The following is a 72,089-nucleotide window of genomic DNA, read 5'->3' as shown; positions in this document are numbered from 1 at the left end:
TGCAATCAAATACTAGAAGGAAGCAATCAGTATTGTAGTGCATACCTTGAACAAAGTATAGCTAAAGAAATATTCAAATTAAACTCCTCATGAACTATGATATGGCTACAAACCTAATGTAAGTTACTTGAAAGTATTTGGTAGGAAATATTATATCTTGAAGGAATCTAGGAAAGGTAAATTTGATGAAGGCATATTCCTAGGATATTCCTGCAGAAGTAAAGCATATAAATGTTTTAATTTATCAACTCATAAGATCATAAAAAGTGCACATGTGAGAATTGATGAGTTTGCAGAAAAGAGTGAAGAAGAGAGCAAGAAAGAACCTGAGAATTACAAAAAGTTTATTTATTATGAACCAGATACATTGCCAAATCCAATTGGAAGTCAGTAAACTTCACCTCCCAAGTCCCCAAGATCTCCAAAGACTACCAAGTTGCAACCAGTAGAACTCAAGTCACAATCTAAAGGACCCGAGTCGCAATTAGAAGCTACCGAGTTGTTGCCAGAGCAAACCAAGTCTGAAGGACTCAAGTCATAGGCAGTGGGACCTAAGCTTGATATAGAAGATCAAGGTGAGGCTAGTAGAACAAGTTCTAAATCCAAAGTACCCATGTTAGCAAGATATCTTAGAAGGCACCATGCACCTGATCAGATCACTGGAGACAAGTCAGATGGAACAATGACAAGAAACAAATTGAAAGGTACATATTTGCTTACTAAATTTGAACCCATATTAGTTAAAGATGCTTTGGATAATGAAAGTTGAATTGAAGCTATGAATGAAGAGATAGAACATATAGAGAGTAATAAGACCTAGACTCTCGTCCCTAGACCCAAGGATAAGAATGTAATTGGCACTAAGTGGGTTTTCAGAGATAAGATGAATGAAGATGGAGAAGTTTCCATAAACAAAGCAAGATTAGTATGCAAAGGCTATTCTCAAGAAGAAGGTATTCATTATGGTGAAAATTTTGCTCCTATTGCAAGATTACAAGGTGTTAGAACTTTACTTATGCTACAAAAAGGATTTAAAGTCTATCAAATGGATGTGAAATTCTTGAATGGAATTCTTGAAGAGGAAGTTTACATAGAACATCCAAAAGGTTTTGTAGATTTTAGCAAAAAGGATATGGTTTGTAAACTGCACAAGGCATTATATGGACTCAAGCAAGCTGCCAGACCTTGGTATGAAAGACTTCATAACCATTTGATGAAGATTAGTTTTCAAAGGACTAATGATAACAACAACCTATACATCAAAGAAGGACCAGACAAGAAGAGTCTTTATATATGACACATTGTTCATACGAAATGATGATTTATGCAAAGTACTTACAGAAGAGATGAGTAAAGAATTTTAGATGTTTATGTTTGGAGAGATAAAAAAATTTGTTGGATTACAGATTCAACAAAAGAAAGATTGTATCTACATTACTTAATCCAAATATATCAAGGAGATACTAAAGAAATTTGGAATGGAAGATTCAAAACTAGTTGGAACACATATGTCTACTGGACATAAGCTTTCTAAGAATGATGATTCCAAGGAGGTATATCAAACCACATATAGATCAATGATTGGAAAACTGCAATATGTAGTGCATACAATGCTTGATATTGTATTAGCAGTTTGAATGGTGGCAAGATTCTTAACAAATCTTAAAGAAAATCACATGATGGCAATCAAGAGAATCATGACGTATCTGAAGGGTACTGAAGACTATGAAATATGGCACAAGAAAGGAGGCACTTTGGATTTGAAAGCCTTCATAGATGTTGATTGGGCATGAAGTGTTGATGATAAGAAGAGCACCAGTGGTGGAGCATTCTTTCTTAGTAAAAGACCAGCATCTTGGACAAGTAAGAAGCATAATTGTATTTCTCAATCTACAACAGAGGTAAAATATGTTGCTGCAACAGTTAATTGTTCCAATGTTGTTTGGTTCAAACAACTGTTGGCAGGTATGAAGGTAGAAATCAAGGATCCAATGGTTATCTTCTATGAGACAACAGTGCAATTAATATATCAAAGAATCCTGTGATGCATACCAAGACTAAGCACATTGCTATAAAATTTTATTTTTTTGAGAGAATTGGTATAGGATAAAGAGGTAAGATTGGAATATGTGAATACTAAAGAATAAATTGCAGACATATTCACTAAACTTTTACCTAAGGATGCAATTTTGTATCTAAGAGGTAAGCTAGGGGTTATTCCCCTATTTGAAGCTTACTAAAATGAAGTTTAGTGATGCATCAACCAAAGCATGTTGAAGATCAATCAGTTGATGTAGTATTGTAAAGGGCAAAATGCATATGAATCAGTACATGAGGTACATAGATATTCATTGAATATTATCTTTGGCATGATTTGTTAAAGAGGGAGAGTTTGTTGTCATATTCGTAGAAATTTTATAAAGGGAGAGTTCTATGATAAGGGAGAATTTGCAAAGATGTTAGAGATATCAAAGAGAGAGAATGAACTTGGTCTGATATCAAAGAGGTAGAGTTTGCTATCTAAAGAAGATGATGAAGATATAGTTGTTGACAAAAGGAGAAACTAAAGGTACAGGGAGTTCTCATGGATGAGAATCAAAATAAAACTAAGGATATTTTCCTTTCTTCATTTTTCTATAAAATTTCATTGTATTATAACATGTTGTGTTGCCATCAATGCTAATGAGGGAGATTGTTGAAAACAATTGGTTAATTGTGTATTGTCTTTGATGTTACACAAAATGTCATATATTTTCCAGTCAATGTATGTCGGGCTCACTCGAGTGATGAAGATAGTTTCCTGTATCTATCAAGCATTCTAGAGTTTGCCAAGTTCAGAAGGCAGTAACTATGGAGTTCACTTGGGCATCAAAGAGAAGTTCACAGAAGTTGAGTGTTAACCAAGCTCACTCAGTTAACGAATGAAATATTGGATAGAACTAGTGTTGACCAAGCTCACTCAGTTACCAAAGGAATTTTGTGAAGATGCAGTGTTAACTGAGTTCATTGGTTTATACAGGAAATTTTTTTTTGAGTTAGTGTCTACTGAGTAGGGTCACCTAACGAAAGATTTTTATTGTTTTGGCATATTGAGTTCAATGTATTTGTTTGTTGTTTCTAGTCAACTAAGGACATGAATATTAATTATTCTAAGTTGTAGTCAAGTTGACTTGACAATGCATAAGGTATAAATATAAGGTCAAATTGAGGATTGAAAGTGTGTAAGTGAATGGAAGAATAGAAGATGCTTAGAAGAAGCAAATTAGAATGATAAATAGAATATCCTTGTGGAGATGCAAAGATACATTCAATCAGAAAGGATCAAGTATACAAGCTAGAATTGAGATCTGTAATCAGCAATTTAGTTGCATTAGAAATCAGGTCATCTCATTGTTACTCTCTAACCATTGTAGTAGTGATCTAAATCTCTTAACAAAGTTGGCTTAATGGCTATTTCTAAATCCTCTAACAAGGTGGCATTTCTAGATTGAAGTGTCTAAAGACCTCTAACAAGGTCACTCCTAACAGGAGGTGCCGAGCAAAAATGAAAAACAATGCAAGTCGAGAGATTGTCAATATATGTCAAGTAAAGTTTAGTTGATGTCGAACATCAGTAAAATTTAGTTTTCATCAAGTGAACCAGTGTTGGCCAAGTGAAAGAATAGTATAGAAGCTAAGTGACAAGATATTAATGTTGAGTGCTTGTAAATATGTTAAATCGAAGATTTGAGAAATCTGAGCCGACTATTTTGTTTTCTTGAATTGAATAAAGCGTGTGAAAGATAACTATAATGAGATGGTGGCAAGTAATTCAAGGTAAACCATTTTGAGGTGAATTCAAGGAAGGTTGAAAAACAAGTTTCTAGAGGAACCAAATGGAAAAGTTGGTAGATTCATTGTATCCTACCTAACCCTAAAATGGATGATTGTGGTTAAGTGGTAAAATATCTTAATTCTCTATATATATAGAGAGATAGTTGGTCAGAAGCAAAGGTTGTCATGTGTGAGAACCTAAGGAAGATGAGGAGTCTAGCGTATTGCTTCATTCAGTGGCCAAATAGAAGTGACTATAATTGGCATGCAAAGAAAGAAGGTTTAAGTGTATGAATGCTTGAAGGGTGAGCAAGCTATTAGAGCTTAAGTGTGCGAATGCCAAGCATAATGGAGGGCTGAAATAGAGATCTGTAATCTACAAGTGAGTTGCAATTTGTTATCAGATCAAGCCTTACTATTACTCTCTAATCATTGTATCAATCTAGGGCAAATCCTTGTTACTATTACTATTACTCTCTAATCAGTGTATCATTGTTACTGTTACTCTCTAATCATTGTAACAATGTATATTGTAACCTTTAATAAGGCATCACTTCAGAAGAGTGAGAATTAGTAGTATGGTACTAGTGATTTTTCTCAAATTGGGTTTCTATGTAAAATTCTCATGTCAAATGTGTTATTGAATTTGTTATGTTTCATGCTTATATTTATGCAAAGTTGTTTTGACCTAGGACAATAACCTACAAACTTTAAGTATTGTATGATCTAATGGATGCGTGTATGACAAGGTTTTATGGATATGGGTCTACTAAGCATTGAAAAGTTTTATTTATACATTTGGACCTTGGATAACTGATTCACCCCCCTTGCCCTCTCAATTATTCTAAAGAATTCAAACACTAATAATAAGAAGAGGAATACTATTATGTCTTTGGAGGATAGCAATAATATTCTATCGAAGCAAGATGATATTGGGAGATAGTTTGCTAAGTTCTTTTTTTGAAGCCTATGCAAGTTAGAATAGAATTATGGATTTCGAGATAAGGACTCTTATTTATTCCTTACCAAGGATGCTAAAGGAAGAGGATAATGCATGTTAGAATGTTTAGAATAACTAAGAGGAGGGGGGCTAAATAAGTTACTCAAGGTCCATAAGTACCATTTGAACAATCAAACAATAAACATTATTTGTTCTGCATAACCTATTGTAACTCGGTCTCTACTATATACTGATAAACAAAATTACTAGTAGTTCATTGTCCTAATATAACAGACTTGTTGAATGTAAACATTTGAAATGTAAAACACCATAAAAAATTCAACACAAGTTTGACACTAGGATTTAACATCAAAACCCAATTTGGAAAAAACCACTTAAAACATGTCACCATTTTTTCACTCTTTTGAAGTGATCTTTGTTAGGAGTCAAACCTATTAAAGGTTACAATACACACTATTAAATGTGACATGGTTAGAGGATTTAATAACCCTGTTAAGAGTGGTCTTGTCAGAGGACTTTGATCATTCCATTAGAATGTCACCTTGCTAAAGGATTTATATAGGCTGTAAAGTCCTTAAATGATTGTTAGGTCAACCTTTGATTAAAAGGATTTCAATACAAATTGTTTACAATGATTAGAAAGAAAATAGTAGGGTTTGATCTATATGATTACAACTCACTTTACAATTTAATATCTATGTTTGGTTCCTATGTCGATTCCCTAATAAGCCTCCCTTGTCATCTCTATCCTTAATTTTCTTGGCAACCCTTCAAGTAATCATCCTTCTCTTCACAACAAACTTAAGCCTTTTGTTTAGATTCGCTTATCAACCTTAGCAGCTTCATTTCCTCCTACTAGAAACACATAGATTCTTTGTTTTGTCAGTTTGCATCTCACACTTCACACTTATACCACCTTCTTCATGTGCTCACTATCTTTCTCTCACACACACTTTAAAGTTTGGCTATGCACCTCCTTAAATAGATAATTTTGGTCCTTTTTCATTTTCATGATCATCGTAGATCTTAAGGTTTGTGATTTGATTCATCAAGTTCATTGTATATGTTCATCTTCCTTCTTTTCTAGAAACTTCTCATCAAATTCATTCATTATGTATGATACATAATCATCTCCTTGAATTAAATAATCCAACTCATCAATCTTATCTTCAACACAGTTTCCATATCCCAAAAAATTAACTGAGTCGACTAGAGATCATGATTCCTTATATGCATTCAAAATACTATCACTTGGCCATCACTAAGTTCTAACACTCATTCGTCATTGAATTGCTCAATCGTTGTAGAGCTCGACATCAAATATCACTCGATCAATATTGATGCTCAATCAACACTGAAATTATATGGCTTGTATAGTGCCTACCTATAGTTTGCTTTTCCATTATATTTACCAAACTCTTTTTTATGCCTATTTCATGCATGTGTTAGTTTCAAGGATATTATTTCATAACTTGGACTAGAGATATATTGACAATGATTACTTAGTTGATTAAATTTCATGTGTTGTTTAATGATTATTGTTACTAGTGCATTAATGATGCTTTAATGATTCGTAGTTAATAAATGTAATTCCTTTCATAGCAACGTCAGATTATGCTTTAATGATGATTACTTCATATTCATAATGATGCATTATTTTATTTGAGCATTTGATGTTTGACTTATAATTATTATGGTATTTACCCCATAGTTGCATGTGTATGGTGCGTGTCTATTTTATCTTTCTATTTGTTGTGTTTGATGTGGTTAAGGGAGGGAGTTGTAGTCATCTGCTAGTCGGGATCTACGCGATGTACCACTCCCTGCCATTACTTGTTTAGTCTAGATATATTTATATACATGTACATGCTCGTCTTTTATACATAATGTAGGTACTGGGCATCAACTTCCTTGAATTGCCAAGATGAGCATGCCCTATCACAATAACTCAATGGTAAGAATAGGAAGATAATGTTCAGGTCCAATCCCAGCCATAGCCTAAATATGTGTCTTGCAAGTAGGACTCATAACTGACTTTCCACCCTTCTTAAAACCCGTGAGTTTATCTTTGTCTATGTTGTTTGATTTTGAGTTTCAGTTTGTTTTGGTAATGTTGCTTTTATGTGGATTTCACTTTGTGATTTATTTGGTAAATGGTTTAATTACAATATTTGGGTTAATCATAGGCAAGAGCCTATAACACAACGGTAAATTATGAGCCTCTTATCGAAGAGGTCTTGGGTTCAAATCTTCTCATGTTTGTACTTAATAAATAACAATAATTAATCACAATACATAATTAATCTTGGCTTCGGCCTCTTACTAATCCATATATATATATATATATATATATATATATATATATATATATATATATATATATATATATATAATTTGATTAAAAAAAAAATTAAAGCATGAGAATATTTAATTAATTAAACAACTAATTAAATATGTGCTTTAATTTAGAAGTCTTAATTTAAAAAATTGGTTAAAGAGAAATTAGAATATGATGATATTTAATTAATTATAAATAAAATAAAATATAAAAAAATGAAATTTAAAGATAAAGTTATAGTTCTAATTGTGACATAGTTATATTTATTTAATTTAATGATAATTATTTAGGAGTTTTATTTTAATAATAAATTCTAAATAATGTTATTAATTAAATTAATAAAAATATTATTAAAAACACTTTGAAAATTAAGTAAAGAGAAAGCTAATTATTTAAATTAAGATATTTTGTAATTAAATATGCTAAAAATAGAAACTAAGTATAGTATGGTTACATGCATGTGAAAACAAATATGCTAAAAATAAAAAACTTAGTATAGTTACATGCATGTGAAAACAAATATCCTAAAAATAGAAACTAAGTATGTATGGTTACATGCATGTGAAAACAAATATGCTAAAAATAGAAAGGTAAGTATAGTATGATTACATGTCTATGAAAACAAATATGTTAAAATTAAAAAATTAAGTATAGCATGCTTGCATAATTTGAGAGATCAAAGACATGCGAAAACACTAATTGCATGTTTATTTTTATTTTATAAAAATATAATATAATTTTTATATTTATTTATTTTTAAAAATAAAATAATAATTTATTAATTTCTAAAATTAAATAAATATTATCCATTTAATTATAAAGTGAACGTTAGTATTAGTGATTATTTAAGTCTAATTAAACTCTTAGTTGCATATAAATGATTTTATAATTATTAATGCAAAAGGGAAGTTAATAAATAAATATTTAGAATTTTATTATATTTTAAGAGAAGTTGAGGTAAAGTTCACTTTGTAATAATTTAGTTAATAACTATTTGACTTTATTAGAAAAATTATAAATAATTAAATTAAATTTATAAATTTTTCTCTAGTTGCCTTATGAATTAAAGGAAAAAGTAAATATTAATATTAAAATTAAATAGAAGTCAAATTAATATTTTTGAAATGAAATTGATATTAGTATGTAATCTAATAATATACATTTATGTTATTAATTAAATCATTTATGATTTAAGATTATTTAAATTAATAACATAATAATATTGTATGATATTTTATATGCACAAAAAGATTGGATATTTAAATACTTATTACTTTAAATAAGTATATTAGCATAATAATTTATATTAACATGTATATTCTTACTTTATTTCTAAACACATCCTTATGACCCAAACTAAATGAGAGAAATTTGTGAAATTAAATTATGTGGCTGAAAACTATGTGTTTTCTAATATTCTATTTATAGTCTTGTGATATTTATTTTCTTGATAGTTTTTCTTTGTGGGTTGTTTAGTTGGTCAAGTTGGGATGTGCACTAGAGGCATTTTTTGAGATATATTTTATAATTATTTGACTGGCTGTCATGATGAACTTTATAATTTGAATTAAGATTTATGTTTTATGAACTTTATGTTATTGAGCATTTATGAGAACTTAAGTTTTGAGAACCAATGTTATTTTTTGAGTTGCTTGTTAAAGAACCAAATTCGATCAATATTACTCTTGTGGTATGGGACACTATTGTGATTTGTGGTTTTTGAGAAGGTAGTTTAGGTGCATGTCTATGAGAGTGACTTGCAATGGGAGATGGGGCCCAAAGTGGTTGTTAGGGTAACTCATTGTAAGTTGTGTAACAAGTGATAATATAGTAATTAAAATATCTTGCCTAACCCTTTTCCTTGAGATACATTAAAAAGATAAGTTAGAAATTTTTTTCTCATCCATCCTTTGAGTGCTTGTATAGACTAGGGATGAGATGGAGATAATACCTTGAGAGGTATGACTAGTTTTCTCATCTTTACGAGAGGGTATCCTAGTTCCACATAGAGTCACTAGGGGGCTAGGGTCTAGAGAGACTACCAGGGTAACCTTAGAGTTGGCTCATGTGATGACACTCCATAATATGTAACCTGAGTCTCCTTCATGACTTTTTTATATTTGCCTTTAGTGGTGTACTTGTTGGAAATTACTTTTGACGGTGCATTTATTGTGAGCTGTTACTCATTGATTCAATGTCATTTATTGTTGACAATTGACTTTTATTAATTCATGACCAGTTATTCATTGGTGGTGTTTTTATTGTTGGAGTTAGTGATTGGTAGTTTACTTTTATTAATGATAGTTATTATCTGTTGGTCATTGTGCTTGTGACAGACATTGATTTCGAGGTGGTTGTACATTTTTGGCCTGGTATTTGTATATTGACTTGGTACAAGATGTTAGTATTGGAATGAGTGTCCTTTTGATTTTGATTATCTCATTTTTTTGAGTAGTTTGTGTTACCCTTGAGGTAGTTTTGGTTATCAGGATATATTACCTAGGATTATTTTATGATTTGATTATCTATATGTGGATCGTACATTATCTCTATTGGTGTAAATAAGTATTTACTTATTACACGTACTTAAGTTTACTTAGGTTAATGCATTATTTAATTATTTTGCATTATTTTATTATTATTTTAGGCGAGACACTTAGGAGTTTGTGTACTTTCATTGAGTTATGCAACTCTAATTATGCACATGGTGTCTACAACACAGGAGTATGCATCATTCACTGAGTTGTCATGATGACAACATAGTTATCTGCACTCCTCATTTAGCACATGTTATTTACACCATTGATTTGCATACTACACCATTGTAGGCTTATCCTCACATCATCACACTTAATCCCGTGCTTAATGGAGGATAACCCATATCTGGTGGACATGTGCCTGGTTGTATGACATATCATGATGCTAACTTCTATGCATTCTAGAAGCTCTCTTGAGGCTTTTATATTCAGACACTCCTAGTGTACTCTCATCTAGTTATTGAATGAATATCGTCATTCTGATCATACTTTGTCTATTTTGGTCTATTGTGTGCTTGTGTTGAGTTCTTTAATTTTTGGGTGAATTTTGGCCTAAGCCAAATTCTTCCATGGTATCAGAGCTGAGGAGGATTCTCATCACGTAGTCGTTCAAGACCGTTCATGCTTCAGCACATTGACACGATCCAGAGGATCCGCAAAAATTGGGAGCGTCTAGAGCCAGATCTAACCTCACTGTTGCGTCTGGAGTGTTGATTCGGTAAAGATCGACTATAAATTTGCCTATATTAGGTGAATGTTGATCGTGAGGCAAAATTTTTTTGCAAATCAAAACCCGGAGGCCTCGATTTGCAGCTCGAGTATGATCGTTTCATTGATTTGATTCTTTGTATTTTTAGAATTATTTGTCTATATTTTTAAAATTATTTGCCTTATCAGGCGTATAGAGAGAAAAATTATTTTTTGGCCGAACTGGGCAGTAAATTCTTCCATGGTATCAGAGCTGAGGAGGATTCTCATCACGTAGTCGTTCGAGACCGTTCATGCTTCAGCACATCGACACGATCTAGAGGATCCGCAGAAATTGGGAGCGTCTAGAGCCAGATCTAACCTCACTGTTGCATCTGGAGTGTTGATTCGGTAAAGATCGACTATAAATTTGCCTATATTAGGTGAATGTTGATCGTGAGGCAAATTTTTTTTGCAAATCAAAACCCGGAGGCCTCGATTTGCAGCTCGAGTATGATCGTTTCATTGATTTGATTCTTTGTATTTTTAGAATTATTTGTCTATATTTTTAAAATTATTTTCCTTATCAGGCGTATAGAGAGAAAAATTATTTTTTGGCCGAACTGGGCAGTGACAACCCAACTCAGCTTTGTATTTTTTTGGTGGGATTTTATATATTATCGCAGGGTTTTATTATAATTGTCGGGCATTATTATTGTGCGCCATACAATATTAATTCCAAACCCTGCATTGCCCGAAATTCGGCAACCACAATCCAAATACCAATGGCAATAAATCCCCCCTGACCAGACATCATTCACAATCCGACAGAACAAAGCCTTCTAAATCCAGGTTCCGGCACGTATTCCCCATCGACAAAAGTAACCCCGTCACCAATCCAACTTACAAAAGACTGTCTTCATTTAACCTTCCGCAACAACTGTATTTTAAACAACACAGTCTACGCCTTCCCACTAAATGTGGGACTAATCCACAAATCTTGACACAAAAAATGAAAACCTGGCACGAAAAACCCATTCTTCGGGAGCGCAGGAAGATCCGACAAATGCTGCTTCAGGTTCCCAGAAACCTAAAAAATTTTGTGGCGCACCCTGAGATTGACACGCGGTGAAAATTCATTCTCTCGCACAGTTGTCCAAGCCTCAAACTACGACCGCTGCCACGTCTTCAGCACCACGTGGTGCTCGATGACTCGAACACGTCAACAACACCTAGTCAGTAGCTGTACATGCACAATCAGTGTACAAATTCTACCCTATTACCGTCCGTACATGATGACATCATCATGGCATCACGCTAACGTCATTCAAGGGTTTGAAGCTTGCTGACATCATAAGATTTGGACATTAAAATTGCTGCCCATATGGACGTCATTCCAGGGAAAAATTGAACTATTTTGACGGCATATGACCATCAAATTTAACCTCATATTTCGCTGATGCAACCCCTCTCCAGATTGATTTTGGTTTTTACAGTCCAACTTCGGGAGGCCATAACTCACACATCCAGACTCCAAATAAGGTCCAATTTTTTTTGAAATTGGGTAAAATTTTCTAAATTTTTTAGTGGTGTAGCTATTTTCTAGTTTTGGTGCATGGATTGTTCAGAAATTGCATTTTTTGGCGACTGTACCTGCATAATCCTGCATTTTGCAACTTCAAATGCTTTGTACAGGCACATCTAGAATCGAAAATAGGTTCTATTTTTTTTGAAAGTGCATATTTTTTCTTCTACTTTCTAGATCTAGCATCATATTGTAATGTTGTGTGGACAAAATTATCACTTTCATCAATTAGGCCTTTCTTTGCTTTGTAATACTTCAGAATTGTAGCACATTGTAAAGTTTCAGATTTGTGCTCCATTAAGAAGTTGTAAGAAGCAAAATTAGAAGTCCACAAGGCCAAAATTGGCAAGTGGCCCATTATAATCGCACTACTCATAAAGTGCCCAAAGCATCTATTTTGGGGGGGTTTCTTGATTTAGTGAAAAGGGGGGGTGTTCTTGGTGTTGTGTTCTCTCTTTTCTGCAATTTTCTTTCATTTTCTGCATTATGGGCAACTTTAAGTTTCCTAAATTAACTCCTCATAACTATGCTTTGTGGTCAATCAAAATGTTGTATCACTTAATGCATAATGGAGTTTCACAATATGTAGATGGTACTCTTCCTAAACTAGCAGGTGATATTGTATTAGCAAGTGAAATTTTTGCTTGGGTATCCATGAATAGAAAAGCACTAGGTGATATATGTTTGGGGGTAGATGATAAGATCATGTATCAAATCAAGAAGTGTACTACATCCAAGGAAGCTTGGGATACCCTCGAAAGCCTTTATGGTAAAGTGTCTGAAGAGGATGTGTTCAAAATTGAAGATGAGCTTGTTTCCTTAGATCCTAAGTCATATGACTCAATACAGGACTTCATCATCAAGGTGAATGAATTAAGGATGAAGCTTATTGATTGTGGAAATTCTATCAAAGATGACAGACTGATCTATCTCATTCATAACAAGCTGCCATCGGAGTATTCCACATTTGTATCTTCTTTTAACACCTCAAAGACTACCTTAGGATCAGCCTACAAGAAAGTCACTTTTGATGAATATGCTAAACTATTGGATGATGAAGAAAAGAAGTTGAAGTCAATGGGGATTCTCAAATCACCTAAGTCCAAAGCATTGGTGGCCAATGAGGGTTCTCAACATTCACCTGGACAATCTTCAAGTAAAGGAAAGGGTAAGAAGAAGTGGAAGAAAGACAAATCTGAGGATGCATAAAAGACAACACCTCAATCCAATCAACAAGGCAAGTCCTCAAATTATAACAAGAAAGGGGACAACAACAATAAGGAGAAGAAGAAGTGTGCTTATTGCAAGAAAATGGGTCATGAAGAGCATGAGGGTTATCTCAAAAAGATTGATGAATTGACCAACATCATGAAGAAACATAATGTTCCATTGCCTAATGCTTACAAGGATAAAGGGTCATCTTCATATTCAAAGGGCAAAAGGCAAGCATTCATGGAAAATACAAACTCTTCAAAGGAATGGATATTTGACTCAGGTGACTCATATCACATGGGTTCTTCAAAGGAGGATTTTTCTTCATTGAATCACTCAAAAGTACCGCACATCTTCATGGGGAATGATAGTAAAATGGAAGTTGAAGGAAAAGGAAACGTGGAGATGGAAAATGGAGAGTTTCAAAATGTTCTCTATGTTCCAAACCTAAGTTCAAATCTCCTATCAATCTACCAAATCACTCATCTCGGAGATGGACATAGAGTTGAGTTCCTTCCAGACTCAGTTCAAGTGCACAGTCTTAAAGACAATTCCTTGGCTGCAATGGGGAAAGTGAATGATCACAAGAGGTTGTACTCTTTCTCTCATTTTGTACCCAAGTCTCCTTCAAAAGCCTTGTTATCACAATCCAATTCAAACATGCAATTATGGCATGAGCGGTATGGTCATCTTGACTATTGCTATCTTCAACAACTTTGCACATACCGAATGGTGAAAGGACTACCTCAAATCAGCTTTTCTAAGGGTGAATGTTCAACAGATTTAGTGGATATGCATCTAGAGGGGAAGTTATAGTGAGGGAAGTCTTCTAGAGCAATAGGTGTTCTACAGATGGTTCACATGGTATTAGCAGGTCCTTGTGCATCTAGATAGGGTCGCTACATACTCAATTTTGTTGATGACTTTTCAAGGTTCACTTGGGTCTATTTTCTGCATAACAAGAATGAAGTGTTGGACAAGTTTCTAGACTTCAAGACTCATGTAGAACAGAAATCCAGGAAAGCCATCAAAGTACTCCACATGGACAATGGAAACATGGATGTGAACATAAGACTTATGGACTTTTGCAGACATGAGGGAATTGATCTTCAAACTCTGCCAACATTCAATCCGCATAAGACAGATGTTGCAGCTTTAAGGATCTACACTCTTAAGTCTATGGCAAGTTGCATGATTCATGCCAAGTCTCTAGATCCATCATTAGAAGTCAAAGCAATCTCAAGTGCCACTCACATTCTTAATCATTCTCCTCATCCAACCTTAGATGGCAAAACTCCTTTTGAGGCATGGCGCGGCAAAAAACCTATTGTGACACACTTCAAAGTCTTCGATTGTCCTGCATGGGCAAAGACATCTTCCAAGGGGTGCAAGGCACAATCATCTTAGCCTTGTACTTTCATTGGTTATGAAGACAGTGTGAAGGCATATAGACTTCTAGATCCTGAGACACATCAGATATTTGTGGAGAAGGAAGTACATTTTGAGGAAAGTTCACCCAGCTTGTCCTCTACTCCTCTTCGCACATCATACAGTGTGGAAACTGATAGTGATTTCAGCGATAGTGCTTCAACATATTTAGACACGTGGGGTTCTATCGACAGATACAGTGAGAGGTCACTACATCAGTTTAGTCCACATGCATACATAGCCACAGTGATAGGTCAAGAACAACAGGGTACATTCAGTCTTCCAGATACAAGTTCAGTGACAGATTTGGGGGATAGTATTGATGATTTGCCTCTTCTTCTTGATGCAAAATTATCTTCTTCAGTTGTCACGAGGGTTCCAGACTCTCTTGTTCATTCTCTACATGATCAATCCTCACAGATTGAAGTGATTATGGATACTTATGATCAACAGTTGCAGCAGGGATCTTCATCAGTTGCAGAGACAAACTGTTCTTTGGGACAAGTTCTTCAGCCAGTTGAGCAGGTTTTAGAGACATCACTTATCCATGGGATTCTTTCCACACACAACGGAAGTGTCTCATTTGTACCTTTGGCATTGTTTCTTCCTAAGGGGAGGAACACCATTCTGCAATCTTGGATCAACTTCTTCATTGGAGTAGTCACTGTTCGACATTCTTCTTTGGAGGGGGGAGCCCATCCTGTCTCTCTTCCTTTCTCATCATTCTCTTATGTATATACTGGATGTATGTCGTAATGGGGGGATCCTGATTACTCCAGCCATCCATGCATCCTCTTTTATCTCTCTTTTTGGGGGAGGGTTTTTCCCATGAGGTTTTCCCTCTTTCCCCACTTTGTGGGAGATAGCATATCATTATGTACATGGGTACCTAACATGGCCTAGTAGCCGGGACCCATATTGCATTTCATCCTAGATTTTGTAATCTTAAGGGTATTCCCCTAAGTTTCACTTAAGGGGGGGTGTTGGTGTAAATAAGTATTTACTTATTACACTTACTTAAGTTTACTTAGGTTAATGCATTATTTAATTATTTTGCGTTATTTTATTATTATTTTAGGTGAGACACTTAGGAGTTTGTGTACTCTCATTGAGTTACGCAACTCTAATTATGCACATGGTGTCTACAACATAGGAATATGCATCATTCACTAAGTTGTCATGATGATGACACAATTATCCGCACTCCTCATTTAGCACATGTTGTTTACACCACTGATTTGTGTGCTAGACCATTGTAGGCTTATCCTCACATCATCGCACTTAATCTTGTGCTTAATGGAGGATAACCCATATCTGGTGGACATGTGCCTGGTTGTATGACATATCATGATGCTAACTTCTATGCATTCTAGAAGCTCTCTTGAGGCCTTTATATTCAGGCACTCCTAGTGTACTCTCATCCAGTTACTGAATGAATATCGTCAATTTGATCATACTCTGTCTATTTTGGTCTACTGTGTGATTGTGTTGAGTTCTTTAGTTCTTGGGTGAATTCTGGCCTAAGTCAAATTCTTACAATCTCTCCTAGATAGTGGGAGTGGGAGCCTAATTAGGTGACCATGTGGTCGAGAGGCAGTGTATTCTTACCATTTGGGTCCCCCTCAAATTGATAGATGTTAGATGGTCCTTGATATAGTGGTACCATTATCATTCTTCCTCTTGTCTTGAAGATTTCTATTCATTTTATGTATCTCTTTATCATGTGTTTTGAGATCCTATGGGATATTGTATTGTATATTGATGTACTTGTATCTATTTTCACATACCTTGTGACATGTGCAGTGAATGCTATTCATTAGATATGCTTTCATATTATTATTTGCACTTATGTATTTGTTGATATGATTATGTATATGTTTATTCATTTTATGATTATGAACATTGTAATTGAGACTTAAACTTATTAATAAAACTTTCTTAAATGTGACTCAACATGAAGGAACCTTTAATGAATTGAAATTGTACTTGTAATTGATTACATGTCCTTGATGTGTATGTATATATTACTTCTGCATTATTGTTACTTTGATTTTGTTTAAACTTTAAAAAAAAAAAGTTCTGTAAACTTTGTAACATATTAGGTTTACTTCTTTTGGGTTCTCGAGTGGGGCAATACAACTTGTACTAGAGCTTGATTGACACTAGCATCACTTGGCATGAACTTCAAAATTCCTTGCTCTTTTACTCTCTTCCTTAATCAAGATTTATATAAGTGATATATCTTGACTTGTACTGTAAAGACTTGAATATCAACATTATATAAACAATCATTTTGTCTTGTCAAAGTCTAACTAATCAAATGTCCATTGTAGCTTCCTTTTGATAACTTAACCTCTCCTTTAGGTGCTTTTTTTATGAGCAATCTCTCAAATCATCTTCATCAATCAAATATATATGACATTTAGATTAGATAGAAACATGTCTCATCAGTAGATTTGACATTAATGACAATACAACAATTGTTTCAATTGTAGGTTCAACAATCTCCCTTTTTGGCATTGATGGCGACACCTTACAATATCTCACATATATGAATACACTCTCCCTCTTTGTTACCATGCACTCCAAACAATTTCATTTTCATGAGTAACCAATATCCTTAGTTTCATTCTAATTCTCATCTCTACATTTCAAAAACTCCCTCTAAGTTCTTTATAGAAATCTCTCCCTCTTTCATTATGTATCTCTTCCTCTTTAGTAATTCTCTCCCTTTATAGTAATTATTCCCTTTTTTGACAACAATACCAAAGACAATAGCTTTCTTCGTTTCATTCAATTTATACATCTTGATTATGTAGATATTTGCATTTCTGTTGACTTTCGTCAACTATTTATGACTGATATGTAATGATGTTCTTCTTCTTTATTGATCTTGACTACCTTAGGTATCTCCTAAAGTAGAAATGTATGCATTAATGTGTAAGGTATTCTAATTAGCACATTTGATGCAATGCACCATTTCACCTAAGTTGTTTTTCTTAGGGGAATCACCCATAGTTTAACTCTTAGATATTCATGAGCATCTTTAGGTAAGACTTTAGTGAATATTTCAGCAATTTGTTATTTAGTGTGCACATATGCTAACTTCACTTCTTTGTCTTGAACTAGTTCTCACAAGTAGTGATACTTGATAGCAATGTGTTTTTTTAGTGTGCATCATTAAATTCTTTGATATGTTAATAGTACTTGTGTTATTACAATTTATAACCTTTGGATATGTATTTACTTCTTCTATTCCTTTCAGTAATCGCTTGATCCGCATAATGTTTGAACAATTCATTGCAACAACCACATACTTGACTTCAACTATTGATTAATAAATATAATTTTGTTTCTTGCTTGTTAGTGACACCAATCTCTTTACTAGAAAGAATGCACCTCCACTAGTGTTTTTTCTATCGTAAATATTTCCTACCCAATCAGAGTCAGTGAATACCTTCAATTCAAATCTATCACTCCTTTCATAATACAATCCATAATCTTTTGTACCTTTTAGATACCCCAATATCCCTTTTACTGCCACCATGCGATTCTCCTTAGGATTTGTTGAAAAAATAACAACTATCCCAACTGTTAATTTAATATCAAGTCTACAATGAACAACACATTACAATTTTCCAATCATTGATCTATATAGTGTTCGGTTCACATCAACAGATTCATCATTTTTAGATAATTTATGTCCTATAGACATAGGTGTGCTCACTGGTCTTGACTCTTTCATTCCAAAGGTTTTTAATATCTCCTTGATATATTTGGATTGAGTAGTGAAAATACCAAATTTCATTTGATATACTTGCAATCCAACAAAGAATTTGATTTCACCAAACATTGTTATTTCAAATTCCTTCTTCATTTCATCAGTAAATGATTTGCATAATACTTCATTTCCTCCAAATATAATGTCATCAACAAAAAAATTAGATAACAATACTTCATTGTTCTTACTAATTTTCAAATATATATTATTGTTATCATTTGTCCTTTCAAAACCAAGCTTCACTAAGTAATAATGAAGTCTCTCATACCATGCTCTTGGGGCTTGTTTTAATCCATACAGAGCTTTGCTCAGTTTGCATACCATATTATTCTTGTCTAGATCCACAAATCCTTCAAGTTGTTCTATGTACACTTCTTCCTCAAGTATGCCATTTAAAATGTAGATTTGACATCCATCTAATATACCTTGAAATTCTTGTAGGCTGAATATGCAAGCAAAATTCTAACTCCTTCCAGTGTTGTAGCAGGAGAAATTTTTTCTCCATATTCAAATCCTTCTTCTTGAGCATATCCTAATTTGCATAGCAATCTAGCTTTGTTCCTTGTAACCTCACCTTTCTCATTCATCTTGTTCCTAAAAACCCACTTTGTTCTAATTACATTTTTATCCTTTGGTCTTGGTACTAGGGTCCAAGTATTATTCTTCTCAATTTGTTCAATTTCTTTATTCATTGTCTGGATCCAATCATCATTGTCTAGAGCATCCTTCACTTATTTGGGTTTAACTTCACAAAGTAAGAATGTGTCATCTCTGAGTCTTTTTCTTGTCATAACACTTGATTCAAAATTGTTAGAGTAATTAGATATTTTCTAATTAACTCTAGTCTACTTAAGCTAAACTTTAGGCAATTTATCTTTTTGCTCATCATGAATGTCTCATCTATGGATCTGGCATTTCTAGCCTCCATAGCTTTTTGCTTCTCTCTTCTATGATAGGTGTTTGCATGCAATTGATTCTTGGGAGTTGTGGGGTTGATCTTTCATCAAATTAAACATGGTTTCAGAGCACTAGATCCTCATGCCCCTATTATTTTCTTGAGAGATTTGACATTGGTTTTCAGATCTAAGTTTTCTCTTTCAGAGGGTTTCAGTTTTTAGAACCATATTGTATTTTTTTTTTGGGGGGGGGGGGGGGGGGGGGGGTGTGTATTTGTTGAGGCATTGTGAGCTCAAATAGACATCGTTGTTGAGCTAAGAGTGCTTGAAAACCCCCATTTCCATATAAAATACATCCAGTTTGGACGCTGTTGAAATCTGAGGCAAAATTTTGTACCCATAGTGTATTGACCTGAGCACACAAAATGAGGTGGCCTTTTATTTTTGTTTTGCTATCAATTTTTTTTTCATTTGGAAAATTTGTTTTTTGCAAAAATAAAAAGGTCTATTTGAAAGTGAATGAGCTTTTGGAAGGGCTGACTCTAAAATTTTGGTGGCGGTTTGGGTCCCAAGCCACTCTGATGGGTGTATTTTATTGGAGGTCTCCTTTATTTGGAGGTCGTCACACAATACTTTTCAAAGTGTTTTTAGCAACTTCTTTCCTCTCTGCACCCATTTTTGAATTCTACAAGATATCAGTGGTAATCACCCTTCATCTTAAGGTAAAAACACTTTGGACACACTAGATGTGGATGATGGTATAAGATGTGTATCAAGTAGGTCTAAAATGCTATCATAGATTTTAGTAAGCTTAGCCTCAACCTTGGCTCTATAATCTCTTGTTAGTATGTACTAGTCTCCATTGGATGTTTGTGGGAATTTTGTAGAGGAGCAAAATTTTCATGCATTTTTTGGAAATGCTCATTTATCTCGCAATACTTTGCAACTTAATTCAGGCTCATGCCTTTGATGTACACCAGATTTGACCTGATTTTATGTCGTGATTTTATTTGGTCTTTTGGCATCTTTAGTGTTTTGGCCTTCTCTACGTGTCACTCAAGAAATATAGTTTTGGCTTTTTCTTTGGAACACATCATTCTTTGGAAAGCACAAGGTGTTTGGTGGTTTGGGAGTTGTGCACGCAACAAGCTCTTTTTAATTGGGCATAAGGGTCCCGTCCTTGTCTTGTGAGCCACATTGGCCCTGCTGCTAATGTCAACAACAAACATGCTTGCACTTAGACCCCTTCCACTCCTCAGGCCATGCACTTGCCTTGATACACAACCCCCTGCCCTGAGTTAGTATTTTTATGGTGGATTTGTAGCTTCTTTAGAGTTTTTCACATTTGATTGGCTTTGCTTGGATGGGAAGGTCTAGAGATTTGTGGCAGTTATATGATGATTGCCATCTATTTTTTGAACCATTAGCAATTATTAAATTTGGCCTTCTGTCTTGGTGATTGTGCCTTATTTTTTGGCACGCACTCTAGTCAGTGCTTAGTTCCTGTGTGACATTTCTCAGTGTGAGCCTTGTTTCTCACCCTCACATATAGTGTTTTGTGGAATGCATTTTTTTTTGTATGGTCTCTAGTTGTGCATGTAGGAGAGGTGTTGATTTTATTAGGCACTTTCACTGTGTGTCTTGGGAATCCATAATTCCATGCTTGGGTGATTACCTTTTCAATGGCTAGGCATGATTTTTTGGGGCATGTTATTTGTATACATGTGAATGTGGCGCGATTTTTGGACATGTGCCTTCTTTTTTGGTTGGCAGATTCATTTATTTTGACTTCTATACCAATGGGTTTGCCTCTAAAGATGGTTTCTCACCATTTGTAACTGGGTGGAATTATTTGGCATAATCACTTATTTGTTAACAAATCTCTTTGTGACACGTGACAGCTTATTGGCCATCAGATTTTTCTTCTGGCAGCAACCCTTTGTCTGGCATAATGTTTCTAGTGATCATATATTCTTTTTCTGATAGGGGTCATTTTATGGCCTTTTTTTGCCTCGACAATTGTTTGACCGTCAAATTTGGGCTCATGACTTGCTGACATTAGCATCATGTCAACATTGCATCTGCACTTATGTCACCTCTTCAGGATTTGTTTGAACCTACCTTCACATTTTTTCTCATATCTAGGGCATACAGACTCCATTTCTGAAAATGAGATATCATTGAAAAGTTGGTTCTGAGCTCATTACAATGGTATAGTTAGTTTTCAAATTTGGTGCATTTTTTATGTCTTTTTCTACTATCAAAGCCAGGGGTATAGTTTTGTACTCTAAGAGGCATATCTTGAGCATCTGATCTCCGATTTGGGAATTATTTATATCTTTGGAAAGGTCTTTCTGAGCTCTTTCCAGTGATGTTATTTGTTTTCCTAGATTTTGCTCTAGGCACATTATATTTAGTCTTTTGCATTTTTGCATTCTAGTAGATATCTTGGTTGTTTCAGGTCTGAGGATTGATTTTGTTGCTTTAGATGATTCATCATGACTTGTACTATCCATTGTATTAATCTTATGTCTCTTCTAGTTTGTTTTAGACATCATTTGTATGCACTTTTGCAAACACACTAAGATAAAGTGCCATATTCCATCTGTATTTTCATTTCAGTAGTTTTGCCATATTTTGCCTTTTGATTTGAGTAGTGTCATTTGAGGATACTCATGCAGATTATTGTATTCTTGGGATTCACCATATCTTGTGCCTTATTATACATACACTACTCGTGATTAAAGTGCCATGGGGGGGTTGATGTGTTACCTTTGTTTGCCATCTTCCTTTGTCCAATGAGTGTCCCTTCTGTGACATTAGCCTCGTGATATGTCTCAGATTGATCACCTTAGTACACACATATATATTCTTTTGTGCATCTTAATTGTGGGTCGTTGACATGTAGTTCTTTTGGTTCACTTTTCCAGTTGCCTGTCACCTCACCCTTTTCTACATTTGGGGGGGAGGGGGGATTCTTCTATTTTTTCTCATGCTTCCTTAGTTTGATTGATCAACTCTTTACGCTTTGGTATTTCATGCCATCTGTATCTCCGAGTTCAGTTGTTTTCCTTTGTGTGCCTCTTGATTTGATGCAAATTATAGTCTTCTCTGCCTGATCGGGTTCTATTTCAGTGGAGGTTCTCCATATCAACAATTACTTTTGATAGAGCTTTGTAGCTTCTTCATGCTTAAGTAGTACTCTTCATGATTCTTATCTTCTAGGACATTCCTAGTTTGGAGGCTTCTTTAATCCTTCATTGGTTTCTTTCAGCATGTTTTCCATCTCTTTTTGAAGTAGGGTTTTTCCTATGTGATTTTATCTATTTCTCCTCTTTTTAGAGATTTGGTTGTGCTTGGGTACCTCATCAGGTCTTGTTTGTCGGGACCCAAATCTACTTTTGTAGTAGTTTCTAAATTTTTAGCTACTTCCTAAGTTTATCGTAAGGGGGGGTGTTAGAGTAATTATATATCTTTTAATTAACTCTATTCTACTTAAGCTAAACTTTAGGCATCTTATAATTAATTCTTTTATTAATTATTATGATGCAACCTAGGTTAGACCTTTTTAGGGTTTCAATCTCATTTATAAGGACAATTTCTCTTTGTAATTATTGACCAATTCATTGTTGATAATAATAATTTATTTATTTTCTCATCAAGAATGTCTCATCTATGGATCTAACATTTCCAACCTTATAACTTTTTTCTTCTCTCTTCTATGACAGGTGTTTGCATGCAGTTGATTCTTGGGAGCTGTGGGGTTTGTAGTGGCTACCCATAGTTTACATTCTGTTATTATTGCCGAAATCTTTTAGGCCAATTTTATGCTTGATGATTAGTAGCATTATCTTTTAGATTATCAGATATTGTTTCATATTTAGTTGATTTAATAATGAGACTACTTGGTACTATTTACTTCATGTATGCATGATGATGATTGTTACAATAATTTTAGTTATTTGATGATGACTACTTAGATGGATCATTATATGTATTTTCTTATGGATACTTACCTCATACTGCATATGTATGGTGTACGTGTATATTTTATTTATGTATAACATTTCTAATGTGGTTAAGGAAGGGAGTCGTAGTCACCTGCTAGTCAGGATCTGCACGATGCACCACTTCTTGCCATTGCCTGTTTAGCTTAGTAAATATGTGTTTGTACATGTGTGGATTTTATGTAGATTACAGGTACTGGGTATCGACTTTCCTGAATTTCCAGGATGAGCATACCCTATCACATTATCTCAATGGTAAGAGAGGGGAGATAAATTCTTGAGTTCAAATCCTAACCTTTAAACCCATTTGTCCTAGAAAATTAGGACAAGTGTTTGAGATGATTGCCTTCTGAATGCGTTGTATGACGTAAATTTGTGATTATAACCCTTTGGTTTGATTTTGTATGTGGTATTTTATGATAGTTTTCATATTTCATCCTATAGGTCTTTGGTGATTTTTCTATTAATTAAGTCAAATTAAAAGATTAAATTAATAATTTAATTTAATGAAAAGTATTATAATATTTTCAATATTTAATTATATTTAATTAATTGAGAAATTAATTCAATAAAAAGAATTAAATTTAAAGATAAAATTATAATTTTTTTTTAGAGCATAATAATATTAATTTAATTTAATAATAATATATTTAGGAGATCATTTGTAAATAAATGCTAAATATTATTATTACTTGAGTTAATAAATATTTTATCGATTAATGCTTCGAAAATAAATAAAGAATGAAAAAGATATTAATTTATTAAAGAGTTTTAAAATTGCATAAATATGTATGCTATTAAAACATAATAAATTAATTAAAAAGAGAAGACAATAAATTTAAATAAAGATATTTAAAAATTGCATAAAGTGTGCATGAAGTTTTGAAAAAGATAATAGAGAGATAAAAAGTTGTGATCAAGGAGTTCCTTCGGGTGATCGCACAATTAGTACCCCAAGTTTAGGAGAGAACTCCTTATCAGCAATTGTGGGTTCATTTTCAAGGGACCGAGAATTTTGGAGAAGGATTTTTTCAGAGAGAAGGTTTTGAGAGAAGAAATTTCTCTCACAATCTTTTGGGTGTTTGCGATTTTAGCATCAGAACTAGGTAGATTCTTGCGTTTTGATTCACCCAGTTAATTACGTATTTATTATTCATATCTTCTTCGTGATTGTTGAAATCTATTTTTCCAAATTTCGTTGTATGAATCTTTAAATCTTTCATTCTGAATCTTTTGTTATTCCTATCGAATTCCATCTGTATATCGGGATTAGAAAAGCTATTAGAAACCCTTGTTCTGTAGAAAATTAGTATTCTAATCAAGAAAGGGTTTGAGATGAAATCAAAATTTTAGTATATAAATTTGACAAGTTTGTCGTATTTTTTCTATTAGAGTATAGATAGGATTTTTGTAATAAATTTAAAAAAATAAAAATAAAAAATAAAAAATAAAAAAATATATATATATATATTTGATGTGTTGTGTTAATCAAAATCTTATTGATACAAAATAAAATAACATAAAAATATATATATATAAATATATAATTTTTTTGAGAGGAGGCAGGGTCACCAATCCTCCACCTCCCTCCTTTTATCAAATCGTGGCCTATGTGTGCAAACGTACTGCTGCACGTAGGCAACAATATTAATTACTACTGCTTGTGGCATCAGTCAACCTACAGCCGCACAGCAACAACCATATTAAATATATGGCTGCACAGGCCTAAAACACAATGTAATTGTTTTATATATTTTTTATTAATTTAATTTTAATAAAATATAAATTAATAATTTTTTAAAATATAGTTAAAGTTATTATTATTAAATATTATTAAAATTAAATTTTATAATTGGTTTAAATTAATAAGGATTAATTTAATAAGATTATTATTAATAGTTTTTATATATATATATATATAGTTATTTTATATAATTATTAATTAATTTAATTATGTTTAATTAATAATGGAAGTTATTTAATAAAATTTTCAATTTATTTAATTATTATTATTATTAATATTGATTTTAATAAAATTGTAAATTATTTTACTTGAAAATCAATAAGTATTATTTTAATAATTTAAATAAATAATTACCCTTAAGTTATTTTGGAATAATGGAGTTGAAATCAAATAGGGAATCGTGCATTTTGTTCAAATTCAGAATTGGACTATATAGTTAAGGGTCACAATGTAAAATTCATAGGTTTGAAAACTTACATTGAACGAAAACTGAAACCTTACTATTAACTCAACTATGTGTTTTCAAATCAAACCAAACTATGGAACTACTTTGTTATCTATATGTTGTCTGTGCTTTGTGTTTGGGTTGACTAGAGTGTCGACCAGTTTTAGGACATCTACCAGAGGCTTGGAAGTTCTGTGATTGCGGTATTATGTTGATTTGATCTTTGATCTTTTAAACTCAACAATGGTAATGTGTTGGTATGCTCTTTGATGAATTTGGTTATATTGTTGTTCTTGCTTTCAGTGTCCTTGTGGGATAACGAGATGAATGTTATGACATATTTGACGTAACCTTTTTGAGTCTTTGATCAATATTTTTGAGATGCTTTCCAGTTGCTTGTAAATAACTGATGGGTTATTATGAATTATCTTTTGATGCTTTCCAGTCACTTGTATAGGACTAAGGTGAAATACTACAATTCTTTGATTTGTGATTTTATGAGCTTAGGGTAGGTTATCTATATGTAATGTCAGGAAGTGGCTTGGAATGGAGGCCGGGGCCCAAAGTGGCTACCAGGGTAACCCATTGTAAGTTGTTTAATAAGTGAAAACAATACACTAAATGAGATTAAAATGAACCTAATAAGAGTCTTTGTATGTTCTCACCCATGATCCGAGTGCTAGTATAGATTAGGATGGGAGTAGGGAGAATGCTTGGTTGCTACCATGCATCATTAGTATGCCTTGTTAGTACGAAAGGATACTAGTGCCACATAGAGTCACTAGGGGGCTAGGGTCAAGTTAGACTGCCAGGGTAACTCTAGCATTGATTTGTGTGAACAAACAAGTTGAAATACTTATCTCCACAATAGCTTTGAACATAAATTGGTCCACATAGGTCAGCATGAAACAACTCCAAAATATCACTACATGTGTATATTTTGCTCTTGAAACTAGACTTTGTCATTTTTCCCAATTGACATTGTTTACACATAGTAGTGTTTGGGTTCTTTAATTTTGGAAACCCTCTTACTTTGTTCATTTTACTAATGTTCACCAAATTATCAAAATTTACATAACTTAATCTCTTGTGCCATAACCAAACATCTTCTTTTTGTGCGAACAAACTTGTCTCATTAGATAAATCTAGATAGAACAAGTTACCTCTTGTCTGATCACCATTTCCAATTAGCTTATCATCAATAACATCTATCTTGTTCTTTTTGTGATAAAATTCAACTCTATATCCTAATTTGTTTAGCTGTGAAACACTCAAAAATTGTAGTTACGTCCTTCCACCCAGAAAACATTATCACACTTGATTTGGTCAATTAATTGAATAGTTCCTTTACCTTTCACAACCTATGGAATATCATTACCAAACTTAGCACAATCACCTTTGTATGGTCCAATATCTTAAAATCTATCTTTATCACCAGTCATATGATTAGAGCAACCACTATCAATTATCCATCTATCACTTTTGTTCACATATGAAATTAAAGAAGTTTTCTCATCTTCATCAGAATCTTCTTTCGTACCAACATAAACAACTTCATCATCATTACTTTCATATTTAGTGTCAATTTCTTCTTCAACAATATAACAAGATTTCTTACCTTTGTCATCCTTGTTTTTCTTGTAATCTCGATCATTTCTTCTTCCTTTGTACTTTCTTTTCTTTCTTTCATCCTTGTCTTCTCTTTTGGGACATCTTGTAGCTATATGAACAATCTTGTTGCATGAAAAACAAAAAATAGGTAATTTACCTTTGTATTTACCTCAACCTCTTCCAAATATTTTTGTATTTATATCAAGCTCATTGTCAGAAGAATCACTATCACTTTTCACATGTTTGCCTTTTCTTTTGCTGAGAACCAATTGTGATTTATAAACATATTCAATAGTATAAGGTGTGTAGTTATCAAAATTAGACATCTCAAAAGCAGTAAGTCTACCAATTGCACCTTCCAAGGTCAAAGTGTTACCTAGATTGCATCTCAACTCTTGTATTGCAGAAACTCTAATGGCATATATAGGGAGTAGAGTTCTCAATCCCTTGCTCATTACTGTTTCATCTTGAATTATTCCATTTGCACCTCAAATAGAATTGACAAATCCTTTGATTCTTGTAAAGTATTGTACTATATTATTGTTAGAAATAGAAATTACTGAGAGGGGGGGGGGGGGGGGGGGGGAAGGTGGCGGCGGCGGGTGAATCAATAATTTACAACTTTAGTCACCAACTAAAATATTATTTATTCCTTTGAACCATACATAAGAAAGTAATAAAGTAATGTTGAACAGTAATAGTAACCATGCAAAAAGATAACTCATAACACCATATTTTGTTAACTAGGGAAACCCTGGCCAAGGGAAAACCCCGGTGGGGATGATACCCACTAGATAATATACTGATATATATATGTTCCTTGTTAGAAGATGGACTCTGTTAGGAGTCAATGAGCAAATTCAGTATAGAGAGTCCCTATTAGGAGATTCCAACCTTATTAGGAGTTGTAGTACAGTAGATGCAAGATGAGCCCACTACCCAAACATGCACTTCGAATTACAAGAAGAGCTCACAACCCAAACAAGTAATTAGTCTTCAGGAATATGGATTCTTCCTCAATTCAATCTTGGATCACAAAATCAACTTCGCATATATTGCTTCATAGAAAGTTCACATATCACAATACATCCCAAAATACTACACTTCTCTTCACAAGATGTCCTTTGCATAAATACCACACCTTTTCAAAAATTGCTGCTAGGTTGGCTAAGACCATAATATACTTTTCAAACTTAGAGTAAACATCTAGGATGTTGGCGCTAATTGGTCAAGTAATTATTTTGTAAACAAAATAATTCCTTTCCTTTAATCTACTATCTTGTTTCATTGGTAAAACATGAATATCTCTTTTCTGTACAGTCTGTACTGATGTTTGAGGTTATATATGTCATCATCAACATGTAAACTATCTCCATCTAACTTCTTTAGTCATAATATGATGTTAGTAACAAGTTACATTCAAAACAATGCATTGTTGTAAACCAAATTCATACTTTGACAATTTTCTGAGTACCAAAAGCTAAGTATCTTTATTTCCAGGGTTTCCTACAAGCATGCACATCATATGTTTCCATAAATGACAATAATTACATATCTTCATTATCCAATTGTCAACAATCTTCCCCTTTGGCATTGATGGCAACAAAATAGGAAAAATTGGCTAAGTATCAAAAACTTGTCAAAAATAATACAATAACATTACATTAATCATCTATTACAACTTACCCATCTTACATATGCTCCCGCTTACAATATGATTTCATACTTTACAATTTTATCTTCTCCCCTTTATCTTATTTACAATTTTCTTATGCATCTTCTCCCCCTTTAACATCAATGACAAAGGTTGGAATGTCAAAAACTATCAAAACTGCTATTAAAAACTTTGTAAACATCTGCCTTAAACTGATAGTATCTTCATACAATCGTCAAAACTTGCCTTGAGACTATTCATACCTTTTGTCCATGTATCCTTAGCTGATTCAGCAGAGGTGAGAATTTCACATAAGGCATATGATGCAAGCTCAACTGCATTAAGATCATAATATAAAAAGTTTGAGTAGGTGTCCTTAGCTTTGACACACTCCTCCAACTGTCTCTCTACAATAGATATCTTTAGAGCAATAGACTCTCTAAAATCCAAAAATCTTTTCAAAATTTGTTCTTTCTGAAATTCCAGTTTCCTAATATCGCTATGAATACTGGCCACTTGTCTTTCAAAGTCATCAACTTTGTTGAAAGGTTGTTGTTTTTGGCTTGATAAAGCCTCTAGCTCAATCAACTTACCTTCAATCTTACTATATAGATCCTTGGTCAACTTATGAGATAAGGTACACTTGATGTACAATACTGACATTTCTAAATTTCCTTGATACAAGCATCAAGAGTTATCAAATAATTCTTGATATTTTGACAAATGGTCCTAAATAAATTAGTATCATGTGAAATCTATGCCTTTGACTCTGCCACATTCAACAAATTTGTAAATTATTCATCAAATGATTTCAACACTACTTGTGCCCTCTATTCAGAATCTGCCTTTGTATGTTGGACTGCTAGAGTGTTGTGTAATATGTCAGTAACCTCCATTAAGGTTCTTTTTAGGCTCTTCACTTTCCTGTTCTTCTCTATAAGCTTTGTCAGAGATGAGATCAAGTTAGTTTGATCATCATCATCACTTATTAAGCTAGAAAGAAAAAGTGGAGTAGATAAACTAGATGGTTTAGATTCATCTTCCCTTTGCTTCTTCTCAGCCACCTCTTTGACTCTTCTCTCTTCTTTCTCTTTCTCTTCCTTCTCTTTTCTTTCCTTCTCTCTCTTTCTTCCTCCTCTGTTCTCTTCTTCTTATCTTCCTCTAATTTCCACTTCTTCTCTTCAATTTGTTTCAATTGTTCTTGAATATTCTCGATATAAGATTCAGGCTGTTCAAACTCTTAAAAGGGTTAGTATCATCAATGCTAATAGTAACATTGGTTTGATCAATTTGCATTGTGTCACCACTTATTGACACTTCTGAGGTTCTAGGTGTTGGTGAAGGTGTTGCCTTAGATTCTATCATCATCTGACTGATGGCTGTAGTTATTTTATTTCTTATCTTATCCTTCTCACCTACCATAAATAGAAATGGTCTCACCTTGTTTCTTAAGTAAGGTGCTAGGCTGGTCAAAAAATTCCTAATTTCATCTTTTTCATCAGTCTTGCATATAGTCCTTATCATAGATTTCCAAAGTTCTATGTCCTCTTCTCGAGCTAGTGCCTTCTTTATAATGAGTCTGTCATAGACTTTCTAATTTACCATGCCTTCAATATCCTTAAGTTTCAGATTTTTAGCTATTATATATCTCACAGTAGAGATATCAATTTGATCTTTTTCAATATCATTATACAAGTCATAAAATTTGTTCATCTAAACAAAGTTCTCTTCATTAGCAATGGCTGAATTTATCTATTTTATCTTTGACTTCCAGGGTTGTTGAGCTTTACCTAGTGACTATTTAGAAGTAGTTACTTTTTTTGTCTGTTTAGCTTCTTGTTCTTGTTCTTCAGTAGATTCAACAATTGTCAACAATGTCTTTTTCCTGGTCTAGTGGCTTGTTGCTTGACCCTTTTTGTCTTGGTGGTCACAGCTTCCACTAATCTTTCTGATTTCCTTTTTGATTCACTTGGTTATACATCTGACACTAGAGCATATGGAATGCTCTATTCTGAAGATGTCTCTGCAATAGACATTGATAAGGGTTATACATACATTATACCTTGCTTCATTGTCTGCCCAACTACCTATGATTCACTTTCAGTCATACCGGCCTTTGATAAAGCTTTCTTCATTATTGTCTCTATCTTCTTGTGAGATGCTTTCTCTAAAGATGCTTGATGAGTTGACTGGGTAATCTCATCATAAGTTTGAATTCTATACTCAACTTGGTCCTTCTTAGAGTTCAACAATAAATCAATGTATCCAATTGCTATATCATCACTTAATTCATAACCTAAAGGATCAAGGAATATTTTCCAAGGTTCCACTGCTTGAATATAAGTAAAATCTGTATCAACCATAACATATTTGTCATCTTTAAATCTTTCTACAATTGTAGGTGCAATTTTGAATCTTTCTCTCATTTCATTTTGAAATATTTTCATTATCAAATTTCCACTATCCAAGATTTTATCTGCTGGATGTCTTCTGCATACATCTGTGATTTTCTCCAAAGAACACCTCTCACTACTCATAATCTCTATGACTAACAAATATGGAAATCTCTTAAGTACATGAAAAAATAAATGATTGATCAGTGACTGAAATCTAAACATACCATTCTTAGAATTTCACTAAGGTTAGCTTGTTCCTTAGTAAAACATATCTTATAGGCTACATAGATGAATCTTGCTGACAATTCATTAATCCTAGAACTTGCACATATTGAGTAGGCAATAATTCTACTTAGGAATCTTACATCATCTTGTTTAATAGTGTTGATCACCATAGCCTTCCCATTATAAACTGCTTTTGTGTAGCTCTCAACCTTCTTCCTAACAAGGTTCTCACCTATAAGTACACTTCCTTGTTTGCTAAGACTAGTTACCTCATGAATAAGGTCGGCTAAAATATCAATTACATTGTCTTCCATCCACAATTTTCCATCATGTATTCTACTTAGTATGATTTGAGTCCATTTATCGATATCCAATTCTCGATAGAAATGATATTTGAACTAGTCTAGTTCATTTAAATGTTCAAATCCAAGTTTCATATTCATATCATGGTTAAAGACTAATTCCATATCTTTATCCATACACTCACTCCCAATAGATTGAAACTTGCTATTAAGATAACTTCCTACATCTTCCAAATACACTACATTGTTTGACATAATAGATAATGTTGAACTAGGGTTTCCTTCTATGGGTTTCATAGAGATAACCTTTAATTTCACTCTCTCCTCATTCTCAATAGTATGAACTACTGACATATCCATGATTCTGACAAATATAAACTTTATCGAAGAAATTCTACAAATAAATGATAAAATACCTCTTTTCAAAAATAGGGTTTACTTCAAAATTGCCTTATCAAGTCGCTTCTAAGTGCTCTATGCTTTGGATGTAATCACAATGAAGTGGTAATCAAGTATGTACTCCATTTTATTCATCAATTTGAACTTGCATTAATTGCATACTTTGTAAACATGAAAAATCTGTCAATTATATTTTGAAATTAAATATTTGCTCAAGATCCTCTATCTGATCTTCAAATGCTACCCAAGGTTTACCATAACTTCCTTCCATCATGAAAATACTCCACAAAACTTTTCTCCATGAAATTCTTAGTAAGAACATAGTTTTCATCTTCTACTATAGAATTAACTTTCTCTGTAATAATAGTAACCCTTAATTGCTTATTAAAAAGTTTTGATAAGCTCCAAATTTCAAGTGAGCTTTGATACAGTCTAAACTTATTTTGATAAACCTTTTTCCAATTTCACTACCCATAATTCAATCTCTAAGTGAAGTTTCAAATTCTGGTGTTGTGAATAAGCTTAATTCAACTTAGTTGAACCAAACTTGATTATTGACTTTGATCTTTATGTCTCACCATCTTCTAACTTATCTTCTAAGATGTCTAATCCTTTTACAAATGCCTCATTGAGTTCTACTTGACATTCATTGACTAGGTTTCTTTGTTCCTCATTGTCTTTCTTAGTTCTAGAGTTCCTTTCAAGGTTCCTTCTATCATTTTCGGCATTTCTTCCATCATTCCTTCTATTTCTGAAGTTTCTTCCATTATTCCTTCTATCTTTGAAGTGTTTTTCCATTGTAAAATACTTTGCTTTATGTCTGAAGTTGTTGCATAACTGACATACTGGGGTTCTACTTCTAGGATTCTGTTCATCAACTAGTGCATGAAAATTTTGAGCTATGTATCCAAAGTTGTTACACTTATCATATTTAGGTTTCCTACAATAAATTTCTTGATGATCCATACCATAACAATTATGAAAATAAAAATCCTTAACATGATTAAATGACTTATTTGTACAATCTCTTTTCATATGACCTATTTCATTACATGAAAAACACTTGCCTCTAAATTTATACCTAATTTCCTTAGGAGAATCCACTTGCTTTGGTTAATCCAAAATCTCAACTTTCTTATCTTGTCCAACTTCTTTAGGTTTATCAGAAGATTGACTAGATTCAATCTTATCATCAGATTTAGCTTTTTCTTTCAGATTTGATCTATTTTCAAGTTTCTATGTAGACATGTTAAATAGATAACCAAGACCAGTCTTATCATAGGTAGGTCTTTGTATTGACATAGAATCATCAAGATTTTCTCTACTAGAATAAAGCTTCTCACGTTGCTGCTTGCATTGAGTTAGTTCACTTTTCACAATAGTATTGTACTTATGAAGTTCTTCATGATCATCTTTCAATGTTTCAAATTTAGATGTCTTCCTTGCTAGACTTTCTCTAAGATCTGTATTCTCAATCGTCAATTTAGATTTAACTTCACTAGGATCATTCTTCAAAGTCAACTTTAGATTGGTAGTCTTCAATTCATGCTTCAAGATCTTGTACTCTATCTTCAGCTTTGAATAATCATCATCACTAGTTTTGGATTTAGTAGATTTAGGCTTGGATTTGAGATGTTCAATCTTGTCCTTCAATTGTTCAATATATCCTTCAACTTATCTCTTTCTTTAGTAAGGAGATTAATTTTTTCAAGTGCCTCTTCAAGGTTCTTCATCAACTATTCCATATCCATAGGGATCTGAGTCAAGCTATTAAGGAGATTATCTCTATCAAGCTATTAAGGAGATTATCTGAGTCTTCATATCTATCCTTCAACTTATCTCTTTCTTTAGTAAGGAGATTAATTTTTTCAAGTGCCTCTTCAAGGTTCTTCATCAACTATTCCATATCCATAGGGATCTTAGTCAAGCTATTAATCCTCTTCTAGGTAACTGAGATTTGATACCAATTGTTAGAAATAGGAATTACTGAGAGGGGGGGGGGGGGGGGGGTGGTGTGGGGAGGTGAATCAGTAATTTACAAACTTTAATCACCAACTAAATATTTTTTTATTACTTTAGGAATATAAATTCTTCATCAGTTTGATCTCATATCACAAAATCAACTTCACATATATTGCTTCACAAAAAATTCACATATCACAATACATTAGAAAATACTACACTTTGCTTCGCAAGATGTCGTTTGCATAAATACAATAATTTTTTAAAAATTGTTGCTAGGTTAACTAAGACCATAATATAATTTTCCAACTTAGAGTAAACATCTAGGATGTCGGCCCTAATTGGTCAACTAATTATTTTGTAAACAAAATAATTCCTTTCCTTTAATTCTGTTGTCTTGTTTCACTAGTAAAACATGAATATCTCTTTTCCATACAGTCTATACTGATGTTCGAGGTTATACACATCATCATCAACATGTATACTAACAAGTTACATACAAAACAATGCACTATTGTAAACCAAATTCATACTTGGACAATTTTTTGAGTACCAAAAGCTAAGTATCTTTATTTTTAAGGTTTCTTGCAAGCATGTACATCATGTGTTGCCATAAATGACAACAATTACATATCTTCATTAGCCAATTTTCAACAATTCTCACATTCCATCTTCTCATTTCATCAAATTTACCTCTTAGGCTCTTTGATTTGGCTCTCAAGACATTGTCATCTCCTCCATATATGGTCTTCAATTTATCCCATGTCTATTTTGCACTGTCACGTTCTTTTATATCATCAAACTTGACATAGCTTAGAACTGAGGCAATCTCCAACATTGCTTGATTGTGTTCTTTCTTTTCTTTTAATTGTTGAGAAGTCACAGGAACAATTGTCATCTTGACATGTTCATTTTTCACAAAGTTTATTGCAACATCACTAATATTGGCTATTGTAGCCTTGTCAATGTTTGCCATGCAAGAAAGCTCTCCTTGTTCAACTTTGGTACCTCTCTTTTGTGAGTCATGATCTTTGACTTTAAGTACCTTCAAAATTCTCTTTATAAGCATCAATTGCTCCAATACCAATTGTTAGAATGTTTAGAATAACTGAGAAGGGGGGATGGGTGAATCAGTTACTTAATGTCCATAAGTACCATTTGAACAATCGACCAATAAACATTATCAATTTTGCATAACCTATTGTAGATTTGTCTCTACTATATACTAATAAAAAAAATTACTAGTAGTTCACTATCCTAATATAACAAACTTGCTAAATGTAAACATTTGAAATGTAAAACACCATAAAACATTCAACACAGGTTTGACACTAGGATTTAACATTGAAACCCAATTTGGGAAAAACCACTAGAAACATGTCACCATTTTTTCACTCTTTTGAAATGATCTCTATTAGGAGCCAACCCTGTTAAAGGTTATAATACACACTGTTAAAATGTGACCTTGTTAGAGGATTTAATCACCGTGTTAGGAGTGGCCTTGTCAGAGGACTTTGATCATTCCATTATAATGTCACCTTGCTAAAGGATTTATACAGACTGTTAAGTTCTTCACTGACTATTAGGTCAACCTTTAATTAAAAGGATTTCAATACAAACTGTTTACAATGATTAGAAAGAAAATAAAAGGGTTTGATCAGTATGATTACAACTCACTTTGAAATTTTAGATCTTTGTTTGGTTTATGTGTTGATTCCCTAATAAGCCTTCCTTATCACCTCTATCCTTGATTTTCTCGGCAACCCTTCAAGCAATCATCCTTCTCTTCACAAAAACTTAAGCCTTTTGCTTAGATTCACTTATCAACCTCAACAACTTTATTTCCTCTTACTAGAAACACACACAAATTATTTTTTTTGTCTCTTTGCATCTCACTCTTCATGCTTGTATCACCTTCTTCATGCACACTCTCTCTCTTTCTCACAAACACACACTTTAAAGTTTGGCTCTCCGCCTCTTTAAATAGATAATTCTGGTCCTTTGCAATTTTCATGATCACCGAAGATCTTAGGGTTTGCAATTTGATTCATTAGGTTCATGTATATTTTCATCTTCCTTCTTTTCTTGAAACTTCTCATCGAATTTGTTCATTAGATATGATACCTAATCTTCTCCTTGAATTAAATGATCCAACTCATCAATCTTATCTTCAACACAATTTCCATATCGTAAGAAATCAATTGAGTTGGCTAGAAATCGTGATTCCTCATACGCATTCAAAATACTGTCACTCAACCATCACTAAGTTCTGACACTTGGTCATCACTGAATTGCTCAATCCCTGTAGAGCTTGGTATCAACTATCACTCGGTTGATACTTATGCTCAGTCAACACTAAAATTGCTCGACTTGTACTAGAGCTCGGTCAGCACTAGCATCACTCAACATGAACTTCAAAATTCCTTGATCTTTTACTATCTTACTTGATCAAGCTTTACATAAGTGATATATCTTGACTTGTACTATAAAGACTTGAACATCAACATGATATAAACAATCACTTTGTCTTGTCAAAGTATAACTAATCAAATATTCATTGTAGCTTCCTTTTCATAACTCAAACTTTCCTCTAGCTATTTTTGTTATGAGAAATCTCTCAAATCATCTTCATCAATCAAATAGATATGACATTTAGATCAGATAACAATATGTCTCATCGGTAGATTTTATATCAATGACAATATAACAATTGTTTCAATTGCAGTTTAAGCAAATTCATTCACTAGAATATGAGTAATTGATGATGAAGTGAAAAGGGAAATATTCTACATGAAAGTCTACAGGGCCCCGAAATTAGATGGTTTTTAGTCAGCTTCCTTTGAGCATTTTTGGGAGTTAATAAAAAATGACTCAACCAAAGATACCAGGGATTTCTTTAGGATAGGTGAGTTGTTGAGGAGACTAAATAATAATTTATTGTTCTTGTGCCCAAGGTTCCTAATCTAAAGGCTTTAATTGATTTCAAATCTATTAGTCTGTTTAACACTATATTCTTATGAATATACTAAAACCCTTCCTGGGAAGCTTCATAGGAATACCCCAAAAAGGTTTTATCCTCAGTAGACAAATCATTTATGCGGTGATAATCATTCATGAGGTTTTTCACTCTATGGATAGGAATATATATCCCTGTATGACCCTTAAGTTGGATATTTCTAAAATATATGATAAGGTTGTTTGGGCTTTAAAAAATTCTTGATGGGATTGGTTTTAATAGCATAGTTATTGGGATGATCAAGAACATGATTGAGAATGTAAATTATTTGGTTCTGGTGAATGGTACTCCTTGGGGTTCCTTTGGGATCATCAGGGGTCTGAAGCAAGGGAAAACTATATCCCCTTATCTTTTTATTATGGTTACTGAGATGATGGGCACATCTTTGTTAGAAATAGGAATTATTGAGAGGGGGGTGGTGAATCAGTAATTTACAAAATTTAGTTGCTGACTAAATATTATTTATTACTGTGAACCATACATAAGAAAGTAATAAAGTAATGCTGAATAGTAACAATAACCATGCATAAAGATAACTCATAACACCATTTTTTTAACTAGGGAAACCCTAGCCAAGGGAAAACCCCTCTAGGGATGATACCCACTAGATAATATACCGATATATAAGTTCCTTGTTAGAGGATGGACCTTGTTAGGAGTCAATGAGAAAATTCAATATAGAGAGTCCCTATTAGGAGACTTTGAATCCCTATTAGGAGATTCCAACCCTATTAGCAGTTGTAGTATAGTAGATGCAAGATGAGCCCACTGCCCAAAATGCACTTCTAATTACAAGAAGAGCCCACTTCTCAAGAAAGTAATCAATCTTTTCCTTAGTTCGATCTTGGATCATAAAATAGCTTCTCAAAAAATTTGCATATATCACTTTACAAAAAGTTTGCATATCATAATTAAACATTTAATACACACTTGAATTCACAAGATGTCATTTGCATAAATAACATGCATTTTCAAATTTTTTGCTAGGTTAGCTAAGATCATAATATAATTTTCCAACTTAGAGTAAACATCTAGGATGTCAGCCCTAATTGGTCAAGTAATTATTTTGTAAACAAAACAATTTCTTTCCTTTAATTTTGCAGTCCTGTTTCACTGTTAAAACATGAATATCTCTCTTCCATACCATTCATACTAACTTCTAAGGTTATACATGTCATCATCAACATGTATACTATCTCCATCTAACTTCTATCTTCATAATATGACATTAGTAACAAGTTACATACAGAACAATACACTGTTGTTAGCCAAATTCATACTTAGACAATTTTCTAAGTACCAAAAGCTAAGTATCTATATTTCTAAGGTTTCCTATAATCATGTCCATCATGTGTTGCCATAAATGATAATAATTACATATCTTTATTAGCCAATTGTCAACAATATTTCCCTTTGGAATTGATGGCAACAAAATAGGGAAATTGGCTAAGTATCAAAAACTTGTCAAAAATTAATACAGTAGCAATATAGTAATAATACATTAATAATCTATTACAACTTTTCCATCTTACAAATTCTCCCCCTTACAATATGATTTTATACCTTACAATTTTTTCTTCTCCCCTTTACCTTATTTACAATTTTCTTATGCATCTTCTCCCCCTTTGACATCAATGACAAAAGTGAAATGTCAAAAACTATCAATATTGCTGTCAAAAACTCTGTAAACACCTGCTTTAAACTAATAGTATCTTCATGCTATTGGTCTTAGATAGTTTTGACATTTGAGTGTTAATACACTTAACAACTTTCTACATTGAAGCTGATTACACTATGCATGCCGAGCCACAGTGTGTGCTGAGTCAAATTTTCAACAGGTGCCGAGTGACTTCAGGTGCCAAGCAGTATATAAGTGTTGAGTGATATATAGGTGTCGAGTCATAATTGATGTCGAGAAAGTTAGAATGCTTCATATGCTGAGTGAGTTAGAATCATATATGTGCTGAGCGAGATAAAGTGTAATAGGTGCCAAACAAGCCAGGATAGTATATGTGCCTAGGACTAGTAGTCCAACATGTGTCGAGTAACACATAATCAACATATGAGTCTTTGCCCTCACAAACTTAGATGTAAACCATTTTTGGAGCTGATATAGAAGGATTTAAAAGGAGAAAAATGATAAGGATGAATATTTTACATTTCCTATACAATCAACATGTAACCAATTAGAAAAATGGAGAAGGCATGCAACCAATGAGGAAAATGCAAAAAATGAGTGGGAACTTAAAGATTCAATATGGATCATAGATCCATACCTAACCCTAAGTCTTCATAATCTATAAAAGGAGGTTGAAAAATCCATTGCATGTGTGGATTAGAATAGTGTATGGGGAGAATATAACAAAAATTCAGTGTGAAGTGAGAAAGACTTAGAGGAACAGAGCAACAATCACATATCTAGTTGATCAGAATAGTACAAGGGACAAGGATCACGATCATATATCAGATCTCAGAGGATCAAGATCAGAAAGAGTAGATCAAGTGCCTAAATCCAACAATTAGAGATTGCATACTATCAGGTTTATTGTTCTAGTACTTTCTTACCATTGTATTAGATGTTGGAAATCCTCTATTGATAGGTTAGCTTAACAGCTAGGTAGGAGAACCTTTGAAGAAGGTGATTGAAAATCCTATTGTATTAGGTGGGTTTAACAACCTATTATAAATCCTTTAACAGGGTGACACTTCATGTAAAGCATTTCTAAATCCTCTAATCAAGTCACTATTGACATAGTGTAAAGCCTTTAACAGGGCAAGCCTTTCACAGGGCAGACCATCAGAAGTGGCCAAACATTTATTGTTGTAGTGATTTTTGTGGGTATCATCCCCACCCCAGTTTTACCTTCTTATTCCTAGAGGGTTTTTGGGTTACCAAATCTTTTGTTATGTGTTATTCCATGTGTTTACTTTATGCTCATTCATATGTTTACATGCATGCAGTTTACTTTTTAGTTATTTAATTAAAATTGTAAGAAAAGGTTAAAAGTGTGGTACTTCTGATTTACCCCCCCTCTCATAAGTACTCTTCCCATTTTGAACATTCCAACAATTGGTATCAGAGCTGAGGTTCTCACAAGGAGAAACCTAATAGCTTATAGAAAGGGTCTGAAGATGGAAGTCTTCAAACTTGGGAAGATCATAAACAATCAAGTGATTGATGTGCACCTCACTCTACACAAAGTGGAAGAAGCCAGAGAAGAATTGACAAAGTCCTTAAAAAGAAGAAAGGAGATAGCCATAGCTAAAAATGACATACACTACAAGGAGATTGATACCACACAAGTATTCTCAAATGGAGATTCCAAGGAATTTGATGCAACAATAACAGAACTAATGGAGAAAAATACAACACAAGTTGAAGGAATCAAATTACTCAAGCTTGAACAAGAATCACAAGCCATAATGCTTTGTGAAGTGACTGAACAAAAGAAGAGAGCCATTGAAGACAAGGCCATAATAGAAGATGAGAAGAGAAATCTTACCAATAGACCAAAGGAGAAGACAATTGAGTTTGAAAGGATCTCGAACATGCAACTAGATACCTTAAGCCAAATGATGAATGCTCATCATGAGCTAAACATGAAGAACATTGAGATTTTCACCCTGAGAATGGACAATGAACAATTGCAGAATGAATTGAAAAGAGAAAAGTAGATAGCAGAAAGCTTTAACAAACCCAATGAGGCCATCAAGTACTTTGAGAAACCACTGAAATCACCAAGGGTTGGTAATGATACTTCAGGACTTGGCTACACCAGCACTGAACAAGGAGAATCATCCAAGACTGTAGAAGAAAGGAGTAACAAAGGTAAGAATACTAAACCTACTTGTCATTTTTGTGGTAAAAAGGGACATACCTCTAATGTGTGTAGAAACAAGAATAGTCATTAGCATGATAAGCCTACAAATGCAAGTTTTTGTCACAAGTGAAAAAAACAAGGACATCAAGCACATGAATGTAGAACCAAGACCATGAGGACACCAAGATTTGAAAGTCACTACTACAATTGCAAAAAATATGGACACAGAGCATTTGAGTGTAGGTCAAAGCCTATGTGGACACCTAATCAGCCTGCAAGAGGAAACAACCATGCACATCACTACAATTGGGATTACAATACTAGGTATAACTGTCACTATTGTCAAGAGTATGGACACATTCCCAAAAATTGTATAAGGACACATTTTAGAGGGAGTTACAATAGCTGGCTAAGCCAAACTACATGTTTTAGTTGCTTGAAGACTAGACATATCAGCAGGAATTTCACAACAAAGTCAAAAGCACCCAAGATAGAAGTCAACAAAGGAAAAGAGAAGGTTGATGTTGAACAAATGAGAGGACAAATGAATAAGACTTGGAAGAAGAAAGATCAGTGCAACACATCAAATGGAGGGATCACTTCACCCAAGAGGTCAAGTGATCACACTTCATTCAACTAAGCAAAAGAAAGGTGTATGGGACTGATATACAACGTTATATCATACATCAGTTCCAAGACAAAGAAATACTACAAGGAAGAAATCTACATAAGCAAAGATGCCAGGTCAAAATCTAAAGTTTTTGCAAATATTGCCGAACTATCCTTAGATGCCAAGTAAAGCTCCTATGAATGCCGAGTTGATAGTTGAAGCCGAGTGAAGAGGAGAACTAGTGGAAGCCGAGTAAATGAAATACAATGAGAGTTGAGTCATGGTGAAACTTTCAAGTGTCGAATTTACAGCTGTATGCATGAAGCATTTAATGCTAGGTCTTTGACAGGTATAAGGTTGATTTTTGTTTATTTTTATGCCATTTGAACACTAAGCAAAAATAAGAAGAGCGAAGAAGCGATCAAGCAACAATCTAACAGCCATTTGCATGGATTTCAACAGTAATTCTGCACAAGTTCATCGATTCAAAGGTATTTATCAAGTGCCGAGCTACGTAGAAGTTGAAAGTTTTAATATATTTAAACCCTAGTTCGGTAAAATGGCCTCTAGTTCAAGGAACCCCAAAGGAAAAGAGAGTTATGAGGTTCAATTTGTTAGTAATGAGGTCAAACAACCAAAATTTAGGCCAATCCCAGAAGTTGCCTACAAAAATGACCCAACTGGTGCATTATCCATCATTCCACCTAAAGTTGTCATGGTTCAAGATGTGAGGAAGTGCTATAACTACAAGATAGGTTAAGTAGGCAACTTAGAAATATTCCAAGCTTATGATAAACTATGTGAAAACAAGATTCTAAAAAAGGAATTCGAGATAGTTGAGAAGAAGGGTTTGACCAATGCCCTAGTTTACCCTACAAGATTGAAAACTGAGTGGATACAAATTGTCCTTAGCTAGATTCACAATGGATGTTTATGAATAGAAATAGGACCTGTAAAGATCACTAAAAGGATAGTGCATAGGGTTACAGGTTTCCCAACCCTAGATCAGCCTAAGATCCTGCACAGTGATTCCAAGGAAATCATTGAGAGGAATACAGGTGCCAAATGGAATAAGAGGGGAATGACTATTGATACTGTCACTAATCCTCTTCTAGATTTTGCTGTTAGAGTGATTTCACACAAATTCTACCAATCAAGCAGATTGAACTATGTACCTTGTATAGCAGTTGATGTGGCATACAAACTGGTGAAGAAGGACCACACATATGATCTGTCAGAACTTATGTTACAACAAATTAATGAAAACCTAGGAGCAATAAGGAGATCAAAAGGTTCTCAATGTAAATTTGGTTCAATTCTCACGTGTGTATTCTTTTGTGTTATGGAAGAATTTCCTTCTATAGGAAAGGTGAATTGGAACCCCAACAAAACTGCAATTACACAAATCAATGAGTTCATTGATCAAATGGGTTACAATTTTGAGGCCCAAATGACAAGCTACTTTGAAGATTTTAAGAAGTCTATGAAGCAAAGAAAGAGAATACCAGTTTCATTAGTAGAGCAACATGTTAATGACATATGTTTCTTGGTTGACATTAACAATACCTACATCTAGATAGCAATACCAAGAGTAAGATGGCTAAGGCCATTAGGATATGAGCTTGATGTAGATGAAGCCTCAACAACAATCACAACATTGCTAGTAGAAGAAATAGATAAGGCAACTCCTCACTTTGGAACATATGATGTTGTCAAGTCCAAAGTTGAGACTGAATTGAAAACAACTTCTATTATCAAGAAGAAAGACAAAATAGTGAATAAGATAAAGAAGCAATTTGGAGCAAGCATTGAAGGTGAAATAGGTGAAGAAGAAGAAGTACTAGAAGGAGATAATGAGGAAGAAGATGAGAAAGGGCAAGGCCCAGTTGAGCTAACACAAGCGAAAGTTACCAAGCTAACTCAAGCTAAGCTAGCTCCAACAACAAGGGCTACTACAAGAGCATCCACTCAAAAAGAAAAAGAGGCATCAAAAGAGAAGAAGAAAGCCACTGAACAGTCTACTGAAGATCCCAAGAAGAGAAGAAGGTATGTGGCACAACTAGTTACAGATGATGAAGAAAGAATAGAATCAGAGGACATCAACTAGTTTAAAGTGGTAAGTCATCCTCCAAAATCTACAATTGAAAAACTTTGTGAAAAGATTAAAAATCAAGATTTAAATGATTTAAAGTCTCTTAATTTCAATAAGCTCAGTAGGGAAGAGAAAAATAAAGTAGAGGAATCTGTGTATGCCATGATGGTAGAATTTAAAAACACACCTCTAGAACTTGACAATACTATGCCTAAGGAACTATATGAGATAGTTGAGAATAAATGGTATTATTGTCTAAAGATGGAAAGGGAGATCATAGAATCTACCCTAGCTCAAGTAAAGCCCAACATGATAAAGGGTCAAATAACAAAGGCAAACAAAAAACATAGTGGAAAATTTGCACCAAAGTATAGAGCTTTTTGCATCCTTCAAAACAAGATTGAGGATGTAGTGAAAAAATCTGCACAATTGTGGAAAACAATATATAAGATAACTGATCACAAGGTAGAGGAGGAAAATGAGGTAGAAATGAGTACCAAGGAGAAGGTAGAGGCAAAGGAAACAAAGAAGCAAGAAGAAGAAAAGAAAGAGGAGGAAAATAAAAGTGAGGAAGAAAAAGGAGAGGAAGAGAATAAGGAGAAAAAAGAGGAGGACTCGGCTAAAGGAGAAGACATGGCAATAGTTGATCAACAACAAGAAGATGAACAGAGTGTGCAAGACACACAAATGCCACCTCCTAGTCCACCTCATGTAACCATTACACCTGCAGAGACAATAATTATCAAGGATGTTCCTGACAATTCAACTTAGAACATCAATCCCCTTACTACAGAGGATCTCTCCAAGATCCTTCACCAATCCACCCTATAGGCACAATTATAGACAAGCCCTATATTGGTGAGTGTTGATGAGTTACACAAGGCAGTAGCAACACCACAAAAGGAAAAGGTGAAACCTAAGGAACCACCTTTCATATATACAGCTACTTGCACTAAGATTTTGATGCTTCCACCACCACCTCCACCAAGTGCAACAAGTGATACTATTTAGATGCTGAGTGTAGTAGAAGGGAAATCAGATGAAAAGAGGATACCTCAAAAGAAAAGGAGTAGGTTACCATACAAACATTGGTAGAACTACCAAAGATTGACACTCCTACAAAGACCATTTAGAAGCCGAGCACTGAAGCCATTCCTTTGCAATTCTCAACTCCAGGCTCGATTCAACTAGAGTGGCAAGAGTACTTCACTATGAAGGCCTTGAATTAAATGAAGATATTATGATACCTTCTTATGATTCCAAGACCATCACAATGGAAAAAATGACTGAAATGCAAACTGCATTAGACAGAAGGATGAGGCAGGAAATATTAAGGAAGGAGTTAAAACATAACCAAGCCCTTCATTACATTAAGGACATCTTTATGAATGCCTTCAGCTTGCAATCACCAGATGAAGCAAAGCCAATAATAGAGCAACTATTAGATATAGTTGACCAGGTGACCAATGAAGACCAGGATACTAATGTTAAACTCATGAAATGGTCAGAGAGAAAATTTCAAGGAAAAGTGAATGAGAAGATATCAAGTGGAATAGCACTTGAACAAGTTGAGTTGGCCAAGAAAACAGATAAGGTCAAAGTTTTCCTTGAAAATATTTTTTCATTGTACAGGAAGCTGTGTGATTTTTCCAATTTCATACAAGAAACAAATCAGAGAATAATGAGCTTGGAAATAAATTTGAAAATTTATAGCATGAAACTACCAAAGGATCCAAATCAAAGTGAGAAGCATTTTGCACAATCACTTCACACTCAAAGGGAGTTAGCTATACTTACAATAGAGGAAGCTAATATTAAGGCCAAACTAATGCAAATTTAGTCCTCCATAACCCCACATTTAGAAGTCCTCCACAAGGAACAAGTGTATGTAGAAACAATTTTAAAGAAAGATCCAAATCTTTCTACACTTGATGGACTTGTACACCTTGCTGCAAAGATTTCCATCCAGCTCAAGTCACTTGACATTGCTTTGGAGAATTTGGATGCATCTCTAAAAACAATAATGGAGGTAAATAGTAAAATTTTCACTAAATATGGTATTACTTCTTAGAACCCTTTGACATTAGTGTCAAAAAGGGGGAGATATATGTTTTAGGGGAGATACAGGAAGATATAACTAAGGGGGAGAATGCTATATAACTAAGGGGGAGAATGCTATAATTTTTTTTATTACATTCTTCCATTCATTTTGTGAATAAAAAGGAAAGTTTGTAGATAGCCAAAAAGGGGGACATAAGTAATAAGACAAAGTAAGGGGGAGATACAAAATTTTGGCAATTATATGGATGATACAGATCATAGGTACAAAATACAGGAACAGGACAAAAGACAAAGAGTATCAGGCACAATCAACTTAGGGGGAGTTAAGGTATTTTGAACAAATTTTGAATTTTGTGGATAAGGTACTCATAAGGACAGATTAGTGATGTCTAGTTAAGTGGTTTTGACACTCATGTCAAAGTGGGAGAATGTTAATCTTATAGATAGTTTTGACATTTGAGTGTCAATACACTTAACCACTTTCTACATTGAAGCTGAGTACACTATGTATACTGAGCCACAGTGTGTGTCGAGTTAGATTTTCAATAGGTGTTGAGTGACTTCAGGCACTAAGCATTATATAAGTGCCAAGTGATATATAGGTGCCGAGTCATAGTTGATGCCAAGCAAGTCAGAATGCTTCATATGCTGAGTGAGTCAGAATCATATATGTGTCGAGTGAGACAGAGTGTAATAGGTGCTGAGCAAGCCAAGATAATATATGTGCCAAGGACCAGTAGTCCAATATGTGTCAAGTAACACAAAATCAACATATGAGTCTGTGCCTTACAAACTTAGATGTAAACCATTTTTAGAGCCGACATAGAAGGATTTCGAAGGAGGAAAAGGAAAAGGATGAATCTTTTACATTTCCTATGCAATTAGCATGCAAGTAATTAGAAAAATGGAGAAGGCATGCAACCAATGAGGAAAATGCAAGAAATGAGTGAGAACTTAAAGATTCAATATGGATCATAGATCCATACCTAACCCTAATTCTTCACAATCTTTAAAAGGAGGTCAAAAACTCCATTGCATGTGTGAATGAGAATAGTGTATGGGGAGACTATAGCAAAAAATTAGTGTGAAGTGAGAAAGACTTAGAGGAACAGAGCAGCAATCACATATCTAGTTGATCAGAATAGTACAAGGGACAAGGGTCACGATCAGATATCAAACCTCAAAGGATCAAGATCAGAGAGAGTAGATCAAGTGCTTGAACTAGCAATTAGAGATCACATACTATCAAATTTATTGTTCTAATACTTTCTTGCCATTATATTTGTTGGTGTAAATAAGTATTTACTTATTACACTTGCTTAAGTTTTACTTAGGTTAATGCATTATTTAATTATTTTGCATTATTTTATTATTATTTTAGGTGAGACACTTAGGAGTTTGTGTACTCTCATTGAGTTACGCAACTCTAATTATGCACATGGTGTCTACAACATAGGAGTATGCATCATTCACTGAGTTGTCATGTTGAAAACACAGTTATCCGCACTCCTCATTTAGCACATGTTGTCTACACCACTGATTTGCATGCTACACCATTGTAGGCTTATCCTCACATCATTGTACTCAATCCCGTGCTCAATGGAGGATAACCCATATCTGGTGGACATGTGCTTGGTTGTATGACATATCATGATATTGACTTCTATGCATTCTAGAAGCTCTCCTGAGGCCTTTATATTCAGGCACTCCTAGTGTACTCTCATCTGGTTATTGAATGAACATTGTCATTCTGATCATACTCTGTCTATTTTGGTCTATTATGTTCTTGTGTTGAGTTCTTTAGTTCTTGGGTGAATTCTAGCCTAAGCCAAATTCTTACATGGTATCAGAGCTGAGGAGGATTCTCATCACGTAGCCATTTGAGACCGTTCATGCTTTAGCACCTCGACACAAATCTAGAGGATCCGCAAAAATTGGGAGCGTCTAGAGCCAAATCTGACCTCACTGTTGTGTCCGGAGCGTCGATTCAGTGAAGATCGACTATAAATTTGTTTATATTCGGTGAAAGTTGATCGTGAGGTAAATTTTTTTTGCAAATCAAAACCCGGAGGCCCTGATTTGCAATTGGGTATGCTCATTTTTATTGATCTAATTATTGTATTTCAGATCTGCAATTTATTTCTGTATCTGGTATTTTCAAAATTATTTTTTCGAATTAATTCCTAGATAGGAATTTTTTTTGGCCAAACTAGGCAGTGACACCCTAGCTCGGCTCTATATTTTGGTGGTGGAATTGTTCTTATTTCACAGGGTTTTAATCTAGTTTTGATAGGCTCAAATCACCGACCGTACTGCAAACCCCTACCATTTTTCCATCACAAAATTCGGAGCCCATCAACCGGTGACGGACACATCCAAATCCTGCCACGATATCAAATTCGGCAAACACAATCAATCTCCCCAGCATAGCAACCTTTTCGACGATAAGCTCACCGAAAACTCGGCTAGCCCAACTCTCATTATTTTCTTTGTAAGCTACGGCAATGGGTATTTAAACACATCGATACCCAACTTACCCACGAATGTGGGATAAACCTGAGGCTTCCGGCCTACAAGTTGAAAATTTTGGTAGCGCAAAAGGAATCCAATATTGAAAGACATTTAACAACATTGCCAAATAGGGACCCTATCCACCTGAGCCACACGGCATAATTTAACGCGCCCACTCGATTCCCTATGCAGACCTGTTAGAACAGGACCCACGCCCCAATTCGCATGCGCCGCGTAGCATCAGTTGAATCGCCATGTAGACACATACTATCCAATCATCACACATGTCATCATACTTGTTGACGCAATCAGCTATTGCCACATCGACTTCCGTTGATACAGTCATCTAAAACGTCATCGTCTTAGTCAACTGCCACATGGAGAATCTGTACAGTCCATACATTGCTAACATCATCTGTATATGAGCCTAAAATTGATGCCCATTTGGATGTCATATTAGGTCGATTTACAACTACTGCGATGGTCCTATGACCATCAAATTTAACCCTATATTTTGTTGATGCAACCCCTCTCCAAATTGATTTTGGTTTTTGTAGTTCAACTTCATGAGGCCATAACTCGCACATCCGGACTCCAAATCAGGTGCAATTTTTTTTGAAATTGGGTAAAATTTTCTAAATTTTTCAGTGGTGCAACTATTTTCTAGTTTTGGTGCACGGATTATTCAAAATTTTCATTTTTTGGTGACTATACCTGGATAATACTGCATTTTGCAACTTCAAATGCTTCATACGGGCACATCTGGAGTCGAAAATATGTTCCATTTTTTTTGAAAGTGTGTATTTTTTTTTTACTTTCCACATCTAGCATTAGATTGTAGAGTTGTGTGGACAAAATTGTTACTTTCAGTAATAGGGCCTTTGTTTGCTTTGTAATGCTTTAGTATTGTAGCACATTGTAAAGTTTCGAATTCGTACTCTATTAAGAAGTTGTAACAAGCAAAATCAAAAGTCCACGAAGGCCAAAATTGGCTAGTGGCCCATTGTAATTGCACTACTGATAAAGTGCCCAAAGCATCTATTTTGGGGGGGTTTCTTGATTTAATGAAAAGGGGGGGTGTTCTTGGTGTTGTGTTCTCTCTTTTCTGCACTTTTCTTTCATTTTTTGCATTATGAGAAACTTTAAGTTTCCTAAATTAACTCCTCATAACTATGCTTCGTGGTCAATCAAAATGTTGTATCACTTAATGCATAATGGAGTTTCACAATATGTAGATGGTACTCTTCCTAAACCAACAGGTGATAATGTTTCAGCAAGTGAAATTTTAGAATGGGTAGCAATGGATAGGAAAGCCCTAAGTGATATATGTTTGGGGGTAGATGATAAAATCATGTATCAAATTAAGAAATGTACTACATCCAAGGAAGCTTGCGATACCCTCGAAAGCCTATATGGTAAAGTGTCTAAAGAGGATGTGTTCAAGATTGAAGATGAGCTTGTATCCTTAGATCCTAAGTCATATGACTCAATACAAGACTTCATCATCAAGGTGAATGAATTAAGGATGAAGCTTATTGATTGTGGGAGTTCTATCAAAGATGACAGATCGATCTATCTCATCCATAACAAGCTGCCATCGAAATATTCCACATTTGTATCTTCTTTTAACACCTCTAAGACTACCTTAGGGTCTACCTACAAGAAAGTTACTTTTGATGAATATGCTAAACTGTTGGATGATGAAGAAAATAAGTTAAAATCAATGGGGATTCTCAAATCACCTCAGTCCAAAGCATTGGTGGCCAACAATGAGGGTTCTCAACATTCAGTTGGACAATCTTCAAATAAAGGAAAGGGTAAGAAGAAGTGGAAGAACACATCTGAGGATGCATAAAAGACAACACTTCAATCTAATCAACAAGGCAAGTCCTCGAATTCCAACAAGAAAGGGGACAACAACAATAAGGAGAAGAAGAAGTGTGCTTATTGCAAGAAAATGGGTCATGAAGAGCATGAGTGTTATCTCAAAAAGATTGATGAATTGACCAACATCATGAAGAAACATAATGTTCCATTGCCTAATGCTTATAAGGAGAAAGGATCATCTTCGGATTCAAAGGGCAAAGGGCAAGCATTCATGGAAAATGAAAACTCTTGAAAGGAATGGATATTTGACTCAGGTGCCTCATATCACATGGGTTCTTCAAGAGAGGATTTTTCTTCATTGAATCACTCAAAGGTACCACACATCTTCATGGGGAATGATAACAAAATGGAAGTTGAAGGAAAATGAAACATGGAGATGGAAAATGGAGAGTTTCAAGAGGTTCTCTATGTTCTGAACCTAAGTTCAAATCTCCTATCAATCTACCAAGTCACTCACTTTGGAGATGGACATAGAGTTGAGTTCCTTCTTGACTCAGTAAAAGTGCACAATCTTAAAGATGATTCTTTTATTGCAGTGGGGAAAGTGAATGATCACAAGAGGTTGTACTCTTTCTCTCATTTTGTGCCCAAGTCTTCTTCAAAGGCCTTGTTAACTCAATCTAATTCAAACATACAATTATGGCATGAGCGGTATGGTCATCTTGACTACCGCTATCTTCAACAACTTTGCACATACTAAATGGTGAAAGGTCTACCTCAAATCAACTTTTCTAAGGGTGAATGTTCAACAGATTCAGTGGATATGCATCTAGAGGGGAAGTTACAAAGAGGGAAGTCTTTAAGAGCAATAGGTGTTCTCCAAATGGTTCATATGGTATTAGCAGGTCCTTTTGCATTCAGTAAGGGTCGCTACATACTCACTTTTGTTGATGACTTTTCAAGGTTCACTTGGGTCTACTTTCTACATAACAAGAATGAAGTGTTGGACACGTTTCTAGCCTTCAAGGCTTATGTTGAACGAAAATCTAGAAAGGGCATCAAAGTACTCCACATGGACAATGGAAACATGGATGTGAATAGAAGACTTAAGGACTTTTGCAGACATGAGGGAATCGATCTTCAGACTCTGCCAACATTCAGTCTGCATAAGACAGATGTTGCAGCTCTGAGAATTAGAATTCTTAAGTTTATGGCAAGTTGCATGATTCATGCTAAGTCTCTCGATCCATCATTAGAAGTCGAAGCAATCTCAAGTGCCACTCACATTCTTAATTGTTCTCCTCATCCAACCTTAGATGGCAAAACTCCTTTTGAGGCATGGTGCGGCAAAAAACCTATTGTGACACACTTCAGAGTCTTCTATTTTCATGCATGGGCAAATAGATCTTCCAAGGGATGCAAGGCACAGTCATCTTGGCCTTGTACTTTCATTGGTTATGAAGATGGTGTGAAGGCATATAGACTTCTAGATCTTGAGAAACATTAGATTTTTGTGGAGAAGGATGTACATTTTGAGGAGAGTTCACCTAGCTTGTCCTCTATTCCTCTTCGCACATCATACAGTGTGGAAACTGATAGTATTTCAGTGATAGTGCTTCAACAGATTCAAATATGTGGAGTTTTGTTGACAGATATAGTGAGAGGTCAGTTCATTAGTTTAGTCCACATGCATACATCACCATAGTGATAGGTCCAGAATAGCAGGGTATATCTAGTCTTCCAGATACAGGTTCAATGACAGATTTGGGGGATAGTATTCATGATCTGCCTCTTCTTCTTGATGCAAAAATACCTTCTTCAGTTGTCACGAGGGTTCCATCTGACTCTCTTATTCATTCTCTACATGATCGACCCTCATAGGTTGAAGTGATTGTGGATACTTATGATCAGTAGTTGCAGTAGGGTTCTTCATCGGTTGCAGAGACAAACAGTTCTTTGGGACAGGTTCTTCAGCCAGTTGAGCAGGTTTTAGAGACATCACTTATCCATGGGATTCTTTCCACACAAAGTGGAAGCGTCTCATTTGTACCTTTGGCATTGTTTCTTCCTAAGGGGAGGAACACCATTCTGCAATCTTGGATCAGCTTCTTCATTGGAGCAATCACTATTTGACATTCTTCTTTGGAGGGGGGGGGGAGCCTATCCTATCTCTCTTCCTCTTCTCATCATTCTCTTATGTATATACTGTATGTATGTCATAATGGGGGTTTCTTGATTACTCCATCCATTGATACATCCCTACTTATCTCTTTTTTGGGGGAGGGTTTTTCCCATGAGGTTTTCCCTCTTTCCCCGCTTTATGGGAGATTGCATATCATTATGTATATGGGTACCTTACATGGCCTAGTAGCTAGGACCCATCTTGCATTTCATTCTAATTTCGTAAGCTTAAGGGAATTCCCCTAAGTTGCACTTAAGGGGGGGTGTTGGTGTAAATAAGTATTTACTTGTTACACTTACTTAAGTTTTACTTAGGTTAATGCATTATTTTATTATTATTTTAGGTGAGACACTTAGGAGTTTGTGTACTCTCATTGAGTTATGCAACTCTAATTATGCACATGGTGTCTACAACACAGGAGTATGCATCATTCACTAAGTTGTTATGTTGACAACACAGTTATCCACACTCTTCATTTAGCACATGTTGTCTACACCACTGATTTGCATGCTACACCATTGTAGGCTTATCCTCACATCATCGCACTTAATCCTATGCTCAATGGAGGATAACCAATATCTGGTGGACATGTGCTTGGTTGTATGACATATCATGATGCTGACTTCTATGCATTCTAGAAGCTCTCCTGAGGCCTTTATATTCAGGCACTCCTAGTGTACTCTCATCCGATTATTGAACGAATATTGTCATTCTGATCATACTCTGTCTATTTTGGTCTACTGTGTGCTTGTGTTGAGTTCTTTAGTTCTTGGGTGAATTCTGGCCTAAGCCAAATTCTTACAGTATTAGATTCTAGAAATCCTATATTGATAGGTTAGCTTAACAACTAGGTAGGAGAACTTTTGAAGAAGGTGATTGAAAATCCTATTGTATTAGGTGGGTTTAACAACCTATTGTAAATCCTTTAACAGGATGGCACTTCATGTAAAGTGTTTGTAAATCCTCTAATTAGGTCACTATTAACATAATGTGAAGCCTTTAATAGGGCAGGCCTTTCACAAGGTAGACCATCATAAGTGGTCAAACATTTATTACTGTAGTGATTTTTGTGGGTATCATCCCCACCCTAGTTTTACCTTCTTATTCCTGGAGGGTTTCTAGGTTACCAAATTTGGTGTTATGTGTTATTGCATGTGTTTACTTTATGCTCATTCATATGTTTACATGCATGCAGTTTACTTTATAGTTATTTGATTAAAATTGTAAAAAAGGTTAAAAGTGTGGTACTTCTGATTCACCCCCCCTCTCAGAAGTACTCTTCCCATTTTGAACATTCCAACACATGAAATTATCAAAACTTTCCTTAAGACTATTCATACCTTTTGCCCATGTATCGTTGGCTGATTCAACAGAGGTGAGAATTGCACATAGGGCATATGATGCAATCTCAACTGCATTAAGATTGAAATATAAAAAGTTAGAATAAGTGTCCTTGGCTTTGACACATTCCTCCAACTGTTTCTCTACAATAGATATCTTCAGAGCAATAGACTCTCTGAAGTCTTAAAATCTTTCCAAAATTTGTTCCTTTCAAAGTTCTATTTTCTTGATATCACAACGAATATTGGCCACTTGTCCTTTAAAGTCATCAACTTTGCTAGAAGGATGTTGTATCTGGCTAGATAGAGCCTCTAGCACACTTAGCTTACCTTCAATCTAATTATTAAGATCCCTTTTCAACTTGTGAGATAAGGTACACTTGATGTACAATACCTTTTTGTCCTGTTGACATTTCCAAAATTCCTTTATACAATTATCAAGACTTATCAAATTGTTCTTGATGTTCTAACAAATAGTGCTAAACAAGTTATCATCATGTGAAATCTGTGCCTTAGATTCTACAACATTCAACAAATTTTTAAATTCCTCATCAAATGATTTTAACACTACTTGTACCCTCTATTCAAGATTTTCCTCTGTATGCTAGACTACTAGAGTACTATGCAATTTGTTATTAACCTCCCTCAAGGTTCTCTGTAGGCTCTTCACTTTCCTATTTTTCTCAATAAGTTTGGTCAGAGATGAGATTAAGCTAGTTTGATCATTATCATCAGTTGTCAAGCTAGCAAGTAAAAGTGGTGTAGATGAACTAGAAGGTTTAGATTCATCTTTATTTTGCTTCTTTTTAGCTGCCTCTTTAAATCTTCTCTCTTCTTTCTCTTTCTCTTCTTTTTCTCTTCTTTCTTTTTCTCTATTTTCTTCCTCCTCTATTCTTTTCTTCATATCTTCCTTTACTTTCCTCTTCTTTTCTTCCTCAACTCTTCTCTTCATTTCTTCTTCAAGCAATTTCTGCTTGGCTTCTTCTATTTTCCTATTTTTTTCCTCTAAAATATTTTTCTCCTCTTCAATTTGTTTTAATTGTTCTTCAATATCCATGGTATGAGATTCAGTCTGTTATAAACTCTCAAAAGGGTTAGTATCATTAATATTAATGGTAACATTGGTTTCATCGATCTGTATTATGTCACCACTTATTAACACTTTTGAGGTTCTGGGTGGTGAAGGTGCTGCTTTGGATTCTGTTATCATCTGACTTGTGGCTTCCGCTGTTTCACTTCTTATTTTATCCTTCTCACCCACCATATAAAGAAATGTTCTTACTTTGTTCTTAAGTAAGGTGCTAGATTATTCAATAATCTCTTCACTTCTTCTTTGTCATTAGTCTTGCATATAGTCCTTAACATAGACTTCCAAAGTTCTAAGTCCTTTTTTTGAGCCGTTGCCTTCTTTACAATGAGTGTGTCATAGACCTTCTAATTTACCGTGCCTTTAATATCCTTAAGTTTCAAATTATTAGATATTATATATCTCACAGAAGAGATACCAATCTAATATTTTTCAATATCATTATACAAGTCATAAAATTTGTTCATCTGAACAAAATTGCCTTCATTAGCAATGACTAAATTAATCTTCTCTATCTTTGGCTTCCAGGGTTTCTGAGCTTTACTTGTTGATTGTTTAGAAGTAGTAACCTTCTCTGCCTATTTAGCTTGTTGTTGTTCTTCACTAGATTCAACAATGTCTTTTGTCTCTTTCCTGGTCTAGTGGATTGTTGCTTGACCCTCTTTGTCTTGGTGGTCATAGCTTCCAATAATCTTTCTAATTTCCTCTTCAACTCACTTGGCTATACATCTGACACTTGAACATATGGAATGCTTTGTTCCAAAGATGTCTCTACAATAGATGTTGACAAAGGTTTCACATATGTTATACCTTGCTTCATAGTCTGCCCGACTGCTTCTGACTCACTTTCAGTCATACTAGCCTCTGATAAAGCTTTCTTCATTATTGTTTCTATCTTCTTGTGAGATACTTTCTCCAAAGATGCTTGATGAGATGATTAGATAATCTCATCATAGGTTCCAAATCTGTACTATGCTTGGTCCTTCTCAAAGTTCAATAATAAATCAATGTATCCAATTTCTATATCATCACTTATCTAATGACCTAAGGGATCAAGGAATATTTCCCTAGGTTCTACTACTTGAATATAATTAAAACCTATATCAACCATAATACATATATCTTATTTAAAACTTTCTACAATTGCAGGTGCAATTATGAATCTTTGTCTCATTTCATTGTAAAATGTTTTCGTTATCAGATTCCCACTATCCAAGATTTTATCTACTGGATGTCTTCTACATACATCAATAATCTTCTCCATTATACACCTCTCACTAGTCATAATCTTTATGACTAACAAATATAGAAATCTCTTAAGTACATGAAAGAATAAATGATTGATTAGTGACCGAAATCTAAACACACCATTCCTAGTCCTTTTGATTTTCTCTTGTTCTCAAGAAGTTGCATTCTTAGAATTTCACTAATATTAACTTGTTCCTTCTCAATAGATATCTTGTAGGTTGCATAGATGAATCTGGCTAACACTTCATCAATCTTAGAACTTACACATATAGAGTAGGCAATAATTCTACTCAGGAATCTTACATCATCTTGTTTAATGGTGCTGATCACCATGGCATTTCCATTATAAATTTATTTAGTGTAGCTCTCAACCTTCTTTTTAACAAGTTTCTCACCTATAAGTACACTACCTTGTTTGGTAAGACCAATTACCTCATGAATAAGATCGGCTGAAATAACAGCTACATTATCTTCCATCCATAGTATTCCATAATGAATTCTACATAGTATAATCTGTGTCCAATTCTCAGTAGAAATGATATTTGAACAGGTCTAGTTCTCTCAAATGTTAAAATCTAGGCTTCATAGTCATATCATGATTAAAGAGTAATTCCATATCTTTATTCATATACTCGCTCACAATAAATTCAAACTTGTTGTTAAGATAACTTCCTACATCTTCCATATGCACAACATTGTTTGACGTAATGGATAATGCTGAACTAGGGTTTCCTTCTATGGGTTTCATGGAAACAACCTTCAATTTCAGTCTCTCCTCATTCTCAACATTATGAATTACAAAAATATCCATGGTTTTAACAAATATGAACTTTACCGAATGAATTCTACAAATAAATGATAAAATACCTTTTTTTTGAAAATAGGGTTTACTTCAAAATCACCTTACCAACTCACTTCTAAGTGCTCTATGCTTCTGATATGATCACAATTAAGTGGTAATCAAGTCTATACTCCATTTTACTCATCAACTCAAACTTGCAATAATTACGTACTTTGTAAACATGAAAAAGCTATCACTTACATTTTGGAATCAAATATTTGCTCAAGATCTTCTATCTGATCTTTAGATGCTACTCAAGGTTTACCATAGACTCCTTCCATCATGAAAATTCTCCACAAAAGTTCACTCCATGAAATTCTAAGTAAGAACATAGTTTTCATCTTTTGCTATAGAATTAACTTTCTCTGTAATAATAGTAACTCTTAATTCTTTCATAACTAGTTTAGATAAGCTCAAAAATTCAAGTGAGCTTAGATACAGTCTAAACTTATCCCAATACACCTTTTCCCAACTTTGCTATCCATAATTCAATCTTGGAGTGAAGTTACAATTTTTGGTGCTGTGAATAAGCTTAATTCAACTTAGTTGAATCAAATTCAATTAAGTTGAATCAAACTCAATTATTGAATTCAATCTTCCTATCTCATCATCTTCTAACTTTTCTTTTGAGATATCTAATCCTTCTACAAATGCCTCATTGAGTTCTTCTCAAAGTTCACTGACTATATTTCTTTGTTCCTCATTGTCTTTCTTAGTTCTAGAGTTCCTTTTATGGTTCCTTCTATCATTTCTAACATTTCTTCCATCATTCCTTCTATTTTGAAAGTTTCTTCCATTGTTCCTTGTATCTCTAAAGTTTATGTCCATTCTACAATACTTTGCTATATGTCTGAAGTTATTGCATAAATGACATACTAGAGTTCTGCTTCTAGGATTCTGTCCATTAACTGGTGCATGACAATTATGAGCTATGTGTCCAAAGTTGTTACACTTATAGCACACAATCTATCTTCTTTCTAAATAAGGTCTTCCTTCTCTTGATGTCCTTTCATTAGATCTTCTTCTATCTATAGGGTTAGTATTTTAAGACATTCTACTATTCCTTCTATCAGTATCATATTTAGGTTTCCTAGAATCAATTGCTTTATGACCCATACCATGACAATTATGAAAATAAAAATCCTTAACATGATTAAGTGACTTATTTGTACAATCTCTTTTCATATGACCTATTTCATTACATGAAAAGCACTTCTAAATTCATTCCTAGTTTTTGGAGATTCCACTTGCTTTGGTTCATTGAAAATCTCAACTTCCTTGTCTTGTCCAACTTCTTTAGGTTTATCAGAAGATCAACTAGGTTCAATCTTATCATTAGATTTATCTTTTTCTTTCAAATCTGATCTAATCTCAGGTTTCTTTGCAGACATGTTAAATAGATAACCAAGACTAGTCTTATCATAGGTAGGTCTCTGTATTGACATAGAATCATCAAGGTTTTCTCTACTAGAATAAAGCTTCTCAAGTTGCTACTTGCATTGAGTTAGTTCACCTTTCACAATAGTGTTGTACTTATGAAGTTCTTCATGATCTTCTTTTAATGTTTCAAATTTAGATGTCTTCTTTGCTAGACTTGCTTTAAGATCTATATGCTCAGTCTTTAAATCATATTCAACTTTACTAAGATCATTCTTCAAAGTCAACTTTAGATTGGTAATCATCAATTCATGCTTCAAGATCTTGCACTTTGTCTTCAGCTTTGAGTTATCATCATCACTAGTTTTAGATTCAATAGATTCAAGCTTGGAATTGAGAGATGTTCAATCTTATCCTTCAATTGTCCAATATATACTTTTGAGTCCTCATATCTATCCTTCAGCTTATCTCTTTCTTTGTAAGGAGATCAATTTGTTCAAGTGCCTCTTCAAAGTTCTTCATCAACTGTTCCATATCCATAGGGATCTTGCTCAAGCTGTTAAGCCTCTTCTGAGTAACTGTGCTTTGATACCAATTGTTAGAAATAGGAATTATTGACATGGTTGGGTGGGGGGGGGGGGGGGGGGGGATGGGTGAAGCAGTAATTTACAAAATTTAGTCACCAACTAAATATTATTTATTGCTTTGAACCATACATAAGAAAGTAATAAAGTAATGTTGAATAGTAACAATAACCATGCACAAAGATAACTCATAACACCATATTTTGCTAACTAGGGAAACCATGGCCAAGGGAAAACCCTAGTGGGGATAATAACCACTAGATAATATACTGATATATAAGTTCCTTGTTAGAGGATAGACCTTATTAGGCATTAATGAGAAAATTCAGTATAGAGAGTCCTTGTTAGGAGACTTTGAATCCTTGTTAGGATATTCCAACCTTGTTAGGAGTTGTAGTACAATAGATGCAAGATGAGCCCACTGCCCAAACATGCACTTCCAATTACAAGAAGAACTCACTACCCAAACAAGTAATCAATCTTCAAGAATATAGGTTCTTGCTTAGTTCGATCTTAGATCACAAAGTAGCTTCTCAAAAACTTCCCATACATCAATTTACAGAAAGTTTGCATATCATAATTACACATTTGATACACACTTGAATTTGAAAGATGTCCTTTGCATAAATACCATGCCTTTTCACAAATTTGTGCTAGGTCAGCTAAGATCATAATACACATTTCCAACTTAGAGTAAACATCTAGGATGTCAGCCCTAATTGGTCAAGTAATTATTTTGTAAACAAAATAATTTCTTTCCTTTAACTTCATTGTCCTATTTCACTGGTAAAACATGAATATCTCTTTTCCATACCAACTATACTAATTTTTGAGGTTATACACATCATCATGAACATGTATACTATCTCCATCTAACTTCACTAGTCATAATATGAAATTAGTAACAAGTTACATACAAAACAATACATTGATGTAAACCAAATTCATACTTAGACAATTTTTTGAGTACCAAAAGCTAAGTATCTTTATTTCTGAGGTTTCATTTAAGCAAGTACATCATGCGTTGCTATAAATAACAACAATTACATATCTTCATTAGCCAGTTGTCAAAAATCTTTCTCTAGATTGGCTAGTTCCAATGTGATATTTGGGATTTGTAAGAATTTGGTATAGCTCTAATACCATGTAAGAATTTTTCTTAGAGCAAAATTCACCCAAGATCGAAGAGCTTGAACACAAGCACAACTATAGACCAAAAAAAAGAGTATGATCAATATATAAGAGTATGTCCTCATACATCACTATATTCAGATGATTGTACACACTAGGAGTGCCTGTATATAAAGGCCTCTAAGATGCATCTAAAATTTCTCTAGAAGGTGCTAGGAGATAATCTTAACAACTACACACACGTCCTCTATTGTGCAGGAATGTACATGCAACAATGAGAGGATAAGCATGAAAATGTGTCCCACATCTGGAGATGTTGTAGACACCATGTGCATAAATGAGGTGCAAACTCTTGTGTTGTCAACATGACAACTCACAAGAGTGCACATAATCCTAGGTGACTAATAAATAAATATTAAAATAATGAATTAATCTAAGTAAACTTAAGTAAGTGTAAATAGTAAATAATTATTTACACCAACACCCCCCCCCCACTTAAGTGCAACTTAGGAGAATGCCCTTAAGCTTACGAAAACTAGGATGAAATGCATGATGGGTCCCAGCTACTAGGCCATGTTAGGTACCCATGTACATAGTGAAATGCAACCTCATAAAGCAAAGAAAGAGGGAAAACCTCATGGAAAAAAACCTCCCCCAAAAAGAGAGATGAAAAAACTAGATGCAAGGATGGATGGAGTAATCAAGAACCCTTATTATGACATACATTGAGTATGTACAAAAGTGAAATGGGAGAAGGATAAAACCCCATAAGAGGAAAAAGTACCCCCCATAAAGGAGAAGAAGAAGGAGACAAGGTAGTTCCCCCCCTTAAATGTAGTGTGCCGATCAGTGAGAAATGCTCCAATGTAGAAGCTAATCCATGACCATTGAATGATGTTCCTTCCCTTTGGAAAAAAACAATGGTAGTGGTACTGGTGAGATGCTTCCCCTATGTGTGGGAGAATCTCAATGATGAAAGGTGTCTTTAAAACCTACTCAACTATTCTTGGGTTAATACTAATGGTGGCTCCTTCCAAAACTGTTGAGAAGAAGTGCAGATCGAGCAAGGAGTGATGTAGAACCTATTTTAAGAAACCAATAGTCTTCTCAAATGACAGAGAGGCCTCCAACAATTGCTATACATAAGTATCTACAACCACATCAGCCTATAAAGATTGATCATGTAGAGAATGGACATGAGGGTCAGAGTGGGCCCTAACAACAACTGTAGAAGGATTGTCCTTAGCAAAGAGAAGTGGTAGATCATCAAAGAAGTTCTCCAAATCTATTGTGTCTAACTCCACAAAAAAACCTGAAATGTCTATCAAGAAGTCATCACTTAAGGTTGAAACTGGAAGACAAAGTGTACTCTACTGTGCTGAAGTACATGAATCTATCACTACAATAATAGATGAAGAATTCACCTCAAAGAGAAGATGAATATCATCTATGATGTCTCCTACATCTTCAATGTGATACTCCGTAAAGAAGCCTACAATGGCAAGAAGGAAGTCGTTGCATGAATGTAAAGTAGGAAGACATAAAGGGTCATGCGGTACTGAATCTGAAGTATCTATGGCTAAAATTGGATCAATAGGAGCAACATGAGTATCTGGAGGTGAGATCTCATCTGGAGAGGATGCAGCTACAATTGGAGGTAAAAGATCCTTCGAGAATGGAAGAATGTGTGGATCTCCATATGTCTCCCAAAGATGGATCCAAATATCATATAAATATTTTGACTACAAGTCATCAAGTGAATCCATAACCTCCATATCCATAAATAGAAAGAGTGCACAAAAAAGGACGAAACATGTGTCCTCATCATATAAAAGTCCTCTTGCATATGATAGTGCATTGTGCTAATTGAGATATGGGATAACTAATTGACTCCATTCTTGATAGTTATCTGGTGTCAAGGTAATTAAATCTTCCTCTTCCATGATGAACTAATCAATGTAACCCCCAAAATGAAAAAATAGTCAATCAACCCCCCCTAATATATGATTTAGCACTTAGTATGATAGCAATAGCCAATTTAGGGCTTATTTTTGAAAGCCATATTTCTATCCACAAAACCTATAATCTCATTAAATATTTGTAAAGTAGACAAAAAAAATGCACTTTCAAAAAAAATAGAACCTAATTATGTGTCCAGAAGAGCTCGTATGGAGCATTTAAAGTAGCAAAAATTGAGATTTATGAGTTGCAGAAAAATTTAGGAACTAAGATGTTAAACTTCCTACACTAAGGTGTAGATCATGAAATCCTACCCCAAAACAAAAAAAAAAAGCTCGCAAAAAGGAGTCTGTATGAGGGAGATATCGCTGTTTGAAAATCACCTCTGCTATTATTTTTTCTAAATCACCATCGTCGCACCTCCAAAAATCAAGTGGCTCTAGATTTTGCCTCAGATGTCCAATTTGGATGAAACACAATTTGATTTGGGAGTTTTTTGACCTTTTGAATGTGATGCAAAAATCTGATTTGCACCAGCAAGCACCAATCTTCACTTGCAAAAAATCTCTCCTATGGCCTGATGGTAAAAAAATTATGGAAAATAATGCAAATCCAAAAAAAAATAACAGAGATGCAAATGAGAAAAAATGCAGATTTGAAAATTAAATATACAGATCTGAAATGATCATACTAATTCTGCAAATCGGTCCTTCAGGTGTCAGTTTGCAAAAAAAATTTGCCTCACAATCAACTTTGGCCTAGGGTAGGAAATTTTATAGCCAATTTTCACCAAATCAACATTCCAGATGGCAAGGTCAGAACTAGTTCTAGATGCTCCCAATTTTTGTGATATTCTAGATTCAGGCCGAGGTGCTGAAGCAAGAAGATGGTCTCAAATGACTATGTGAAGAGAAATTCTCTAAGAGCTCTGATACCATGTAAGAATTTGGTATAACTCTGATACCATGTATGAATTTTCCTTAGGAAAAAATTCACCCAAGATCAAAGAACTCAAACACAAGCACAACTGTAGACCAAAAAAAGAGTATGATCAATATATCAGAGTATGTCCTCATACATCACTATATTCAAATGATTGTACACACTAGGAGTGCCTGTATATAAGGGCCTCTAAGATGCATCTAGAATGTCTCTAGAAGGTGCCAGGAGGTAAGCTTGACAACTAAGCACATGTCCTCTATTGTGCATGAATGTACATGCAAAAATGAGAGGATAAGCATGACAAGGTGTCCCATGTGTGGAGATGTTTTAGACACCATGTGTTCAAATAATGTGCTAACTCCCATGTTGTAGACACCATGTGCATAAATGAGGTGTGAACTATGTTATCAACATGACAACTCACAAGAGTACACATACTCCTAGGTGACTAATAAATAAATATTAAAATAATACATTAACCTAAGTAAAATTAAGTAAGTGTAAATAGTGAATAATTACTTACACCAACAGGATTAAAGAAGCTACCTCTTTACCTCTCAAAGTCATTCAACAATTTTTGATAATACCTTCCAATATGATCTCTCCTTTTTGGTTGAAGCTAAGGCCCAACATGACCTTTTGGATGATTATGTAGATAACTCAGGGAAATAGATAAATTTAAGTAAGGTCAAGATATATTTTTTAACATAGACCAAGACCTTCAAATATGTACAACTAATATTTTAGGATGTGAATTTGTTGGTCTCTTAGATACTTACCTTGGGCTTCTCCTAATAGTGAAGGAAGTCTCCAACCAATTATGGAGTACCATTATAGAAAGAATGCAAAAGAAACTAGTGGGATGAATGGGAAAGCTTTTAAGTAGTGCTAGTAAAATTTAACTATTAACTATCTTTCTCCAAGGAATATCATTGTACTTTCTCCCACTTTTGAGAATCTCTCAAAGAATGGCTAACAATATGGAGAAGCTTCAAATATTTTTTTATGCATTGGGAATGAAGAAAGGAATAGGTTAAACCTTGTTAATTGGGATACAATGTGTAAATCTAAGGAGAATGGGTGCCTTGGAATCAAAAAGATCTCATATCTTAACAAAGTTATACTTACTAAAATTAGGTAGTGGCTAGCTAAGAACCAATTAATTTGGTTTAATATAATGAAGACTGATTACCTCAACAATACCCCTTTTGTGTGTTGTCTTATGGATAATGATTGTCCTATGGGTTCTAAAATATGGAACAATTTGATTAAAAATAAAAGCCTCCTTAGAGATGGGATTCGCTGGATGGTTGGGAAGAAAACTCTGAGGAAGTGGTGGCCAATATTATATTCAAGTTATTGAAGAAGAACATAGAGTGTAGTAATTGGAAGGCCCCCTAGACCCCCACCCCACTTCATCAATTGGTGACAAAAAGTGGCCATGAATTTGAAACTCTTAGAGACTTTTCAGGCTTATGACAACTCAAAGTCCTTAGCAAGGAAGAATATAAAATGGATGCTTCTCATTCATCTTATGTTGAAGCTTAATTTTGATTGGGCAATGATAAGTTATTGTGCTATTGGTGGGGGTGTGGTGAGAGACTCAATTGGTCACCAAATAATGACATATGTGATAAATTTGGGTAATACCTTCAATAATGTGGTGGAACCTATGGCACTTTATTGGGAGTTGAAACTTGTTGTTAGCCTTGGATGGAAGTACATTTGTATTGAAGGAGATTCCAAGGTGATTGTGGACATGGTTGGTCAATATCTACCATAATGGAGGACATTTGGAACCTCTTCACTATCTTAGATAGGTATTCTCTACAACACATATATAGCCCAAAGGTAATGTTGTTGCTAATTCTATGGCAAGCTTGGGGCTGCGTCCTAGAATTAAGGTGTTGGTGATAAACGACCACTCTATCAATGGATATCCTTTCCCTTAAGGAAACAGAGAAAAATAACATATATAGGGAATAATAACTTTAGGTATGTGGTTTTCCTATTGGTTAGTTATGTTGGTGTGCTTTTTAAAGAGGATCATAAATTTGATTTCAAATTTAAATCAATTGATTAAAATGAATAATGTTTTGAAAGAGGATACCACTATGATTTTAATTTTAAATCAATTGGTGAAAAAGAGGAATGATTTGAAGGCTAATTGGAAAGGGTGCAATAAAATAATTATGAAATTTAATGAAAGGGTTATATAAAAGATTAGAGGAGATCTTGTTAAAAATGGATTAATAGGAAAGTCTAGATTTTTAAACAAGACCTCTATGCACATTTTTTGGAGGTCGATCAAATTTACGATTGATCATAATGGTGGTAGTACACATGTGTTTCTTTTTGTGAATATGAGATAAAAAATTAACCTCCACTCCAAGTTATAATTACGAAAACTTAAATCATTTTTGAAGTGCGAATTTGAGCTCTACTATTTACCTATGGAAGATTAAAAAGGAAGACTTGGATTTTGGAATAAGTATTTGTTAAATTTGTCAATCTAGATCTTTTGAATAACTTAGGATAAGAGATGGATATGGGTGGAAATATGGTCAATATTTAACCCTCAAACATTAAGGATTATGTGAGGAAGCCTTGTACTTGGTTGTTGTTGAAGAAGGGGGTCTGGTTCCTTTCATGGAAGCCTTGATGAGATATGATGACAACTACTCATTAAATTTTATGAATTCATGGGTTGATAGAAGGGTGACAATTACTTGTATTTCATTTCAAGAAAATAAAGAAATAATTTCCATGGCGACTAGGCTTTCCATTGAAAGAAAGAAATGGAAAGAGGTGACCAAAATTTTAGATGTAATGAGTTTGGAGATTTTCTTCAAGGAGGATGAAGAACTTGTTAAGAATAGAGGGGGTTTCACCCATTAGAAGCTTCTTGAACTTTGGAAAGAGGTATGTATGGTTTTAATAAAGTACCTAACTTTAGAAGGTAGATTTGGGGTTTTCTATTTTTACCATTTCCCTTTATAGAATCACTTTTCTTACCATGATATTGTACCAATTCCACTTTTACTCCTTCATGACCTAGAAGCTACTATTATGGAAGTTAAGGAGAGAAAAAACAAAGGAAAAACCTTCATTGTCCTTCATCAAGGGCTTATTCCTCACTTGCATAACTTTCATCTTGCTCTTGGTTTGCCTAGGTGTGTTCCTTTAGCTGATAATTAGGGCCCACAATATTTGCTTAGATTTTGTGGTGGAAGTTTCTTAAGGGCCTCTGCTCCTCATCCTTCGTCCTCTTACATCCCCTCTAGAAATTCAAAAAAAATGAGAATTTAGTGGGAGGGACTTAAGTTACTAGTAAAAGACCCAAAGTTGAAAAAACTATTGAAATAAACCTTGTGGATTTTGAAGAAGATATTAAGGGTGATAGTTGAAGGTCAAGAAAACTTGCCAAGAGCCAGGCTAGGAAAAACAATGGCTAACAAGAATTTGGAAATTGATGAGGAAGGGTCAGGTCTTAGAGAAAGTAAAAAGACTAAATTGAGAAGGAAGGAAAAATCTAGGAGGAATTATGTAATTAGAGAAGAGGGAGAGGTGTAAAATGAGTATGAGGAGGACAAAACTAAAAATAAAGAGGAGGCATGTAGAGATTCCATTCATGTATCAGTTAAATTTACAATGAATACCTTTAATTTTACCCTCGCTCCTTACTTGGGTACTTAAACTATCATGGACACCTCTCCAATGAAAACCACCTTTTTAGCATGAATGCTAATGGTATTCTTATCAGGGAGTATCCTAGTAGTGTTGAAGAAATGATTTAGAGGTTGTGTGTTGAATCCAAGATAGAGTTTGTCATTAATGCCAACATACTGGTGTGAAGACTAGTAGAGTAGTAGACAAAGTTTGGATTCATGCAATTTAAAGATTGAAGATCAATGTTGATAATAGATTGAAAGAGATTGTTAAAGAGGGAGATTGAATGTTTTAATCATTTTTTTGTCACTGATGTCAAACTTGCTATTTGTTGGTAAGACAACTGCTTATATGATTTAAATACTATCACTTATTTGATTGATGAAGATGATTCGATCAAAAGATGCAACAATAGCACCTAGAGGAAAGGTTGAGTTATGATTATGTAAAGGAGTACAAGAATCACGTAAGATAGTGATAACATGATGCATTGATAATCTACTTAAGGTTACAAAGGCTGGTTACACTAAGAGATTTTAGAGAACAAGTTATACAAAGTTTGTCTGCAAAGCTTGACCGAGTGGATAGTAGGTGCCAAGAAAAGTTAGTGCAAGCCGAGCAAAAAATTAGTTGGAGCTAAGTAAATGCTTATTCTAAGTGTATGCTGAGTAGAACAATGGATGTCGAGTAAAGTTTGGTTGATGCTAAGCACCAATAAACTTTAGTTCATGCTGAGTGATTTTATAGAGGATGTTGAGCAACACAGTATGTGTCGAGCATCAGAAGCAAGATAATGCCGAGTTACTGTATTATTTGAGTTATCTTGAATTCGATGGATCTAAGCTAAAAAGTTTGTTTTCTTGGATTATGTGAACTAGGTGGAAGATAAGATTGATGAGCTAGATGCATAGAAATATTTGATCCATTTTTAGGCAAATTTAAAGAGGATTCAAGGAGAAGTTTATAGAAAAGATATGGAATGTGGGGTAGATACATTGTATCCTACCTAATCTATCCTAACCCTAAATTGGACGATGGAGAATGAGTGGCAAAAAGATCTTAATTTCCTATTTATAGGAATGACTGTTCATAAGCAAAGGTTGTCATGTGTGAGAAGCTAAGGAAGACAAGGAGTTAAGGGTTTTGCTTCATCAAGTGACCTACGAGAAGAGTCTACAATGGCATGTTAAGCAAGAAGGCTTAAGGATATGAATGCTTGAAGGGTGAACAAGCTATTAGAGCTGCAATAAGTAAAGGTCAAATAGAATAGAGGACAAAAATAATGATTTGTAATATGAAAATAGAGTTGTTATTAGATCAAGCCTTACTGTTAATCTCTAATAATTGTATCAGTCTAGGGTAGATCCTTTGGATTAAGGTTGACCTAATAGTCATTTCTAAATCCTTTAACTAGGTGACATTCCAAGTGAATGGTCTAAATTCCTCTAATAAGGTTCACTCCTAATAGGGTGATTGAAATCCTTCAATAGGTTCACATTTAATAGTGTGCATTGTAACCTTTAATAGGGTTGACCTTTCACATTGCATCACTTCAGAAGAGTGAAAAAGAGTAGCATGTTACTGGTGGTTTTTCCCAAATTGGGTTTCCATGTAAATCATTGTGTCAAATGTGTTGATGAATCTATTATGTTTCATGTTTACATTTCTACAAGTTGATTTAATAGTAACCTACAAGTTTTAAGTGATTGCATATTCTTATGGATGCATGCATGATGAAGATAAATGTTTTATGGGTTTACTGAGTTCTGAATTTTTTTATTTATACATCTAGACCTTGGATAACTGATTCACCTCCCCTCTCAGTTATTCTAAAGTATTCCAATAGATCAACATATGCGCACTTGGGATTTTGTTCTAGAGTATGTCTAGATGCTATAGTTAAGAGCACATACATAAATATGAATATTAAAAAAGTTTATGATGGATTTGGTGAAGGCAACTTTCAGACAAAGTTTCTAGAAAGTGGGTATTATTGTTTAGATTTTATATGTTATAATGATTTAGAATAATTGGGGGGGTGGGGTGTGAATCTATTGTCTTTGGATCCAAATGTACCAATTCAACTTTTAAACACTTCAAACAATTTAAACAAACTCAGATATCCACTTGGTATCTATAACATATCATCAACAATCTAACATTTTATGCATTTACTTAAATCTTTGTCTCTATACATGTTAACTACCAATAAATAAAATACTGTAAAATATAGCATGAAAAAATAAAAATCCACACATGATAATAACACTTTGACACTATGATTTAATGTGGAAACCCAATTTGGGAAAAACCACCAAGTAACATGCTACTAATTTTTGCTCTTAAATGTGACCTTGTTAAAGGATTTAATCACCCTGTTAGGAATGACCTTGTTAGAGGACTTTAGAATATTTCATTAGAATGTTACCTTGATTAAAGGATTTACAAAATGATTGTTAGCTCAACCTTGAGTAAAGGATTTTGGACTAATACAATGGTTGGAATGTACCCGTAGGTTTGATCTATTAAGTACAAATCACTTTGCAACATTAGATCTCCATTTTCTCATATGTTTTTCTTTGATTGGCCTTCATTTACATCTTCATCATTGATTTTCTTGGCACCTCCTTAAGCAATTACACTTCACAAAATCTTCACATTTCACCTCTATTGTTTTGATCCTCACAAATTCTCCTTAAGATCACTAATCAACAATGATCCAACCTCTACAACTCATTTCTTATGACTCCTAAAATAGGTAATTTCAATATTTTACCACTCAAACATCATCATGGATCTTAGGGTTAGGTCAGATTCATCAAATCCTTCTGTCTTATTTTTCTCCTTCTTCTATAAAATTATGATCCAATCCTTGCCTTTGATCATATAGCAAACTCTCCTCTTGCATTAAATATGCCAACTCATTAATCTTTATCTTCTATGCACTTTGACTAACTCAAAATTCTAACTGTGTCAGCCTCAAAATCAAATCTTTCTCAAAATTTAACTTTTTTTGTCACTCCACAATCAATGTGTCCTTCAACTCAATCTTTACTATGTAACTCATCACACATTATACTCTCTCATCTAGCATCAACATGTGAGCTTGGCCAATACTACATTAGGTTGCAACTATACTTTCTCGACAATACCTAGCACTCAGCTTGAATTGTTTCACTCAGCTTTTACATAAGTTCCTTAATATTCTGCTTCAAATCCTTCATTGACTGTGCAATATTGATACTCAATCAAGCTTATTCTTTTGACTTGTTTCAACTCTTAGCTTTATCCATTTGTCTTCTACACTTCATGTATTCATTGGACAACACATTATCTTGTCAAGGACTAACTTATCAAGTGCCTATTGTATTGCATGATACTTAACACATCTCAACTCAACCTTTCACCAGGTAATCTCATGATCACTTATTTTCAAATCCTCTTCATAAATCAAATGACATGGAACTCTACACTATTAGAAAAATGTCTCTCCATTAGGTTTGATACTCTATCTTACTAATAGGTTTGACATTAATGAAAAAATAACAATCACTCCAATTGTAGCTTCCAATAGTATCTCCTAATAGAGGGAATCTGGTCAAGCTAACTTGGATAGAGATTAAAGACATGCTGAGTATGATTTGGTTAATCATGCACATTCAGATGATCAACAGGTGAAGAACTATGAAGGTTGTGAGGTGACATATTGCTTGTAATTGTGAAAAGATGTAGTATTATAATGTGATGTGTAATGTAATATCTTAAGTTGGTCCTATATTATTATTTAAATTGGGAAAGCCTCAAGGATGATTCAATAACTTATTCTAGGACTTTGTATAAGGAAATATGTTTTCCTTGGTTGTAATCATTAGGGAGATTATTACATGTGAAATTGTATTGTATGAACTTACATGCGAATATCTTTTAGATTAGAGAAGAGATTGATGTAGTTGAGGCATAGTGAGATCACAAGGAATTTCATTTGGAAAAATAGTTATTGTTGGACAACTGTTGATGTACACCTATATTATTAAGTGAACATAGTACTAAAGTTGTTTGTACAATGGGTCCATCTCTCTTCCTTTCAACTCCTAATAGGGTTGGAATCTCTAAATAGGTACTCATGTATAGATTCAATTATCTTGGTGGACTTTACTTTCTAAGAATTGGTATCATAACATTAGGACCTTTAAGGAAAATCTTAACAACTCAAGGATATCTATGGTGTAGTTTAGAAAAGAAAGTTTGAAGTTTGTTGGAGTTAACTATGATAGTTGGAAATAGAAGATGAAGACAAGTTTTCTATGCATGGGTCTAGGTTATTGGTTGATTACTAAAAAAAATAATGATGTAATTGAAGAAGACAAGCTTGAAGGTTGTGATGAAGCTGAGAAAGACATATTCATGTTCAATATGCTTGCTAGAGAAGCACTATTATTAGCTCTTCCTAAAATTGAATTTTCTTAGGTAAAATATTTAAGACTTGTTCATGAAGTTTGGAAAGCTTCACAAAGTATATTTCAATGTGATAAACATGATCAAAAGGTTAGATTACATAATTGGATATGATTATTTGAAGATTTTAAAATGACAAAAGATGAATCTATAAGAAGTTATTTTGGCAGAATAACAAAGATCATTACAAGAATGACGAATTGTGGAGGAGAGAAATTTGAAGATGAAGTTTTATGGAAGATATTGAAGACTTCAACACTTGCATATAGATAGACAACAAAAATTATAGAATAATTTATTCCCTTAACAATTGATTTCACGAGAGAGACTCTTCTTAGGAGATTACAGTTAGTGGAAATGTGGATGAGATAGATTGGAGGATTGTCTAGAGTTCAATTCGCTTTCAATGCATTGAGTATTAAACCTATGTTGACAAAGAGTGCAAGTAAAAATAGAGATTATGCTAGTAAAAACCAAACAAAATTTGAAGAAGACAAGAAGATTGAGGAAGGACTTGCCCTGCTTATGAAGAGAGAACCTAAAGGCAACAAAATCTTTAAGTGTTGGGCTTGTAATGAACTTGGTCATTATTCTTCTAAATGTCCTAAGGGAGTAAAGAAGTATAAGAAGCCCTATAAATCAAGAATTCTTAAGAATTGTCTTTTTGCAAATGAAGAAGAATTTAATGCTACACAAGAATAATTCTTGAGTTGAAATGATGATGAGAATGATGAAATAGTATTCATTTCTATTAAGGAAGAACGTCTTGAAAAATAAGAAGTTAGAGAAGAAAAATCATTAGTATCACAAGATGAAAAGAAGAAATCTGATTGGATTATTGATAGTGGTTGTTCCCATCACATGACTAGAGATATGAATAAGTTAATTGATTTCAATAGTTATGATGGAGGAATATGTAGAATTGGAAATAATGTAGCCTATTATATAAAAGGAAAAATACCTATTACACTTGATGAAAATACTAACATCGATGATGTTTACTTTGTGAATGGTTTGAAACATAATCTTTTGAGTGTTGGACAACTAGTTGACAAAGGATATCAATTGTAGTTTACAAAAAAGACTCGCATTATCAAAGCAAAAATGGTTCATTGATTGGTACTAGTACAAGGACAAGAGGTAATGTATTTCATTTGAATCTTACTAAGATTACATATTTAGTTGCTAAGGTGGATGATAGTTGGTTATGACATAAGAGATTTTGTCATATAAACTTTGATAACATTGTGAAGGTTAGTACTACATTTTTAGTTAGAGACTTGCCTAAGATTGTGAAACCTACTAACATAATGTGTATTGAATGTGCAATGACCAAACAAAGGAAATTCTAAT

The sequence above is a fragment of the Cupressus sempervirens genome, chromosome 11 (assembly GCF_028749045.1).
Source record: "Cupressus sempervirens isolate cs-2001-9-10 chromosome 11, ASM2874904v1, whole genome shotgun sequence".
NCBI lineage: Eukaryota > Viridiplantae > Streptophyta > Pinopsida > Cupressales > Cupressaceae > Cupressus > Cupressus sempervirens.
This window is presented reverse-complemented; position numbering follows the sequence as displayed.